Below are 64,256 nucleotides of genomic sequence, written 5' to 3'. Positions count from 1 at the left end.
ATCCGGAAAGTAGTACCCGTTCGTGCCGCATGAAGTGCTGACGACGCGAGTAGCCGCTGGACGAGGTCAGATAGCTTCAGTGGCTTGTCTGCCTTCTCTGAGCCAAGTTGCGTGACGCTAGCATTGCCTGTGTTGTTTCTGTGATTGTTTACAATGTTTAAAAAAATTGAGAACGCCGCCAGTTGTGAAGTGAGGGCAGTGATTAAATTCCTCAATGCAAGAAACGTTCGCCCATGTGATATTCATCGCCAATTAAAGGAGGTGTATGGAGACAATGTAATGGACGAGTCGTCTGTTCGGCGGTGGTGTCGCAACTTCAACATGGGGAGGGGGAACACACACGACGATGATCGTTCGGAGAGACCGTCTGTCATTACAGACCAACTGGTGAGCTCAGTTGACGAATTCGTGAGGAACGATCGGCGCGTCACAATTGATGACATCTGTGAGCATTTTCCCAATGTTTCTCGAACAATTGTTCATGAAATTGTTAAACACCATCTGCATTATGCAAAAATTTGTGCAAGATGGGTCCCTCGCGTATCTCAATGAGCTGGCGGCGAAGGACTATGCAGCAGGAATACAGAAACTTGTCACACGTTATGACAAATGCCTTAATTTGCTTGGAGATTATGTTGAGAAGTAGTTTAAAGTATCCTCTTTCAAATAAAATTTTTTATGTTTGTTAATATTTACTTTTGTGTCTTTATTTCACGAACGGGTACTACTTTCCGGATGACCCTCGTATTACGCCAAGGATGGACTCCGCGACGGCGTACTGGGTCGACTCCACACAAGAAAGACCAGGGAATGTTATTTATTGACCCGTACAATGCATTTAATTTTACGCCATGGAAGATAGGTAAAAGTATAAAGAGTAACTCGACCAACTAAATGCTCAGCATGCAAACTTTTTTAGAACTATTCCGTTTTGGCTTCTAGATGGGAACTTAATCTCGCGTTACCAAAGGTGAGAGGATTTATTAATCCGAGCAACAATTGGGGTGGATAAATATAAAAAAACGAGGAAGAAAACTTAATAGTATGAGAAATATTTACCACAATTAAGTGCTCAAGCGGGACCGGATGGAGCGGTGGCTAACGTACTGGCTTTCCTCCTCGGGTTCGAATCCCGGCGGCGGCAGATGTTTTTCAGTGGTATCCCGATCCCTACATGAGGTGCTATGTGGAAGGCACTTCGAGCAAGTACGTCGTTGAACCATCCGTCGTTAAGCTGCGGACCCCTTAAGAGTAGGCTAATGCCGACGCCGGGTTTCTCTCCACCCTTCATCCTTTGCTGTCCATCCCTAAAGGCGTAAATGATCTTATCTGTCGGTCGCCTTTCCTAAATACTACTACTAATGAAGTGTTCAAAGAAGAAAACCGTCCAGCATTGAATCCGAGGACTCCTGAATCAATGTTTCGGGCTTAATAACAGTCCGAATCTAACATGTACATACGTATGTGTAACGTGATGCACTGTATCAAGTCTCTTCTTGTATCCACGCACTAGGAAAACGAGGATTGACCGATGTTCTCGATCAGTTTCCATACAGACAATGAATGTGGTCAATGGAAATAAGCTCAATAGTTCAAGAAACCATACGTTATCATATTTAAACATGAGATGTTGAAATTTGAGCCTGTAATATCGAGAAATATGAATTTTATGAGCAGGCGTCTGCTGGATTAGGGTAGGTTTTTGACTTACCCACTACTTTACTGCTAAGCTCCGAGTCATGATGCTGAGTATCCGTAAACCCCACGCTGCACATTGAAATAGCTAAATTTTTAGCTCTGCATAATTTCTCCTTCCATTTGTTTCATCCAAAATGCCTGTTGTTTTATCCCTCTACCCTCGCTTTCCCCGCTTTCTCCCCTCTATTGCAACCTTTAGTAGCCGTCCATGACGTCTCAGTATCTCTTGTAACCGCTATCCTAGTATCTCAGAATCTCTCTCAATAGCTGTCTCTATTCCCCTACCACGCCAAAAACGTAGTTTGTTTTCCTTTCCGTCCATTCTATTTTCTTCATTTTTCTCCAAACCCACGTATCGGTAGCCTCCATTCTACACTTATACTGTGGCCACAACGACCAACTTCCCGAGCCATAAAAAACTACGGTTCAAAAAATGACATCTTAAATCTAGCTGTTGGACACATAATCTCTCTAATTTTATTAGAAAGATTATGTGCTATAGGGCTAATAAATCGACATCTCTCCAGCCTACTCTATAGTATTCTGCTAAACGTTCAATAATTTTGCCCAGTTCACTGTATTAAATTCCTTTAATCCGTGAATCATACGAATACTTCCTGGTTATAGTTAACATTCCTTTCTTCTAGTAATCGCATTATTGTCATGGCATCATGCGTATCCATCCTCTTCCTAAAACAAAACTCATTTTCTCGTAAGTACTCATTTTCTCGCCTTTTTTTCTTTTGTTTGTGGCTCTAAAAAAACCTTTGCCGCGAGTGAAATCAAGCTCATAGTCCAGCAGTCCTCACATGCTAAGGCTTTTACCTTTCTCGAGATGGGTATTGATACTGATCTAGGCGGATCTATTCGAAGTGGAAACACCACATGGCAGTAGACGTCAACCAATTGGGCTTCACAGGCCAATTAACTTACTGCTTAGAGTTTACTTTGTACTTAAGAGAGTCAATCGCATAGGTTTCTCCTTGCCAACCGCATGAATTGAGTCTAAGGATATAATCATCAATAAAATTCGTAACTTTCCGTTTTTTTTAACCGAGTCTTTGTTAAAAATTTGGTGAGTTCGATATAATTAAGATGGCTTCTACTGGGTCTTCTGTCGCAATGAACGCTTGTGTCTCCACTCGGTACCATTCCCTCCCTGAATGCAAAATTCATTTCACCGCGGTGGGGGAACTCTCTTACTTGGATTTTACTAGTTCATGCCCTTCGCCTATGCTCAACTGTGATCCCTTAGCTCCCCGATTCCTATGAACCGCCCAACCACCCCTCCGTCTTTCCAGCCAAAAAGGACTTTCACCCTTCAATCCTCTCAAAGAACGAGGGATCGAGTATAAGGATCGTCAAATTTCCAGAAGAGATCATTTTTCTTCTGTTGCTAACATGAAATTCCTGGTGAGTGACGGTGATATGCGTCTTTCGTGTTACGACGCAAATTTATTCAATCCTGAAAATATGTTTGAGTGTTATGGATTTCATTATTTCGTCGCCATGAAATGTTTCAACAGTTTCTGAAATTATGGTATTCCGTACGTTGTTTCCTTTGCCCCTGTATAAGAGATGGCCGGAAGAGTTCGGAGCTGAAATGTTGTGGGATTCCAATTTATTAAGGCTCACCTTACCCTCACGGTATAGGCTACAGGGTGGTGCGTACGATTTTATGTGATTGCATATTTAATACGGCAGTTTTGCTTATCCCAATTTTCATTTACGGCGAAGTATTAGGTGCATCCTTCCCACAACGGCGTGTGCGTCTCCGGGCAGAAGACGGAGGAGTTGAAGATAAAGATACAGATAGAGGAATCAATAAGTCGACAATACATTGACTTAATTGGTTGCAATAACTTAAAGAAAGAAGGCAAATAATTGATAACATTTATAAGAATAAAAAATAAATTAATATTTAATCCATTGTTACCTGATTTCCTTAAAGGAATTACCTCTCTGTGTGTCTCGGAGTAGCTGCTGTGAGAACCCTCTGGAACAGAGGAGGTATTGTAACTCGGACAGTGTTACCGGCCCCGAAATACAGGAAAAATAGAAGATATAGGACTTTGATAATGGCGTTCCATGGAAAAATATTGAAATGGAAGAAACGTAGGTTGCACAATTTTCCTTGCATATTTTTAATACAGGTGGAAAGCACATTTTGTATCAATTTCATTATTAGGAGGGATCAGCGTTACAGACGCCGTGGAGCTATTCATCAATGACGGTGGTACACTGAAAACGAGTTGCTTCGAACGGTAAGTACCGTTATTAAACATATTCTGAAAAGAAATACTGCATCTACATCCAATAGATGAATCGGAATCCCGAACAAGAGGAGAATAGATAGTTCATTAAATATCAACAGATATGGAGTGAATAGCCTGCATTAAGTATAGTATATTCGTATTAAACGGCCGCTAGTCGCTTCCTGAAGAAGAGAGAAAACGTGCGGCTTCTCATATTCCTCCTAAAGATCTTTTTTTCGCACGTTCCATCTTCAAGCACAAAGAGAAGCGCTTCTAGCGAGTAACCTCTTCGGGTCATGGAATAAATTGCTAAAATTCCAACACCGTACAGTATTTAAAAATTGTGCTCATGAGAATTAATTTTTTTCCATACATACTGTCAAAAATGATCCCATCTATTACGATATTTACAGCTCCCTACAACAGAAGAAGTCCGAGTGTAGTGAAAGAACTGAAGAAACTTAAAACGAAAAAACCATGGGCAGCAAGCGGAGCAAAAATACAGATCCATCAAAAAGGCAAGTAGTTAGTGCTAATATATAGAGATGGAAGAGGGGACCGTGTTGAATAACAATAGTGTAGTCTTAGTTTTTAAGGGAATGCATGATGTGGTTTAGGAAATAATGACGAGTAGTTTGTGGAATTCAATAAAAAATGGACCATCTTCAAGAACGAAAGGACCTGGTTCTAAGGCTACTGTAGCATTTCAGGGAGATGAATATTCTGGTTTAAGAGATGTATTCGAGTTCTTTTTGAAACAAGTGATGTGTACCATTGACACTGACGGGCGGCCCTGGATTCAATACGAGCTGGAAAGCATAAGGTTTGACTGGAGTATACATTGGGGGAAGCAATACTTAGTTTATTGTTCGCGGTTAAAAAAGATTAATGATCCCGTTAGAAGATAACGATAAGCAATTTTTGAAATACACGAAATAAGTGGACAGTTGTCTGGATGGCCCTGGATGAAGAAATTTAACAGCATTTATCTGTATTTACCAAGGAAATAGTCATTTTTATTTGCTTACTTTGTGTCAGTGGTGTTATATTCTATTTTTACCAGCGGTCTGTTTCCTTTCGTTAAAACTTCCCCTCACATTTGTTGGCATCGCTGAAAAATCTATAGTCTGCGGCGTTCGTAGAGTGAGTCGTGGGCCAGCTTTTCGTGGGCGAAGTTCAGTTAAGTAAAAGAATGCAGAGAAAATGGATACGGATGATGTAGTGTACATTGGTCTCCTCATCTTGTGCATTTTTTTCGGTCATTTTTATAGAACATTCTTTGAAGACATATACCATAAAAAATGGATATCTACGATTTTCGGTCTGGCGATAATACATGCAGTGTCGGGCAACCATATTCTTCACCCTATTTTATGTGTTCTCATAAATGCAGTCATCATTACGCGGGTCCACTATAAGTAAGAATGTTTCAATGAATGATAATGGTCGATGCGACTGTATCACAATATTTATTTCATTCATTATAATTACTGTTCATCCAGGTATTGCCACATAATTAGCTTCATTGTGTCGTTCATCTACTTACTCTTTTTTCGCACGACTCAGTACTTTGGCATTGAGTATCCTCCAGCACATACAAATGCCGTTCAAATGATGTTGACGCTTAAGGTGAAATTTGCTCTTCATTTGAAATACTTGTGAATACTGCTTTTGGTGCCTTACTCCTGTTGATAACTATACTTTTATTTTAGGTCGTAGGACTGGCTTTCGAAGTGCACGATGCCGCTGAGATCATAGAAAAAAACAAAGGAAATGAATTAGTTCATGAAAGTTTGAAAAAGCCTATTGGCATTATGGATATGTTTCACTATTCTTTCTGCTACATAGGTTGCCTCACAGGTAAAACACCGTCTTTAGGACAAATACTCCCTACATCAGTGTTAATGAGCTCATTTTCGGTTGAATGAACATTAAAGAGTAATAATAAGATCTATATTGTCTAAAGAAAATACTTCTGTTCCTTCAGTGCAGAAAATTGTCTGCAAACTGTATTAGGACCCCGATTGTATCTTCATTCTAAGTTTGAAGACTTTTAATATCAAATAATAGTAAGCTGTTTAATATTGAAACTATTATTATCTCATTAATTAATCATACCACAACCACCTACATCTGTATGGGCTATCAATATCATGTTTTGAAGTTTTGGTGTTTTCTTGTAAGAATTATACGCATATGGTACGGAATTTAATGTTCATGAAAAGGATCGATTCCTGCTGAAGTTATGAGCCAATTGACTTTGTCTTGCCTTAACAAGCGCACGTTTGATATCTTTGCGCTGAAATGTCATGTTATTTGAATTAATTTCTACTGTCCAATTTTGTCTCTAAGCGCTGTTTAATGGTGCCAACGGAGGGCTCCAAATATATCAATTAGTGAAACTGTGCACGTTGGAATGAAATTGCATTGAATGTTATTTATTGATTATAATAGATACTTGCCGAAGTCTGCAATGAATATAATTATAGTTACTTAATTAGTTTTTCCACATTTAAAAAATAGCATAAGCTGTGAAAGTACTTGATAAGTCCACTTTAAGTCAATGTTGGTTAGCCAACAGGAAATGATCATTGGATTCATGAATGAAATTTTTGGCGGCAAAAAATGTGCATCGATGGTTTTACTCTTTTGATCATCATGCATGCATTCTATTGGGAATGTTTGCCAGTGTTTAAACTGGCCTACGTATGCTGAGAAACCATTAGCAAATTGAATATTTGCGTATTAGTGGGGTCACTGTCTGATTGCTCATTATAAATTTACAAAGCCATTATTTAATAACTAAGACAAAAAATGGGAGTGGCGAGATGTTAATATGTGTGTCAGATATTTAATCTAGGATTGGCATGTTCCCCAAGACTAAAATGTCGAATACTTTCCCAAGCACTTCTCCCCTCCCGCCTCTGGTGGCTTCCACAAGGCATATTGCATCCTTATACCATCTTCATAAATGGCACACTAATGCTGCCTGCTCTCCCTCAATTGAAAATGCTATCTGTTAACTCTGAAGGAGACAAATATTGGTTCGAGGAATATTACCCAGTTGGCATACCTGAACAGGTAGATGACAGATTTTTATCTAAGGATTATGAATGAATCCAAGGGAAGTGGATAAAATTTTCATTTTGTGGAATAGCACTGAAATGCAGCGAGACATTAGCTATTAATATTTTTCCCAAAAAATTCATTTAAACCCATAAAAGATGTTTGAACCATTTAATAAATTTTCTGTGTTCCATGGTATACTTTGTTGGTGAATGTTTTTGCATAACTTTTTGTAAGTCTGCCAATTATGATCAGATCATTCCAACATTTGAAACCCTGCCCCTTCCGAAAACGTCCAACCTTTCATAAGTATGATTCATCAACTTTTGAACTTCCTTAGAAGAATGCAATAGTGAAGTTTAAATGTTCAAGCAAATAGCCTTTAAAAATGCTTATTCACCATTAATAATACCTTAATACACAAATTAATCGATAAAAAGGACAAAGAAAAAGAAAGCGAACTTGACAGACTTGCATTCAGATGAACTTACACGAAACAAGGAAAACGATCATGTTCATTTGCATACCCAGGTCATATCAATGACTGTTGTCAACATCCTTATAGATAAATTTTACTTATATTTTAAAGTTCCTCTTCAAATTGGAAAACTTATCTTTGTGAAGAATAAAATTGGTGTTCATCCATAGGGGTGAAGTGACATTTATTCTCTGTAGTCCGGTGATTTTTGAGGTTGTCCACGTGGAGCTTGGTTCACAGGCATCACCACTGTCCACCCCATTATTCTTGCATAATGTGATGTCACCAAGTGCTCCTCAAGGAGCCATGGTACAAGGTAATCATTTAGTGCTACAATTGGTGAATATGGTGGATGTGAAAGAAACTCCAATGAAGTAATGTCAGTTTTTCTGTTGTCATGTGAGAGGTACCATCATGGTTCAATAGCACACCAGAACTCTGCAAACCTTAACCTTTGGACCTAATTGAGGCCTTTAGGTGGCTCTGAAGCTGGTCGCAGTGAGACAGTGCTGTTTACAGTGAGCCTTATTTGCATGATATTACAGGATTGAGTCCATGGTCCATACTACTTTGCTGGCAGCCTGTTTTTTTTTAGTTTTGATAATATTGGACGTTGCCAATTAGTATCCGATTGAAAGTAGTGAACCCAGAATTCATCTCAAATAATAATGAGAGAGACAAAGTGATTTCCATCAACTTCATGATGTTGCAAGGGCCCTACACAAATATTTAGACGATGTTCTTTTATTCCAGATGTTATCTGCCTTGGTGCCCATTTGGCAGATAACTTCTTGCTAACATTATACATCAATAACATTTTCCTGCTCTGAACTGTGAATAACTCAATATATACATATATGTGTCAGCCAACGTGCATGTTTTCATTCCTGTTAGTTATTCCACAGCAGCATTAGCTTCAGGTGTAGGTACAGTCTGTGTCCAGACAGAGCAAACTGCATCAGTCAAATCTGACATTTCAATTTTAAATGTCCTGTACCATTTTTACAATGTTAAGAGCAACAAACAAGTATCCCATTACCATTTCTTCATCCTCTAAATATCTGCCTGTTACCTATCCTAAACCACCAAAAAAACAGGTTGCTGCATGCTGTTCCTCTTTTGAGAATTTGTGGAGAATCAACTCCTGATGTCAGTGTCCACACTCATGACTGCCGTGTACTGATTCTGTAAGCTTGAAAACAACATATCAAAATCATAGCCTTAAATAACATTTAAATTTTTTATTGACATATTAAATTAACCTTTTTAGCTAATCTCATATCACAACTTATATTGTTGTTAAAAAATACTCTACAGCTATTTAATAACCACCAATGGGATGTAATCAACTTCAGCAATTATGTTGGTATGTAGATTCTTTATGGTTTCATTGACATTTTGCCACAGTATAGTCTCTTTCTCATTAATTGTCTTCATCCATATTATTTTCACCATCAACTATTTTTCTTCAGAGCTCTGTTCAGTTTATTGGCTTTAATATATTCTTACGTTTTCTTCCCCATTTATGTCTTCACCTCCAAAAATTATTATACAACTCTTGGCCTCAATCATGTTTTACTGTATGAGTTCCTTGAAACGTTTTCTCACTTGTTCACTATAAGTCAGTTAAAGCTTATAATGCAGAGGCATTTTGTAATTCTTCATACAAATTCTCCGTCTTTTTGATATAGCGTTTACTGCATCCTTAATTTCTAAAATATTAAAATCTATCCCCTCGCATGGACTACAACCTTGGCGTGGTGGAAGGGCTTGTGCGTTCTGATGAGCCATAGAACTGCACTGGCAGGAGTAATGGTGATTGCTCCTGGTGGGGTCACCCATGCCAGTTAGGTTGAAGGTTAGGAACCAGACAAAAGGTAGTCCACAAAGCATCTGTTACTCAGTGAGGGGCTGCGAAGGAGTCTGACCCCAGTGGGGTGGCCATTGAGTGATGGTGTCACGTTGAAACACTATTGAGGGAGGCAATGAGAAACCACCTCGATTATTATTCCCAAGAATATAATGATGGACACTATAGAGAATATGAGTGCTGGCAATTGTGGGACTCAGCCCAATCGGCCTTGTCATGCCCGGCAGCGGGAGATGCAAGGCTTCCGCAGTCGTCATCTCATGAAAATCTTGCAAAGGAAAACAGACGGCAGCAGAACAGAATATGCAGAAGAAGAAGACCAAATTAGTTTGAATAGGAACTTGGAATGTTAGGACAATGTTGAGGACAGGAAAATTAGAGAATATAAAGTGACAGATGGAAAGAGAAAGTAGAGATATTTTAGGTTAATACAAGATGAGATGGAAGGAAAGCGGGAATTTCTGGAGTGATGGTTATAGAATAATATACAGCGGAGGGGACCAGAGCCAACGAGGGGTTGTCATAATATTGAATGAAAAGGTTGGTAGAGGCATAGTCAACATAGAATAAGCAACAGATAGATTATTGCAAGTAGAGATAAAATTATAAGGAGGAAGAAGTCGATAGGGTAAACGATCAGTTAGATGATATAATTACGTGTGTTCCTGCAGGGAAATATTTGACAGTGATGGGTTATTGGAATGAGACTGTAGACAAAGGAAGAGGTGGCTTGGACTACGGTTTAGGCACAAGGAATGACTGCAGAGAGAAAGCAATTGAGTTCTGCAGGAGACAGGGGTTAAATATCACAAAGAAATAGTTCATGCATTACAAAAGGCATCGGTACACAAGGAAAATACTGGGAGATTCAGGAAGATATCAGTTAGCTTACATTATGGTTAGGCACAGATTTAGGAACAGCGTAATCAATTCTCACAGCTTTCGGGGAGCAGATGTGGACTCTAATCACAATTTAGTTGTTATGAAGTGTAGCATCTGATTCAAAAAGATATGTCAGGGGAGGCAGGTGAGGAAATGGAATGTAGAAGCATTAACTGGATTGATGAGGAAGGAATATCAGCAGGCTGTAGAGAAAATCATGAATGAGGGAAAAGAGCTGGGTACTATCAAGGAAAAATGGAAATATATCAAAAAAGGGATATCGAAAGCGGCAAAAGAAATTTTAGGAACTGTTAATGGGAAAAGGACAAGGAAACCAAAGATCAGGAATGAGATGATTAGAAAGATAGATGAGAGAAGGAAATGGAATAATGTAAACACAGAATTAGGCAGAAGGAAGTACTAAGAGTTAAATAATGTACTGAGACAGATAACAAATGAAGCAGAAGTAACATGGTGTAACACAGAAAGGTGTAAAGTAACACAGATGTATTGCGAGGATATGGGAAGTTTGCTGAGGAAAGGTGAAATTGATGTGCTATACAAGAAAGTTACAATACTATCAGGAGGTAAGGTGGGAAGATCTGTGTTGGCAGTAAGACATTAGTCGGGTAAGATAATAGTGGAAATAGAAAATATCCAAGAGAGATGGAAGGAATGTATAGAGAGAGATATATAGCGTAATATAAGAGAGAGCTGCTTTTGGGATGTGTAAAAATTTTTCTCATAAATGACTTGCCAAACAGTGACAGAATTGAGCTGGTCATCATCAGTTTTTGCAATTTTTCATGGTATAGAATCCTGGTGCCAAATTATATATGATGTGACTCTCAGATATAAACATGTACGCATTAAATGTGAGTGTACTGCTTCATTTTGCTAGTCCTCTTGAATGAAGCAATCATAGTAAGTTTTCTTCAACCTGAGGTTAGTTCATGGTGCAATTTTTTATGCATAAATCAGCAAAAGAATGAAAGTGAGATGTATTGACTGGGAAAAGATTGCAGGAAATGTTCCATAGAGGGGAAAACTAAAGACTTTCAACATAGATATATGATATTCTTCCAGTCAAAGCTAATTGGAAAAATGTATATTTTTGCCGTCCAAATGTTGACAGGTCATCAGAGAAGGTAGGAGAAAATTGAATAGCCTACAAATACATAAATGGAAATTATATCCATCATCAAAGTTAGGGTTATTATTCAAACTAACATGACGTGAAAGGTTTGTGCAAATGGGAAGTAGCATAAATATGTGAGGACTGCCCCAGGTAATGTAAATCCAAAGTCCATCCAAAAAGTCGAGATGCCCAAGCTTGAGATGTTTTATCCATTCAAATGCTTTGTATTTCTATAGCATATCAATGGATGGCCTTATGGATTGATAATTATGAAGCAAAATATTGCATATGTATAAATAAAATTTAGTATTTTTAAATAGTTCAATAAAATTAAAATAATTTCATCCTGCACCTTTGGTTTAAAAAAATGGTGTCACCCTTGCCTGACAGAATGATTCTCTACGTTAAAACAATTGCAGGATAAAAGAAAATTCAAACGAATCTATTAATTTTTTTGGTGATCCTATGATTGAAAAATTTCAGGTACGCCAAGTAATGTTCAACCTCTGCTTAAGGTCTCATTCCTCACTCATCTCCTAATTAAAAAATGCTTCTTTTCCCAATGCATATTTTACCTATAGTTCTTAGGCAAAGGCATAAGGTTTTTGGATGAGGAAAGATAAACTATTCTCATCTATGAAAATAGGTGATCACATCTCATCCAAAACATTTTTGTGTGTCAAATACTACCTTGATCAAAAAGTTCCCGGAATAACCACCGTGTGGCGCTCCCATCGTTCCGATTTGAGTTCTGTTTTTTTTGTTAAATTGGTACATCTGTTGTTGATATTCCCTTTAAATCTTAGTGTCATAACTTGACATTTGCAAAAGTTACGTAGCCAAGAGTACATCTATCTCTGTGTGTGTTGGCGATTTTTTACAATTGCAGAAATGGATTTAAATTTGCAACAACGAACTTGTATTAAATTTTGCGTAAAAAACGGATTTAGTGGCGCACGGACGTTGGAAATGTTGGAAAAGTGTTTCGGCAACGATTCTCTAAAAAAAACGGTCGTTTACCAGTGGCACGAGCGGTTCAGAAGTGGTCGTGAGTCAATCGAAGATGATGAACCATCATGAAAGATGGCAGACCATAGACATCGAAAGTCGGTGAAAAAATTGATAAAGTAAAAGAAATGTTGGTCAATAACCGCAAATTAACCATCAGAGAAATAGCGGAGGACTTGAACATTGCCTATGGATCCGCCCAAGACATTGTGGTTAATGATTTGGGTTTCCGTCGTGTAGCAGCAAAGTACCTCAATTTCATGCAAAAAAGAGACCGTGTTGACGTCGCAAAAGACATGATTTGCGAGGCTGAATCCGATCCCACATTCATCAAAAGGATCATTACTGGAGACGAGACGTGGGTTTATGAGTACGACACGCAATCCAGACATCAGGCAAGTGAATGGCGTTCACCAAATGAGCCGAGACCAAAAAAACCACGTCGTTTTCAGTCAAAAAAGAAGGCAATGCTGACGGTTTTCATGGATTACAACGGTGTAGTGCATCATGAATTTTTGCCAGAAGGCCAGACAGTAAACAAAGAGTATTATTTGGGCGTTATGAGACGTTTGCGTGAAGCAATTCGCCGAAAGAGACCAGAAATGTGGGCAGAAAACTCGTGGATTTTGCACCATGATAACGCACCGTCGCACAGTGCTATCATTATTCGTAATTTTTTGACGAAAAATGCAACAAATACCATCCTACAGCCACCGAATTCACCTGATTTGGCTCCCTGTGACTTCTTTCTGTTCAATCGAGTTAAAAAACCATTACGGGGAACGCGTTTTAGCAGCCGAGAGGAAGTAATGGAAAAATCGCAGGAAGCACTGATGGACATACCGAAAACCGAATATAAAAAATGTTTCGAGGATTGGATCAAGCGCTGGCATAAGTGTGTTGCAGTCGATGGGGATTACTTTGAAGGGGACAATATAGATTTAGATGAATAAACTTGTATTTTTAATTTTCTGAATAAATTCCGGGAACTTTTTGATCAAGGTAGTATACGGGCATCGCCCAAAAAAATCTGAAGGAACAATTAAAAATATTTCTTTTTTTCCAGCAGTGCAGTTATCATATAAGTTTCGTCCTCAATAAGGAAAAGAGATTTTTCTGAAGACCACTATGCAAGAGAGAAACTGGTAAACATATTTAGTGCAAATAAATATCGCTGAGGTAACCTTCGATTTCATATTAATCTAGTGGTTTCAATGAAATACAGAGGATCAGAATAGTAGGCTTGGTCCAGAAATTTACGAATACCATCTCGTTTGAACCTGTTAATTAACAAGGCATTGCCGTACGATTGAGGATGGACATGCCGAAAACCGACCGTAACTTTTGCAAATGTCAGGTAATGACACTAAGATTTAAAGGGAATATCAACAACAGATGTACCAATTTAACAAAAAAAAACAGAACTCAAATCGGAACGATGGGAGCGCCACACGGTGGTTATTCCGGGAACTTTTTGATCAAGGTAGTATGCTTGGGTGTGAAAAAATATAATAACAGTTTTAACATTGAATTGTTTAAGAAGTAGTGGAAAAAGTACTGAGGTCCTTTTTGAAGTTAACCACCCATTTCAATGATACTCCTGGAGTGAAATGCTTGATTTAGCTAGGGATTACATATTTCATGCGTACTGCATGCATTTGGTCAACAGGCATACCAGAGGTGCATACTAGATCCGAGTGTTTTCCTGCATAAAGGGCCTGTTATACCTAATGTGCCATGCTTTTTAATACCCTTTCACACCAACTCTCCTCAATTTTACGGAGTAATAAGTGTTTGACTGTTTTAGTAATTGTGCCTATTATGTGTACTAATATTGCAATGTAAATTTTTCAGTGGTGATTCTAAACATTTTTCTGCTTTATGTTTACAAGTGCTTTTGCTCAAATCTTCTTTGTTAATGGCAGTGTCACGTGTGCAATGTTGTGAAGTAATAGTTATTATTGTGAATGATGCTCATTAGTCTGCATACAGGATAATAATCTGGATGTATAATTACAACTTTTTTACATGTATGTTTGACCCCTAGGACATGGATGGTCATGGTAATGATATCACTACAAAAAACGTCAAAGTGGTCCTATATATCTTTCTAATAGTGGGTTTATTAATTTTTGCCGAGGTTCTTTATCATAAGTTTTCACGGATCAAAATTTACTTATATGTGATAAATCTTTAAAAATAAATATGTATGATAAGTTGCCAATTCATTCATGAAATTTGTAAAATGTTTTCAAGCTAGACCAATATTAAGGGATTCTAATTTATTTATTTCCCAAGTCAAGAATTTCTTTTTGCATTTGTGGTGATTGGAGGTATGATCCTCAATGTGTTGTATTAATAGAAAAAATGGGTTATAGACTTTCAGTTGATGCAAAATAACAAGAGAAAGAATCAAATTCCAAATCAAGTTATGTTTGGAAATGATCATTGATCTTATGGTAAAATTGGCGTTCATAAATATTATTATTTGATGATTTGAAATGGTTGCATTTTATTTGCATTATTCATGAATGTTTTGTGTTTGTTCTTGTCAAATTCTGTTTGTTGACAGAAATGGATCTCTGAACTTCACTCATCTGGTTTTATCAATGATCTTTCATGTGATTTGGACTTAATAGCAATTCAATAATGTCTAAGGTTAATGTTGTTTGTAAGTATTGTGCTGTTGTTATCAGAAGTTAAATTTGCTTTCCATGTTTTATGTAAAGGAAAAATTCTAAATTATTTTTTTTTAAATGTACATTTTTGTTGCTCTTGTAAACTGTTTGGCATTATTTGTTAAATGTTTGGGTTTCCCAATTTATTCTCATTAGCTTCCCATTATTTTGTGGATTTACAGTTTCAGTTAAAACTATGCAATGCAAATTGACTTCAAAAGACAATGACTAGCTGGCAGTCTATGCTGATTCATAATTAATGGCCTGCTTTCTTTTATTGACAGGCCCTTATTATAGGTATCGAACCTATTGGGATATGCTTCATTCTCCATTTACTAAATATGCTCCTTGTCTTGATGCTACATTCCAAAGAATAAAGTATGTGCCTCTTTATGCTGCCCTGTACCTCATCACAGCTCATTTCTTTCCTCTGAAGGTAGAAAGAGAAATTTACTTAATTAGATGGTTGGTGTTTTAAAAGGATTTAGTGTGGATTTTTAAAGCTTTCGATTGCATAATTGAATTCATTTGTTAAAACAACCGATGCATGCCATGAATGTTTGTGAATTTTTGCTGTAACCCTTAAAACTAACAAAAATCAGTATTCATGTGTTTATTACGTCTTTAACCCTTTTGCTGCATACATTAAAAATGGGAAGGGCCGTATAAAATGTATAGCCTAATTTAATAATTCCAAAATTTCATTAAAATCAATCATCAGTTCCATTTTTCTAGGAAAGTGATGTTGCTTATAATTTGAAACTAAATGAGCAGCAAAAGTGTTGACGTCCTTGAAATGTTAGCCCTGAGAAATAATTACATTTCGTTGTTAATCTGAAAAATCCCCTTTTTTAAAATTGCATGTACGAGTATTGCTGTTTTATTTCAGTATTCTGAAACTGAAGAATTTTATGAGGAAAGATCTGTATTATATCGGACATTTTTCCTCACACCTTGCCTTTTTAACTTTCGGCTGAGGATTTACATAGGATTTGTCCTAGCGGAGTGTGTATGTACCATGGCTGGTCTTGGTGCTTACCCTGTGGCCTCTGATCCAAGATCAGGAAATGGTCCTCTTAAATATGAAGTTGTGGATGAAATGTAAGTCACTCAATCCAGGTTATCATGAGGGTTTGTCTGTGTTTTTTAATCAAAATGTTTTTTTTGTCATGGATGAATTTTCCTGTCGTCCTGAATCATTCAATGGAGAAATAATGAGCCATTACTGATTTGGCAATATATCAGTAATATTTTGTTGCTCCGCTGTATTCTGAACGATGATGTGCATTGCACAATTCGCTCAATGTCTCCAGAAAAAAATTGCAGATCTGATATTTTTGCTAAAATCTATGATGTATAATCCTTTTCTTTAATTTCAGATTTGATAATAATTTTGTGACTCATATATCACACTTTAGTAATAGTTTTTCATGAATACAGCAGTTTATTCAGGAAAATATTTAGTCCCGGTGTGCTGACCTATATGATATTTGATTATACTTTAGTAAAACCGAGTGATTTATTGATTTGAAAATGGATTCCTCTTTGCTGTTCACATTTCTCGTTAATCTCTCACTCTTCCAGTTTATGAGAGACTCTTGGTAATATTTTTCTAAATTGCTGGAGTTATGTGCTCACAGTAATGATGAGAGCAATCTGAAAAAAATATCCTTCAACTCTCTTTGTTTTGAATTCCGTATAAATGATTTATGTCTATGTTTCTGTTCACACCATTTATGATCATGTTTTCGATTCATACATGCATTGTATTGCATGTATGAATTGCATACATGCAATTGGCTTACTAAAATCATAAAATTCATACTGCAACCCTGGACAATAGTTGCTATGTTAAATAAATTGCAAAAATAGTTGTGAACTAAATACTTTAATTACAGTATTCTGACGAGAAACTTTTCAGTAATTATTATTATTGTTAATGTACCGGTTAAAGAAAGTTTTGAATGGACACAGGTTACGCTATGGTGCCCCAATAAATCCTTTTCCTCTCCGACAAAAAACAACCTGACATCCAAAACTACATATGTAAAGCTCCTCATCAATTCGGCAACGCTTCCTTCCGCCCTTCACTCCATCGAACATCCCTATCCTATTCCAACCCCTTCCTTGTTTGCTAAACATTCTCCTCTATCACAGTTTTCAAATACTCAATGCCAATCAAAATGCTCCCATTTTTCTTGCCTCCTTTAAATTTCTCCCAACAATACCCTCTCCACCCTCACCATTCCTAGCCCATGCTCATTTGTTTTTCTTTTTGTCCATTTCACTGTTTCCATCCTTCTCCACACCCATATTTCAAAAGCCTCCAATCTATGCCTATCGTCTTGCTTCAATGACGATTGGCATAGATTGGACAACCATGTTTCCGTGTTGTATAAAATTATCCCGTATCAAAGTTTTGATGAATCATTTCTTAATATCCTTGTTCAATATCCCTTTCATCAATTCTCTCTCCCTATTGTGAAAACTTCTCTACCTAACATAACTATTCTTCTTATGTCCATACTTCTGACCATTTTAGTCCATAAAATATCTAGCATAGGTAAAATGTGCCACCTACTCTAGTTCATGAACACCTATTTTAATATTTAACTTAGCCTTTCTCATTTTTAAAAACTGAATTACCTTTGTTTTGTTTACAGTTATTCTAATCCCATATCTATCACACTGACTTCCCACACTCAGCCATGCACACTCAGCCATGCTTGCAATCCCTAGGCTGACTGAAAAAAATTAAGCTTGATCATACACGAAACCTAACTGGTTTTTTGTGATTCTCACTCGCCTTAATTCCAATCTCCATTTCTTCCTAAGTCTCTTTTAACATTTCCTCCAAATATATGTTGAACAGTATAGGGAATAATGTACATGGTATAAGAAAAAAGTTAATATGCTTCGGAAAAAGTGAATGCTAAGAGAATTAGCAACTTGTGTAATGCCAGTGTTGAATTTTCCAGTGCTGGAGATGAGAAGAGAATGAAGACTGAGGATTATAACTTTGAAGCAATCCACAACATTGATCCCTATGGATGTGAATTTGTTCGAACCTTCAGAACTGCAATGAAATGTTGGAATATGACTGTTCAATATTGGTTGGCAATATATGTCTACAAGAGAGTTACAATTAAACCATTAAGGTAAAATACACTTCTAGTTCTGCCCATTGAAGTCTTAAGTACAGTAATATGTACCATGTTTGATTTCATTTACCACCTATCAGTTTATCTGTTACCATTAGTGCCACAATGGTACTTTGTCATCTAGACACACACTCACATAAAGTATGTAGAAACTCACACGTATTCCAAATTAAAGCCGAACACACACACACACATGTAATGGTGTGTATTTTATAGGCTTTCAAAATTGGGAGTAGCATTTATTGCAGGGAAAGGTATCCAAAGTGAAATACAAGTTAAAAGAGAAAACAAATAAGGTTTTTATTGTTTGGTTGCATTGTATTCTGAAGTGTTAAAGTCACAATGCCATAGTTCTGCCTCCATGTATGCTTTAAAACATTAATTTTCTATCCTACTGAAGGCTTAACATGGCAAGACAGCAGCAAAAAGAATTCTTCCTGAACTCAAACCTGGACCTATTTCTCAAAGCTACGAGTCATTTTACAAGTTCTTGTAATTCATACATCTGAAGTTTTCAAATTGTTATAATTAATGCTGCACTTGTTGCTTGTCTTTTACATTACTTTCCCGAGGGATAGTAATTTGAGAAACAGACTCCTGATAGTCAATTTCTGCATCAAAGTTTATTTCAAAACTCTAATTTAATTGAAAATGATTTGTATAAATAAAGAAATATCTTCTTGTAGGTTTCTTCTTTCAGTGTCATCCTCCTCTAAACCATAAGTAGAAGCAGTTCAATTTTTTTCAGGCAACAATAACTCTTTCTCATTCTTGATGATTTTAAATTTAGTAAATGTATTTGTATGAAATAATATGCCCTGACTATCACCTCAAATTATAATTATGGAAATAACAGCACATTCATTGAAAACTATTAATAATTTCACCCTCTAAGCAGAATAAGAACTACAGTTTTTTATCATATGAGGTTCATATAATTGAATTGTAATATAATGGAACAATTTAATTGAATCTTATAAAATATCAGTTCAGATGTGAATATAATTTATACAAATCAGTAACAACAGAAAGGCTACATGTAATTGAACAGCAAATCAATATAAGCACACTAAGAGAGAAGGCAAGTTTCAATAGCTTTTATGTTTAGAAAGGACATTATAATTGAATGTAGGGAAATAACTTGAGTACATAATGTACTAAAAAAACAACTTATGCTTTAAAATTTATTGCTGAATATTTCTTAGGTGGTCATTCTTAATTATCCATGTGTTTTTACATTATAAGCCAATAATTTAATTGATGAAGACTATTTTGATTAAGCCAAACAAAAAACTTGTAAATATTGATATTCATTTGGCCAATTGTGGAATATCTTAAAATTTCATTAGTGTGGCCGTCCAAAATTCCTTGATCTGTTATATAAAGTTTATATGTAATCTTCAGCAAACAGGCAAGGCCATACTCTCCCATGTGTTAACTAGTTTGTAATTTCTCCATGAAAATATTTTTAATACAATGTTGGGAATTTTTATAATTTATTGTCAAATTTTGTGTTCTAAGTGAATCAAATTGTCATTAGAAAAGGTTGTATTCAATTATGTATATTTATCTTCTTCAGAACTGCAGTAACAATGTTTGTGTCATCGCTTTGGCATGGTGTTTATGCTGGATACTACCTTTGTCTTTGCTCAGTGCCTTTTCTTTTGCCCACTGAAGACCTCTGGGATAAACTGTATCGGCAAGAAGCAACTGGCTGGGTGTGTAATAGTATTTTTCATAATATTAGATGATTTATGGAGATTTGATTTAATTTTTTTTTATCATGTGAACTTTTATGCCACTTTTATTTTTGTTGTGGAAATTGAATGTATTCTTCTTTTCGCTGCTGTCTACTCTTTGAAAAATAACTTCCTTCCCTCATAAGAATACTTTACTTTTTCAGAAACGCACCGTGATTGACTGCATATTCCATTTCTTCAGAGTTCAGGCATTTTCGTACATGGGTATTGCATTTCTTCTCCTAAGAATTGATGCAACTCTTAGTTATTGGAAGTCAATATATTTTATTGGTAATGTTGTCTGTGCCCTCTTCTATGTGGTTGGCATTATAATTCAGAAAAGGCGCAAGCGCTTACGTGCCAAGGAAGAATAATACTCGCAAGGGACCCTTCAAAGTGCCTGCCATTCATGGAGAAGCTTACTTGTTTTAACTGTTTTTTTGTTAACATGGTTGTCCGATTGTAAATGTAGATTAATGCATAGTACCTGAAAATTATCCCATCCCACTCTGGTGTATGACTCCTTCAAAGAAATGAACAGATTTTACGGGTTATTTTCAAGACCTGATGATTTTTTTAAATGCATAGTTACTTAGGGTACATATTATGACTGTCACTTCCACTCCTCTCTCTCTCTCTCTAAAAATGATATTTAGTGACATATTCAACTTTGGAGTATTTTTAGGTCCTTTTATATCAGTGTACCTTTGTTTTTGAAAGTACTGCCTTAGTGTGTATGTAACTGTTCTTTGTTAGTCTGATTTCTGAAACTTACACATTTCTGATGAGAAGAGTACTTTAATCAAATGTCAAATCAGTTTTATAACCATGGATATTATGTTTTATGAATAGATTTTCTATGTAACTTTATTGAATTGATGTTTATCTTTTAGATAGACATGAAATAAATACTTGTTTAAAATTGTCTTTTTTATTTTAACATAAAACAACTAATTCTGTGTCCTGTAAAAAATTTAATGAAGAAATTTACATCACGAAAATTCAATATTGGCTGTGGAATTTTTTGAGGGAACTTATTAGTAGTGAGGACAGAGTAAAAGAACATTTAACAGAATATGGAAGCAAATTAACAGGATGAATGACATATTCAAAACATTTACATTATTCAGGAGGTACAAGTAAGGGTATCCAATTGAGGATCAGGATGGGAAGTAAGAAACAGGCTAGTAAGATGGAGTTGGGTATTATTACCAATGCTTGTGCATATATATGAGGAAAAAGTGGTGAGAAGCCATGGAAAGGACTAAGAGTTGATTGTCTAGAGAGAAGAGAGCTGATTAAGTCAGTGTCACTTGTATTTGACAAAACTTGAGGTAGCCAAGGGATTGTAGCTGTTAGTGTTAAACAATCAGCAGAGACTTATGGGATGATATTCACTTGTGACAAAACTAAGGTAATAATACTCAACAGATGTTGGAAGACAGTCAAATGCCAGAACAGGATAGCATAACGTGTAATAGGTAAAACTTCAGCATTATAAATCAATATATAAAAAGCATTATAGACAAGAATTGGAATATCGAAAGATATCAAGAGAAGAATTGCCACAGCTAAAAAGTAAAAATAGAGTTGATGACAGGGACCTAATGCAAGACAAAAAATTGGCAAAAAAAACTGATAAGAAGTGCAGTTTGGAATAGCTGCTGAGAAAGAAAGCATAGATTGGTGGTTTTATGATTTTTTGAGAAAATATAATGGGTGGAAAGTAAGACAAACAAAGAAGAGCATGGCAAGTGAAGAGAGAAAATTGTTCACATTAGGCAAGAAGAGGCTGACGGATGTTTTGGAAAGCATTCAGGATGTAATATAAGGTAAAATGTTTGTGGAGTGAGGCAGGAGAAGGAAAAGAATTAATACTTTTGATGAGATAAGGTTAAAAATATGTCTGATGGGCTGACTGCTACTTTAAATAACATAATACAAACAATGCAAAATTTTGTTACCCATCCACCAATGATAAGGTTTACTGATGTGAAAGCAATCCTCGGGGAGTATTAGGTACCTTAGTAATTATTAAGTGATTAGTTAATGTAGAGGTTTATAGGATATGAGTAAGAATGGAAATGGCTTCTTCCAATTGGCAGGTCAGTAAAATACTTCATGTTCCTTTCTACTGAAGGTATGGAGTAATTCAGCTCAAGTAAAATGTGGACGGCAACTTAGCTGGTAATTGAGCTGTATTTAACCCGTGTAGAGTGGACATCAACTGTGGAGTTTTGAAACATTTTTAACTAGGCTGGGATGAAACTTGTGGTGCACGTAATAAAATAGACAGCAATGAAAACCATCACTGATTCTACAAATTATTGGATAAAATTGAAAGAAGGCAGGGCAAGTGGATGTAGAAGATATTGAAAGCAGTACTAGAGTAGATAATGAACGAAGAGGAGGGATTAAAAGATTAGGAATCTTGGAGGGAATTAAGGGAGGTAGAAAGTATATAGAGCTAAAAAATTAGTCACTGTAACGGATGAAATTAGGGTTAGGGTATTTTGCCACGTAAATTATTGCTTAGGAGAATATAATGTTGGCTAAAATAAGAAAAAACGCCTGGTTATCTGTCTTGCTATTTGAGTTGTGATGAGTACATACAATAAAATGCTTCATTTCTCAAAATGAATGACTCGTCAATATTCGACTATCTGCATAGACGAATAGGAAAATAAACATACTAAGGGATAATAAAAGTTATTACAGGTTTACATTTTTTTGCTCTCTAAGAACTCATACACATTGAATTACAACTTGATTTGAAACACCTTTTACACTTAGGTTTTAAAATTAGTGGAAAAAGTCATTATTTTTGGAAGTTTATTGTAAATTTGGGAAGACGATTGGTGTAGGCCACACTTGTTGAGTTATCTAAGAACATTTTCCTTATCGCGTTTAACAGTTTACCAAGAGACACACAACGTATACTGAATATTGAATGGGGTAAATAATTCAATTTTAAAATGCGAAGTAACCAATAGTCAATAAATTTATTATTAAATCTGGTGTTCGGACATCCGTAATACACATTGGGCATCAAATAATAACTTCCACATAAAAATTTGCTTGGAGCATTCCATGAAATATTTAATTTCCTATTATTACATACTTAATGAAATATCAACCAACTTTAATATGTTATACATTACAGCACCAACAATTGCGGTCATTTTGATTTACACTGCTTCTTCCACCACGACTGAAAATTTAAATTTTCAAGGTTTTTAAGAATTTCCTAATTGTACAGTTGAAGAAGTTTTTCTGGTCAACTGATTGAATTTGTACATTATTACTTGGAATAATTGCCTTTGTTTTAATCTTGATAAGTTTGACAACACTGGTCTCACATAACAACACCGCCATATTGAACAGCTGTTGTATTATGGTGCAGCATCTAATGACGGCGTGTTTTCTGGTATTGTCCGTCCAGGAAGTAAATGGTGGCCAGAACGCAATTTACTGCATTTGAAAATTGGTGGAAAATCTTGCGCTACTCATAAAAGGGAATATGATCGAAGAAGAAAGTTCTTGCATTAAAGAAAAGCCGACACTTCTAAAAAAATACGACTTAAGTATAGAGAATTTGTCATATGAATATGTGAAGAATTGTGAAGACGTTAAATCTTTGGAAAAAATCATCAAAATATTAAGGTAGTTTTATTTATTCTTGCACGGAAATTATTCTGTTATTAGTGTACGCAAACTGGAATCCATTGTGTTTTTCGTATTCACGGTCAATCACAAGTATCTGCTACTAATATTCTAATCTCCCTGCTGTAGGTCTGGAGAGGAAGGTGATTTTCCGGAGTTATTGAGGTTCACAGAAAATCGGTTGAGAGATTTATGCCCTGGAAATCGATTGTTAATAAAATCTGAACCCATTCCATCCTTGTCGTCCCTGAACGTCAACGATCGAAATAAAATTTCTTTCGAAATGGCAGTAAGTGATGTGCATATTTATATGTTTTATAATTTTTTCCATATTGGTTGGAGTTATGTTATTGGAAATGTATACGTTTGAGTACTAACGTGGTGTTCTGTTTAACAATTGATATTTCGCCTTTTAATGCCTTCATCGTATTGTCATTATCTGTTAGTCATGGTCGGAGGAAATGAAAAAGCAGGAAAGCATTCTGAAAGAAACTGAAGATAAAGATTCATCGGATATTCCACCAATTAGAAGCTATGGTGAAAATATAAACTTCAAGAAAACGATCGTAAGTCATGTTTGGAATGATTGGCGATTGTCTAAGTTTTAAAATTTCTAAATAATAAATTTTTATTGCTATAACTGATGCGTTTCGATCATGGAAACACTCTTATTACCTGAATGAAAAACCATTATCCGCATTCCTATTTTTCGTGTCGTTTTTAAATTAATAATTCACCTTTGATATCCACTCAAATTTCACGTGTTACGTTTTTAAACTACGGTAATGATCCTGAGAGGCGTATTAATGTTTAGTCAACTGTTATCTTTCAATCGTTGTATTGTTTACATTTTTCTCATTTGATAGGAAATCAAAGGTTGGCCGAGTAAACATTTTGATATTCTGGCAATTTATTGGTCAACATAGGGTTAATTTTAGTGTGTAGAAAGAATTCTCGTACCGTCTGAAGGGTTCAAGGTGAGCTCTACTTCAGCAAATGTCCTCGTGAATGATTATGGATTACTTAAATTAATCCAAGATTTGTCAATGTCATCTTTTCTCCACCCATTGCGCTTCATAAAAAATGTATGAATGGTGTTTTGCTTAGCTATTATTATCTAATGAAAGTGGCATGATAATCGTGAGGAATTTGGCTAATAATCAAATAACACATGTTGAAATTTAGGAACTGTAGACACACTCAGCTTTACTTGAGTTCAATGACTTTTTAGTGCCATGTTTCCTGGGAAACCACAGGAATTACCAAGAGAGGAATTTATCAACTTCGCATGAAGTGTCAATTTCACATGATGAAAGCAATAATATGAGAAGATTTCTATCAGAGTTCCAACGTTCAGGTTGACTACTAAAACACAATGTGATGAAGTAGGGTGGTAGCATGGCAGCCCAAAAGCTTAGAGCATTCAGATGACAAAGGTTTGACGTTCAAATCTGGATGAAACCTTTAGGAACCACCAGCTAAACTCGTACTGTGTAATAGTTTTTGTGCCACAACTTTATGGGTGGTGTTAATAATGATAATACTAATTCCAGGAAAGAATTTTACCTCCTATACAAATGTTTAAATTTCATAGTTGCTAGTCATAGAACTGAGTGGCTTACACCAAGCCATCTAGGTTGAAAATAATGGTTGGTTATTTGAAACACAGTCTTGTCATAGTGGAATGGTTTGTATGTTCTGATGATCCCTAGAGCTGGTGGTAGGAATGATAAGTGCTCCTGAAAAGGTCACCTATGTCTTATAGTTTAAATGGCTGGAGCCAGACAAAAGGTAGTCCATGCCAGATGTTTATTCCTCAGATGGCTACAAATGCATCTGATCCCAAGAAGCTATTTGAGTGTTTGTTTCACATGAAAAAAACTATTAAGGAAAGCAACAGGAAACCATCTTGACTATTTATCCCTCAGCTTAGTGTTAGAGAAAATTATAATAATTAGTCCTGGCAATTATGGATGCAGTCTGCTGAACTGTATGTCATGCCAGGCTATGGGAAAGGCAAGGCTTCCTTCGTCATCATCACATGAAATCCTTGCAAATAACAGCAGCAGCAAAGAAGGCACAGAAGAGAACGGAACTAGAATTGTTACTTGAAATTTTGGGACGATGTTGAGGACAGGGAAAATAGAATATATAAAGTGGCAAATGGTGAGAGGAAGGAAAGATATTTTAGTGATTTGCATGGCATTGGATTGTGATGATTACTAGTTTTAGTGCTTGCATGGTGTGTGGATTATGAATATTACCTTAGCAATATTTATAGAGGGGTAGGATAGCAGGATTACTGGAGTGATAGTAATAGAGTATAGTGTGGAGGGGAATAGAGCCATTGAGGGGTGGCAATATTATCGAATAAAAAGGGAGGAAGCGGCATAGGAAATAGAGCAATCAACAAATAGGAACTTGGAAGGTTAGGGTAATGTTGAGGACTGGTAAATTACAGAATATAAAGTGAGTAATGAAAAGAGGAAATGTAGACATTTTAGGTCTGTGCAAGGTGAGATGGTAGGATGGTGGGGATTAATAGGGTGACAAATATAGAGTAATGTACACTGGAGAGAATGGCAGCCTGCAAGGGGTTGTAACAATATTGAATGAAAAGTTAGGAAGAATTGTAGTTAGCGTAGAACAAGCAATGGGTAGAAATATTACTAGTAGAAGTAAAAACAGAACCGATGAACATGGGTCATTGTTCAGGTATACATACAACCAAGCAGCCATAGGGAGAAAGAAGTCTATAGGGTATACAATCAGTCAGGGGATATAATCACGGGTGGTTCTGAAGGGAAACATTGGAATGCAATGTTAGGCGGAGGAAGAGATGGTAGAGAGGTGGGGGACTATGGTTTGGGAACAAGGATTGACCGTGGGGAGAAAGCAATAGAGTTCTGCAGGAGACAGGGGTTAAATATCACAAATAAATAGTTCAGGCATTACGAAAGGCATCGGTACACAAGGAAAATACTGGGAGATTCAGGAAGATATGTTACATTATATTATGGCTTTGCCTACATTTAGGAATAGCATGATTAATTTTCACAGTTTCCCAGGAGTGGCTGTGGACTCAGACCATAATTTGGTAATTATTAAATGTAGGATCCGATTCAAAAAGGTAAAAGAGGGAAGATGGATTAGGAAATGGAATGTAGAAGAATTAACTGAACCGATAAGGAAAAATTATGAGCAGTCGCCATAGAAAATGAGTGAGGACAGAGAGCTGAGTACTATCTGGGAAATATGGAACAAATAAAAATTGGGATATCGGAAGCTGGGAATGAAACTATAGGAGCAGTAAGTAGGAAAAGGACAAGAAAACCATGGGTTACAGATGAGATTATTAAAGAGATAGGCAAGAAAAGGAAATGGAAGAGCGTAAATAGTATCCAGAAGAAAACATTTTGCATATATATGGGATTGGAATGTGGTGGTGGTTGAAGATAGAGGTGGGAGGTGAGGTAAGGCACTACAGATTAGGAGCAAAAAGTTACTTAGGAGAAAGATAGAATTCTGCTGGAGATGGGCTCTAATCATTTTGAACATCTGGCTTAAACAATACAGTTCAACATATAAATGCATGAAAATTGCACAGGGGTTCTGAGGGATCTGTGGCTATTATTGTTGGGCACAGAGAAGAATATGTTGGAGGAACAGCATATTGCTCAGTTTCCCAGAAGCATGTGTTGATTCAGATCATAGTTTAGTACTTATGAATTGTAATATCAAATTCAAGAGAGTGAGGTACCTGGTAACAGGAAAGATATTGGTGAAGAAATGTAATGTAGAACCATAACTGAGACGAAAAGAAAGGATTGCCAGGATCAGTGGAAAAATTTATGAATGAATACAAGGAAGGGTTAAGTAGAAGAAAGATGGAAACAAAAAAGTTAATCAAAAGCCACAAATGAATCTGTGAATAAGAAAATTATCCAGAAATCATGCATTACGGACGAGTTGATGAAGAAGAGGTATGATAATGGAAGATTAAATGGAAGAGTGTATACACAGAAAGACCAGGCTTACTTGAAAGTGAGGGCATTGATATAAAGGGCAGTAAGGGAATTGAAATCAAATAGTCATTGGGGTAGGTAACACTGTACAGAAGTACGCAAGGATTTAGGACATTGTGGGAGGAATATCTTTCAGGAGAGATGGCAAGAATATGTAGGAGGACTATATAGTAAATACATTAGGCCAGAAAACTAAGACCTAGAAATAGAATATACATGTATGTAGAAATAGAATATGATGCAGATGAGGATACTTTAGGTCCTGGCATACTTGATGGTGAGATAGAATGGGTAGTAATGATGAACTCTACCATCACCTACCAAACTGACCTTCTGGTTGATTACTGTGTTTATGGTTATATATATACAAAATGTATATGCGTACACACTATCCCACATAAATGTCAAATGTTGCCGTCCAGATACTATTTACATTCTTCCATTTCCTGATCTTGTTCTTCTTTCAAATCATCTCCTCTGTAATTCATGTAATCCGTTAGGTTTGGAGATGGTTTAGACCGAATGTCAACCCCAATGGCAGATGGGTACTTCTCCACCAGCCAACCCAGAGGTCACAGGTTTGATTCATGTTGAGTTGGGTTTAACTGTTTCTAGGGCTTGAATTGGTGTGTTGTTATTTTCATGCTAAAAATCTTATGTTAACATCAAAAAAGGTTGTTCTCAGATTAATAATAAATACAAGTACATAGTCATTGAGTTACAATTATTGCTCGATACATTTGAAAATTAGTGTGATAGGCATGGGATCAAGATCAATGCAAATAAAGTTATGAAATGCAGGAGGAGGAAGGCTAAGTTAGAAATCAAAACAGGAGGGCATAATTGGAATGTTGAATGGGATGAAGGGAGGTAAACTTTGTACAAAATTGAAGAAAGGTTTATTTTATTGTGGGCTATCAAGTTATATTTTGTTAGATGAAGCTAAGGAAAATATCAGTGTTCACTTTGTATCCAGCCAAAAACCAAATACTAAATTGTAAACTACCAAAAATTAGCAGTTGTCTATTATTAGGTGATTATTTTACCCAGCAGAAGGTCATAAGTTCAAATCTGAGTGACCAATGTAGTTAACTCCAGCTGGACCCAAACATAATGATTTTTTAGTGCTAGGATTTGTTAGGAAATTGCTTGGGGAAAGAAACTACTCCGTACATTGAATATTCAAATTTTGCACATTTTTGGGTGATATTGGATGAACCCCTTCCAACCCATTAAACAGCCAAAGCTGAAACTCACTGTTATCATGTGAAAGTCATATACTTATAGATTTCACGCAAGATAAAATTTTTTGGGCATTACATTGTGTCAAATGAAAACCACAACTGTCATAAATTCTCCTTTCATAATCCAGTCATGTCTGTTTACAAATGTTGATGACCTTAAAATTTTTTTGTGGCAGAACAAAAAGAAGAAAAATAGCATAAAATCTTTGGATTACGATGCCTGGGAGAAATATGATCCAGATAAAGAAATTATGAAAATGGAAATTGAAGAAGAAAGAGAAAGGGAGGAGCATGCTCGGTCAACAGAAAAGAAGCACTTGGATAATAAACCAGAGACACTAGAAGACTTAGGTACGTACAACATTTAAAAGGAAAATTATATTAATATTATTATTGATTACTTTATTATTAAAAATGTGCGTATGCATTAAATTATATATTTATTTATTTTGGAAATTGTATCATCTTTTCCAAGATTTTATTGAACTCATATAATGATCAGCATTATATATGAGCAATCCTAAGAAAATTCTGTTGCAACTCTATAATACATTGTTCATCAATTCTTCAATTATTTTTTTCATATGCAGATTACTCAGGGAAATCTGTTTTTTCTCTTGGATCCAGATAAGCCTACATATAGCTCAGGTTTCCTGAAGACCTAACTACCATAATTACTCGTCATGTACCCATGTTGTAACTTAAACCCTTGACCGTAGGGTTAGCAGACAGATCATCTACAAGTCTAATCCAACTAGAAATGTATACCCTCATTTCTAATTTCCAATATTTTTTTGGGAATTAATGATGCACTTTATTGTTATGCCATTTGGATGTACACTTTTAATCCAGAGCAAAAATAAATGAGCATACTGTATATAAGTTTCCCAGGGGAAAATTTTGACCTTGTGGAAGAAATGGAAATCTGATGGAGCCAAATGAGGCGATTAAGGCGGGTGTGGCAACTATTCGTATTTTAGTTAAGAATCATCACAATATGTTGCTAGTGCTGACATCTGGTGGTGAGTCTGAGAACTTCTCCAACTACCCTCATACATTTAGATAGATAGATTTATTCACCTTAGAGCAATACATAATTGTATGGGCTTCGTTAAGATTCAATTAGATTTATAGCTGCATTAACATATATACAAATTCATAAGAATAATAATGTACATGAAATAAATGAGTATTAAAGATTTAAAAAACAGATTTCCCTGCATTGGCTCTCTCTATGTACTCTTGGACGCTACAAAAACATTATTTACAAAGAAATCTTTTAACATTTTTTTGAATTTATTTTCTTGAGGGAGTATTTGTTTTAACTCTTCAGGAAGTCGATTGAATAGCAGTCTTCCTGAAACTTCTGGGGTTTTTTGTAGTACTGCTACTCTGTAATGACCATTATGAAGATTATCCTTACCCCTGGTGTTGTACTAGTGAACATCCCTATTACTGACCAGTGAAGGGGTTTTGGTGCAGATATAAAAAATCACATTATACATATATATATACAGGGAATGGTCATGATTTTGTGATCTTTGAAATACTCCCTGCAGGATTTTCTTGCATTTAGTTTAAATATAACCCTAAATGCCCGTTGTTGAAGTGTGAGTATTCTATTGATGTTTCCATGTCCTGAACTCCCAGCAGATGATGCCGTATCGAGCTATGGACTCAAATATTCCATGCTATACTGGGATTGATACTTCTGTATTACAATAGTTGGCAAGATTTTTTAAAAGAAATAGGGCTGAACATAATTTATTGCTACATTTTTCCATTTGAAACCTCCAGAGATACACGTGTTATAATTTCACTCCTGAGAAGTCCAGTTCAACATATTCACTAAAAGAATACAAGGGGTTTGAAATCAACCAATCCTCAGTTACATTTTTTGAACCTATTATAGCTGGTCAGTCTTAAAGTATGGGGAAGTTTGTTGTAGAATTTTAAGGCAGGGTTATCTGACTGGTAGAAGGTTTTGGACAATTTGCATTGGATAATGCCTAAAAGATTTCTGGACCTTGTATTATGGCTGTATATATAGCCTCTTAATACATAGTTATTTACATTCTCTTTTACCTGAATTTTAAGCATTGGTAAATGTGTATGCTGAAGACCATCATCACTCTTAGCCTGACAAATGGTAGACCATGGTGATTCATGGTGGCCTCTTTCTTGATTATATTTCTGACTTCATTTGGTTATATTGACATGGGCTAACTCTGTTTTCCGTTTCCCTTGTATGCACAAATATTTGCTACATTTTCAATTGCCTTACCTTACAGATATGTCCCTTTGCGATTTAAATGCAGGCCATCGTGAGCTTTGCAGCGATCATTTATACGTTTGTTTACGTCACAGAATACAGCCTTAAGAGCACTACAAGCCCATCTGAGATCATCATTTACCTATTGAATATAACTAAGGTCGAAATCTCATCTATGTAAAATACTGTTTACCACTATAACTGATTTTGAGAAATGTTTCTTCGTGCACAGATAAGCTCGTACATCTCTCCCATTACTTCATCAGGTGATCTTGAGCTTTGAAGATTGTTTGTTCCCACATGAAGAAAAACGGTATCTGTCTCGTTGATTTTCACATTTCTTCCACCTTTCGACTCATTTGCTCAGCTTTGATTCCACAGAACACTTTTTTTTCCACTCCTTTGATTTGCACATGTTTCACAATGGAATCTACTATTGGAATAACTTTTTTGGGTGGAAAAAAACTTGGGGAAGTAGAGCTTGTTTCAGCACCGATCAAAGGGGTAACAGATGCACTTTTTTTTTGCATTTTCACCACTTTTATCGTTATTTCCCGTCGTATGTTGCCGAACAAATTTGGATTTGAAAGTGACAGTTGTTGTTGATTTAGGCCACTTCTTACCTGCAACCGATGAACCATTTTCTTTGTATAACGCAAGTTCCCTTTCCAATTTCTTTGTTTCCAGTTCCCACTTTTTATTTTTTTCCTGAAGTGCAGCCAAATCCTTCATTAAAATGATATAACTTTGTCCTTAGATTCAATCTCCTGCTTATGTTTGGCAAACTTTTCTTCTTCTGAGCAATTAGGTACACATCCAGTCACTGTCTTCTGAGATTTCATAACTTTCCACTTGGGCACACTTAGTGTGAATCCATGAAAAACACTTCACTCACATCTGATGCCCTTTTTTGCACCTTTGTGACTGAGTTTGCACTTATTCACAGAATGTTTTTTTGAGTGGGCTCTACGATAAGAGTTGTCAAAGGCACCATTTTGTTTGACTGTTAAAAAACATAGCGCATTAATTTAGCATAAAAACATTACACAAATTGACTTGACAATGTTCAAAACTTTAAGAAAGAATCCCTTCCCCGAGTGAAGCCAATCATTTCAACTAGTAATATTTCACACATTTACTAATTCTCAATTGAAACTTAATGATTTATTCCATTGTTAAGAAAAATATTCTTGAATCCTGATATTTTGGTAATGGATCTTAGATTGGAAAGTCAATCACAGGATTTGCCGGGATAACAATACCAGGGTTAAAGTCTGTCTTAGGTATCAGTCTTGGAACTAGATTTCTTGGCAAGTCCATGTCCTTCTTTGAGTCTTTTAATGACTCGTCCTGTCTGTTGAAGCCTTTCGTAAAAAAATATCTCGTCACTCTTTCTATTCAAGTTTTGTGTGTGCTGTTGTGTCTCAGCAAAGGTCGGTTAGATTTTTTGCTTCTCAATAACATTTCCTTAACCTATAATATTTCATGCGTATTTTATTCAGTTAGTTAGTTGTCTATTTAATATTTTGACTTTCTATCTAATGTACATTCTTCTCAGTTGCATTTTTATTTTTTTTTATCTGCAGGTCACTACTCAGACTCAGAAAAACAGGTGTATTCTGTTCAGGAGAAAGATCGAGGGAATGAATGCTACAAGGCTGGGCAGTATGAAGAAGCCACTCATTATTATACCAGGAGCATATCCATTATGCCCAATGTTGCGGCTTACAATAACAGAGCAATAGCAAGTGAGTCAAATAGGAAGTGATATCAGACTAATTTTCAATTTTTGCTGTATTTTTCAATGAAATAATCTGAATTTTAAAGATAAAAATTTATTTTTTGTTGCTTTTGCTGAATAAAATATTTCATATGAAGTTCATATAAATAGGATAAAAAGTAACTGAGTATTTTTATTTATAATATATTTGTATAAATTTGTTGTATATATGTAGTTATAACTGCAAATATAAAAACTCCTGTTGCAATCCAGCTGTTAAGTCCTGTAAGGACTTTGCTTTGAGACACTTAAGCTAATTTGGCAAAATTTGCAAAAAAAATTTCGATAAGATTCCTTAAAAAAGTGATATTTTCCTGGAAGGTCTTTCTGATATGATACCATCAAAGCTATTTCTGTTGGCAGTGTAAATTGGCCAAATATAAAGGAAAGTTTAGTTGTGCATTAGACCTAGCCGATTTTAAGACAAATAAAGTATCATCTGTAGTCTGTGACTAGGGTAGGGTAAAAGTGGCCTTGTTCTGTTGAGCCACAGGAAATTATGAAATTCATTGTTGGAATTGTGAAATTGCAAACACATTTTTGTAAGCTTCCCTGTATTCCATCTTAGACCTTTCATTCTCTCAACAGAATTTTTAAGTTGACCTTCATTCCATTTCATGAAATTCCACTTTCCATTGATTTAAAAAATTTTATTCTTCATTAAAACCTGTAATTACCTTTCTATTTTAGATTTGAAACTAAAGAAATATGGAGAAGTTATACTGGATTGTAATGAAGTCCTAAAACGTGATGCTGAAAATGTTAAAGCTCTTTTCAGGCGAGGGAATGCTCATGAAAGTAAGGGATTCTATATTGAGGTGTGTATTTTTTCTTCAATATTTTACTATTGTACCTCAGTTCTTTAGTGAAATCCTCTAGTTTATATCTTTAGTTCACTGCTAACTAATAGTTAACTTGGTGGCTCGCTAATGGCACAACTCCCATAGAGTGTTAGTGCATCAAGCTTGGCTATATGATGGTAAATTTCATGCCAAAAATATTTAATAATTATTTTTAATAAATCTTGCGTAGTTCACTGAACATTGTGGCTGGCTCATCCATCAAACAAACTGTCATTGATAATAGGTACAAATATCAAATAAGTTAACATGAAATAAAGTAGAGTATATTGACAGCTGATGGTGCGACAATTTGTGATGTGGGTGTTGAAATTATTTAATATATGGTTTCTTATGTGGGTTGTTCAATAAGTCCTTAGAAATAAATAAAACAAATTATTTTGGTTAGATTTTATTTTTCAACATAATCTCCTATTTGCTTCATACACTTTTCCTAATATTTCTCCCACTTTTTTAAAACGTTCAAAAAGTAAGATTTCGGAAGGTCTTCAAAATAGACATCTGTGTTGGCGATGACCCCCTTGTTCAACGTGAATCATTTTCCTCCAGACCATTTTTCGGAGTTTGGAAATACGAAAAGTCACTGGGGGCCAAATACAGAGAATACAGTGAATGTTTGATAATTCGGACTTAAATCCCAAAATTCTTGCGATCCCAACTGTGCATGTGTGCTCTCGTGTATTTTCTTGATGGAAGACCTTTTTTTCTTTAATGTCTTTGCTCAAGCAGCGCAATAGTGATGCATGATACTCTTTTTATTTACCCTTTTTACAAGTGATTGATGTAGATGATTTTGTTTTCACCCCAGAAAACCATGGCCATGACTTTGTCTGCTGATTTCACATTGTTCAACTTCCTTGGAACTGGATCACTTTTAGAAATCCTTTTTTCAACGGTTGCTTTGTCTCTGGAGTGTGTGTAGTAGTATATCCATGTTTCATCCATGGTTATGTATCGACCCAGAAACTTGTTAGGATTGAGATGGAAAATCATCAAATCAGCATCCGAATTGGCCACGTGATTTTGTTTCTTCTCCACTGGGAGCAAAGGTGGCACTCATCTTGCCGAGATTTTTTTCACACCCAATTTTTCAGGCCAAATTAAAACACTTTAGTATCTTCTGATGCACCAGTGGCCTCAACTATTTCGTGGAATCTGATTCTTCGATCACTCAAAACCATGGTATGGATTTTGTTAATCATTTTGGAGGAAGTCATCCACTGTACATCCTGAACGATGTTCATCATTTGTGGATGTACAGCCACATTATAACTCATTTACCAAATTGTAAATAGTCACAAACTCAGGAACCGTTGTGCCATGAACTTCATCCAACTTAGCTTTGATCTCTTTTGGTGTTAAGGTTTTAATTACTGCATGAAGCTCATTTTTTTCCATTTTTCTAAATAACCAAAAGTTTGTTGATTCAGTCGAATGTGAAAGTGAAATTACCAAAATTGGTTCTTCAAAAAAGTACCTCATAAGAAGTACACAAAACTTTTTTAATTTATCAATGCAATGTAATTATTAATTTTTTTAGGGATAACTATGTTATATGCTGCGTTTATTTAGTTAATTTCAACTCTGAGCTCTTTAATTTTTTATTGCAAATACTTAGCCTCTATTTGCATTTGTTGTTCGAGCTTAGCCCAGTTAGGAGCTTTCTGATTAATGCCATTTCTTCCACATTCAAGAGCAAATATATTTGTTTTTGCCATCCATAAATTTCAACACTAGTCATCTTCTTTTCTTTGATACTTCAAATCTTCCCCAGTAAGATTTACATGCAATATCAATGCCTTATCAGGGGTCATTCTAGCCTTTTACTTCTACTTTGGTCAACTTTTACTTTTCCCTCACAGTGTGGAGAAATTTTTTATTGCTTGTTCATCCAGATGGTCATAAACAAAGCTACAGGAACATACAAGCATTCAAATGTCCTCTCTTTTTTAAGGATGGCCCAACTTTAACCTTGTACAATACTACAATTAACAAGGCTTATATGAAATTTTTCTATTTAAATGCGTTATTGAATACCCTAGTGCCTTGTGTGTTTTCTTTTGCTTCTGTCAATGGGTGCTTTTGTCTCACTCAGTCCAGAACTTTTTCAATACTTGTTAGTCCAGGTTATTTTCAATATAGGCACCAGCACATTAAAAAATTAGATTTTTCGTTTCTTTTTCTAGGATGGGCTCAGCTTTCTACCTTGTGCAATCTATGAATAGGTAGACATTAACTTTCAACCTGTTTTGATTCCTTCAAATGTTGACAGTCTGCTTTTGATACGAAGTGATTCTTTGGCCCAATCTACTGTCTCCTCTTTTAAATCTGACCCTGGTGTATTACGGTATTTTTACTCCTCAAGGGCTTGATAAAAAAAATGGTTAAGATTTGTCTAATGTCTTCATGAGATCATCTGGAATTGTTTGCTCTTTTTTTTAGGATATCATTTCCTACTTGTCCTGTGTACAATTCATGCATACCATTGTTCTGTATATATTTCTTCCTTATACAATTCACTCCATCTCAATGTAAACTCCTCTTCACCAATTATTGCATCTACAATTTTCTTTCCCTAAGGTTTTCTTTTCATTTTGAGTATCCTTCAGGTTAGGGAGTGAGCTTTCTCTTAGACCTCATTTCCTCAATTTCCATACATTTGCTCTGTCTATTTTTCTCTTCATTTCTTATTCCCTTTGTTTACTACGCTCTGTATACTATTATACTCGTCTGTTTCCGTTTACATTTTACTCTTTTCTACATTATTCCAAGAGATCTACCGTGAGTCCTACCGCGATCTGTGTGCTTTTCGTTTACTGAATGCTGTCTTTTTTCTGTATTCAGCTTAAATTTCTGAATATTTTTGGTTCCCTATTTTTGTTCATTTTACTCTCTACTGTTTACTTCTTTAACATTTATTTGTATCTCTTTTGTAACGTTTTTGCAAATTTTTTGTTAACAAAATACACTGAAAATTAATAAACTATAGTAATGATTAATAATGAACTTCATTGTGTTAGACCCAAAGTATTCCTCAAATTGCAATGCTGCAGTAGGCATTTGCTTTTTTATGCTCTCCAAATCTGTCTATTCAACATCTATCAAAAGATGTCCAAAATCCTGTCTCTCCCTGTGATAAAACATCAAATCCATGATGCATGGATTGCATTTTTTCAGCCTGGATGAAAAATTTACCATTATTTTTCCTATTGTCCTCTCATATTGATTTGAATTTTTGCGATGGATAGATAGAGGAATCATAAGGACAAAATGTGTAATAATCTTTCATGAACCATCTTTGTGTTGTTTTCTTCATTGATACATAGACATCAGTGGACTGTTTTTTGGTAGAAAAGTTTCCATAGCATGTCCTATTTTCTTCAGAGAATTTCCTTTAGGTGAAATTCATATGCTCATATAAATTGATGCTGCAAGATCATAGTTTTCTGTACCTTGATTGGCTCTTTCGTCTGAAAATGAATATTAATCTATATTTTCTCATTTAAGAAGTCAGCACCCTTTACCTTCTTCTCCGCTGCGGCCTTTAATCAACAATTTTACACATGTTAATTTGGTATTCATTGTCATGTCAATCATTTTTTCCTAATAAATAATAAATATGAATATATCTATTTTTTTAAAGGTTTTGTATATTCCATTTACCATTTCATCTGCTATTTGAACTGCTTATCACCATGGGCTAATATCATTTTAGGCCGGGTGAACATGATAATTTTTATTTATACGAAGCCTTCGGTTAATAATAAAACTCCAACCCCTAAAGTGAATACTCTGACCAGTGTTGAGACTCTAGCCCCCTAGTCTTGTAAACACTGTAGATTGAGTTACAAACCTGGTATCAGTAAACTCTGCCTGGTAGGTCCATTGTCTAGTTTATAATAGCCCTCTAAGATCATTGATGTTAAGTCTCTGGAAGGGTCTGTTTAAGGACAGACATATGCCATTCTTGGCCACTTTTTGGCTACTCATGTGTTCTATTTCAGCCCTCTGGTTTTACAAATGCCATACTGTAAGAGACATACAAACTTGAGGTAAGACCTTCTCCCAAAATGTAAACTTTGATAAAACTTACTATGCAATTATAAAAAAATAAAAATTATTATTTCCTTTTCTAAGTTCAGTTTGTTAAGTGTATTGACTACCTCTAGTGATTACTTGAAATTTCAAATTATTGGGAAATAGAATCGATTTCAGCATGTAAGTTTTTCATTCTTTTCAAACTTATAAAAGCTTTCTTATAAATTCACAAGAAGGCCACTAAAAGTCCTTTAATTGTTAAAGCTAATTTTGTATTACTTTTACATTTATTTTTGGATATCCAAAGACCCTCGAATCATTCATCTCTATCATTTTCTAAAATTTTAGATTCATAGAATTATTTTATTTCCTCATCAAATCATTCAGATCCTTCCTCTTCTTCTGCAGATGTCTTTTCTGGATAGCCCCTGATGGCATTTCAGGCGTGGTTTCACGGCAAGCTAATAAAAGTTCATGGAATCAGGGAAAATGATTTTCAAATTTTCAAAAACCATTGCTCTTATTTTTGGTTAATTGCTTAAGTTAATATCTGTAGTTGCATTTATGTTAAATGTAGCTCATTGCTTTCATCAGGAAATATCATAAGTTATTCTGTAAAATCAACTTTTAATTAAACTCCATTGATAAAAATCAGGAATTAACTTGATATAGTTGGCTATTCTATATAATAACTCCCTGTAATTGTTAAGTTTTGTGTTCTGCTTTTAAAGTATACATACATAGATATCGTAATGAAATGACTGCAAGAAGTATGTAAAATTATTAATTCAAGCTTTATTTTAAAATATTTTTAAAAAATAAGGTAATATTTATTTATATTGGTGCTAGTTAAATAATAAATTTATGTTGCTATTTAAAAATTTGAATATGTAAATAAAAGGATTTTCCTCCTTAAAAGTTAATGGTTGTTTTCACAGCATGTCTTTGATTATTTATTGCAGGCTATGAAAGACTTTGAGAGAGTCTTACAGGTTGATCCAGATAATAAACTTGCTAGGTCTCATGCTTCTCTTTTGAAGAAAAAATTGGAAGAAACAAACGAAGGCAAACCAAAGAAAGCAAGGTATGTATCCTGAATCAATGGTGTGCATTATATACTTAATTTAGTTATTTTATGACATTTACAGAGTGATTCAGGATTTTCTGTTGCACTATACTGCCAACTTATATAACTCTACATCACCCAAATTCATTGTTTTGTCTAAAATTTACAACAGAAGTATTTTTTCTCCTCAAAGCATTCTTGGAAAAAAGTTCTTTTTTACAATTGGATTGGAAATGGATTGAAATGAAACTTAGGTTTTGTGAGAACATACAGAGTGAGTCAGTCTTTGTGCAAACTTGATAAATGAAACAGTTTCTGGCATCACTTGGTGGAAATTCTTCATATTGAAATTAAATTTAAAATTACTTCACCTTTCCACCTAAAAAACTTTTATTTACGACCTAGGTTTCGTTATGGTATAACATCATCAGGTAAAAATACAAGTCAAACACAGTATATATAACTCTGGATGGAGGGAAAGAGAAGGGAGGGAGGAAAGCAAGGATTGGTTGAGGTAGGAAGAGGGGGCGGAGGAGGAGGAGGAAGGGTAACATTGATAAATTAGCAGCCTGGGAGAAGGAATTAATGCATTGTTGAAAATATAAAATAACAAAAATATACATTGTTGAAAAGATACTTTGTTGAGAGAGAAAAAAAATAAATATATATTGTTGGAAAAAAAAGTTTTGCTTGGCGTCGATAATGTCGGGTAATTAGGTGATAAAGTAGCAGGCTGGGAGGAGTTAATTCATTGTTGAAAAGGGTATGCTTGGTGTCAGTTTAGTTGGCAGATGGGCAAGGAAAATACAATAACAGGGAACACAAAGGGTAAAGAAATTCTTTGGTCAAAACATCTCCTCCGTAATCCATGTGCTGAAGTATTTCTAATTGCTCCAGCGCATCGAGGCGGTGACCTTTCTTCTCAAAGAGCAGGATTTCGGGGATGAAATCGCTGCTGTGACCACAGTCTCTCAGATGTTTGGCGAAGAGTGACGTGGAGATGTTTTTTCTAAAGCATGCTCGGTGCTCCTTTATTCTCGTCTCAAATCTCCTTCCCGTCTGGCCTATGTATATCCGGTTGCAGTCTTTACAGAGGAGTTTGTACACCCCACTCTTGTGTATAGGTTTAACTTGGTCATTCGTGTTGCATTACAGGTTGATTAATTTTGATTTATTGTAGAAGGTCGGTCTCACCTTTTCTTTTGGGAGGATTCTTTGTACTTTTGACTTTGACAAGGGGCCAAGAAAAGGAAATCTCCGCCACTGTGGCTGGTTTTCTGCAGATATGGGAGAACTATACAAGGCTAACTTAGCTAAACAGGATAACTTAGCTAAACGGGATAACTTAGCTAAAGAGGATTTCTTGGCACCCACCTTGCACATAGCTTTCGCATTCGTAATTCTTTGTGCAAGATGTTTTGCACTCTTTCTTCCAATATCCCCACGGCCTTAGCTACCTCACTCACATACCGTTCCAACATGATATAGTGCTCCTTTACAATGGTTTCCATTGTGGTTGTGGTTTTTGGGTGTTCTTCATGTGGGTCAGGGATGTGCAACCATGTTAGAATTCAGCAGCCCACCTTAACAGTTGTCATTGGAGGAGGAGAGTATTCCCCATACATATTTGTCAACTTTGGATGAATTTCCTTTGGGGTTAATCCATCAGAATGTTATGACTGCACGAAATTCAAGTTTTTCCATTTTGACGAAAACGCGAAAGAAGTCTATGGCAGCAGTACGTGTGAACAAACTGCTTGAGAGAACAAGTTTCAACTTGTCTTATGAACTAATGACATGTGCATTCAGGCAGGAATCATGAATTTTCCCTTATTGGATTTTCGCTCATCTCTGTGTCAGGACTTGGAAGTTTTCACCTTACAGTTGTAGTTTCATTTCAACTGTTTTTGTTTTGACTGACTTCATTTGGTTGACCTCTAATTTCTTATAAGAGATTTCTCTTTGAGGATAGTGCTTGCTATTGTCTGTTTATACAAAAATCCTTATTTTATTTCTAATAATATTAGTTCAAGTCCATAACAATGTCAACGTGGTTCATGAAGGTTTTTCATGGGTGATGTTTGTTTCAATATTTGGTGTCTGATAAATTACCAACAGTACATTGTTACCCTTGTAAAAGTCATCTCCTCTCTCATGCATGATGGTCAAACAGATAAAATAATTCAAAGTAGTTCAAAATACTCTGTGAATAATTGGATTTTTCATTATTTTTCCAGAATGGTAGTAGAAGACATGAAATCCTGTGAAGAAGAACTTAAATCGATCCAAATCTTTGATAAAATTCAACCAAATGTCTACTCAAAGGGTTCTAGTCCTAACTGGAAAGGTGATTCAATGTCATCTGGTGATAACAAATTAAATGAATGGGGTTATCCTAGGGTTGTATGCAATTGTACCTCAATTCCCCGTGCTCTTCAGGAGAAGCATATTCCACATCCAAAGGTAAGGATTATGACTTCAATGTCTTTTCCCTTTTTTTTTATTTTTATGGAAAGGATATTTACATTGGTGTTTCATAATATTCAAGTAAAAGAGATTTATTCCTTTGTGTAATGATTTGAAAAAAAAGATAGCTTGGCCAAAGATATGCCGAAATACCCTTTGCTAGTGCCTTTGATCATGATAATGATTTTTATTTCTTTATATATCTCATCCATAGCCTCATTTAAACTCATTTGCCCAATTGTAAACAGTTGCAAACACAGGAGCAGATGTGTGATGAACTTCATGCAACTCAGCTTTGATCCTTTTTGGTGTTTAGTCATTTGAATAACTGTGTTTAATCATCTCACGAAACTCATTTTCTTCTTTTTCCTTAAATAAGCAAAAGTTTGTTGCTTCAATTGACCATGAAAATAAGACCAAGTCATGGGCATAGTTTAAAGTTAAACAGCAGTCTAGTGAGAGATGGCACTTAATAAAGAAAACCTTTCCTGATACTATGAGTGACATCTCTAGAGTTTGGTAAAGAATTATTGAATGGCCCACGTATTTCATTTCTCAAGATAGCATCGAAATCTGCTTGTGAATGAGCTAAAAAATACTTACCTTGATTAATAACAAGATGTAATGCATTTTTAGATGCAAAATGCATTCTGTAACTGGTATTAAACTGTCACTGATGCAAAATACATCAAAATATATACCAGCAGTGTACAAATCTCAAGAAATGTCTGAATCATTTTAGTGTAAAAACAATTGTATAATGGCAATTCACATAGTGACAGACATTTGATGAACTAAACTCTGTCATGAAGCAAGTATGTCCCTATAAATGTGTTTATTTTTAGTCTAGTTTACCAACTTCCCAGGAGATTCATTTTTTTTCCCTCGTCCCTTTTGTTTTGTTGGGTTGAGCTGGAGGTTATTGATGTGTTGGTTTTTCGTGTCTTTATGTAATATGAATGTTCTCTTAGCCTGGTTGTCTGGTAGATCCAATAGTACTTGAGCAACAAATGCAGAATTAAAAACTACAATGGGACCTCATAATACAAGCGTAATCTGTTCTGCGATCTGACTCATGTGGCAAAACACTCGTTTAGTGTAATAACTTTGTGCATATAAATCAATGTAAAATAAAATAATGCATCCCGATGCCAAAATATTATGTACAAAGTTTATTCAAAGAAAATTATGTATACATTTGTCATGATTGTGGATCACTTTCACTTTTTCTTCAATTGTCAAATGAACCAACTGGGAATGAGAACTAGATTTGTAAAAGCAAAAAAGAATCAAAATTAATTTTTAATTATTTATGATATGTACCCAATTCCTTTTTAATAGAAAGCTGCCTAGAGACATAACTTTTCACTGATGCTTCAAAATGAGGTAAAACTTCGACTCAGAATGATTGTTAAATAAATATATGGCGCGCATCAGTTTGGCCTTATTAGGGTGATGCCTTAAATGAAGAAGGGACCATTTGGTCTCAATTTCGCCCAAATAAAGACCACGATCTATCTATCTATCTTAAATGCATGGTACGATGCAAAAGGTTCTCGTGACCTCCACATCACATTTAGCTTTCTCTTTTGGACTTAATACTTCCTGAAGGCTGGTGGAATTTCTGAATGGTAAACAAGCAGGGGTTTGATTTTCAAATCGCTGCTCGCATTTGTGCAAAATAGAATGTGAGATGGACTTCCGTTGCTTTGTGGTCGGGCAATGCATTATCTTTTACTGTTGTGTGCACAAATATAGGTTTGTTTCGGCATCTTTTTCCCAAAGAGAACCATCTCATCATAATTAAAAGCATGTTGTGGTAGGTAACCCTCAGACTCTACGAGCTTTTTGAAGTCACTGATGAAGTTCTCTGCTGCCCTTGGCTCTGAGCTTGCTGCTTCACCATGCCTCATAATGCCGTGGATGGTTCCTCTTGTTAACTCCTTGAGTTATGCACAGCTCCTCTTAAATATTTGTTCAGCCATTGATGATCCTGACGTCTTAGTAACGAGGTCGGCAGAAATTACAAATTATATTCTCGTTAATGGTGTCACATTGCAATTGCTTTTTATTAATGCATATGAGAAGCAACCTCTCAGCATCGTTGAGAATAGGTAACCATTGCATAGATACTCTATTCACTCTATTTGAAGTGTCTATCTCCTTAGTCTTGTCCATATTCATGAAGGAAAAGGCAATCATTGGTGTCGACCGATTGTTTAAGTACCTATGTGTCAGCCATGCTCACACCTTGTTCCCGTTTTTCAATGATTTTACTTTTCATTTCTACTGTTATTTTTATTCTCTCATGGCTTTTGTCTTAAAGATTTTTCTTCGGGGTCATTTTTAAAACTATGCTTAAAATATCATTAAACTTAACACAAAATAACTAATTATAGGTTTGAATGCAAGTTTGGAAAAATGGTTGATCACTAGACGCCAAGATGCTAGCGGAATGAGTGCTAAGATAAACGAAGTAGCAGGCACACAATGAATCTGGGAATACCCCTCCCCTCATTATGCCAAAATTTGTTTGTTAAGTGAGTCATTTATGGGACCAATATTTTTTGCTCTTTATGTAAAGTACTTGCTGTTCGAGGTGCTCGTTAAGCATGGTTCCACCGTATAATATCTATTAGGATGAGAAAATTGTTCACCCTTTTTTATTTCTCCCTAATACCATACTTCAGTTGGGTGCACCCATGAGTCATTTTTCACTTGCCTCGATGTTACATTATTAAATGCATTCTTAGGTTTTAAAAATTTGTTGATCAATGGACATTTTTATTTGAGCAGTGTTTTTCATGAATGTCTTTCTATGGATAGGTGTTCTGGAGCTAGCATAGCACCTACATACATGTGCTTGATTACTTACCTTCATATATTATGATTTTGTTTTTCAGGACCCTGGTAAAGGTTGCATTCAAATAGCAAATAAATATTCTAGTTCTCAAGGAGCTAAACATTTGCCTAGGTATGAAACTACAGAGAAAGTGTCTAATCAACTCGGAGAAAATAAAATGGATGAAAGAGTTCACTCTGGTGGTGACTACAGGTCAGTTACATTTCAATCACTAATATTCTTTTAAGGTTTAATAATTCAATGGAATAATTCTGCAGTTTCTTTTATCCTTTAAGTAGCTCATGATTATTTTTCATTAAATTTTAATTCTCATAATGTTTAAAAGTTTCCGCATCTCTGTATTTATCTCTGTTATTTTTGATTTCTAAGAAAATGGTTAAAAATTTAATAAAATAATTAAGTCAGAAAAGGTTAATCTGCTGAAATTATTGTTGGTATATACACTACTAGCTTGCTTATGTGCCACCTTTCTAGGTAATAAAACATGGATTATAGTGTTATTACGCTTTAGTGCGACTCAGTGCACTCAAGATGTGTGATCCAATTTCGTGAATAATGTCGAAAAAGGATTCATAATGTGATTTGTGTGCCATTAACTATAAGTAAAATATCTCTCATCAGATATCAGGCATGCCAGTTTTTTCTAATCACAAAGGATCTGCAAAGCCATGTAATTCTTGTATCATGGGACATGTGTAGAATACATACTCAATTTACCCAGGAGAACACCAAGGTTAACAAATGATTAGCAAGCATAACGAACTACGTTCAGCTCTATTGAGTTTTAGAACTCTTGAAATGATGGAAAAAATTCATAAAATGGTAATGGTTAACACCAAAGCTTATTGTGAAGACCATGTCTCACATGCACCCTAAAACGTTCACAACTGAGTCGAGAAGCCAGTGACTTTTTAGTGCATTCTTTGGATTGCACTCTGACTTTGTCCGTGTCTATACCGATGGATCGAAGTTGGAATCTGCATGTGCCTGCGTGGTGGTCTCGTGCTATCATGGAGCCCTGAGGGAAAAACTGATTAGTTTGTGCAGTGTTTTCACAGCCAAACTGATAGCAATTAAAATAGCTTTAATCAAAATAAAAAGAAATAATGGCTCTTTCCTAATTTGCTTGGATTCTCTGAGCATGTTACAATCTATATTGGTATTCTCGCCAATGCATCCGATAGTTCAAGAGATCCATTCCTATAAGGGGAACCAGAGTATCCTTCCTATGGATTCCTGGCCATGTAGGAATTAATGGCAATGAGAAAGCTTACAAAACAGCAAAGTATACTCTGGGGAAGTTTGAGACCGATTCCACGTTGGTTCCTGTGGAGGACCTTATGGCGGCCTTGCGAAACAAGGTTTTAAACCAGTGGTAGGAGGCTTAGTGGTCCATGGATAAAGACAAACTGAGGGCAATAAAGTTGGTGCTTTTGGCATGGCCCTTTTCCATTCAGAAAATTGGAGGGAAGAGGTCGACATCACGTGCTGGAGGATAAGGCATTGCATCCTCACACACTCATACCTCTTCACGGAGGAAAAAGCAAAACCTTGCTGCAAAGAGTGTGACCTGTCCGTGATGGTGAACCAAATGTTGACACAGTGGAACAAATACCAGAGGGCCAGAGACACTTTTAAAATAAGGGGTGATCTTAATATTTTAGGGGATTATCCTAGCTCCTTAAATAGTTTATAGGAAAATTTTAGTTGTGGTATCCTATTTTTTAGGCTTTTGATAAAAATGTCTTTATTTATTTATGTATTTGTCTATTTATTACTAGGGTATTGAGGTTACAAACCTTATGACATTGGTTGACACCTTTGACACCAGTCAAAGTACCCTAAAAACTAAACTACCACTACCAGGTATTTCATATCGAAAAACCCCTTACCATCATTTGTTGTATTGTTATATAGAAAAATCCATGTACGAGTGTTGCCCTTGGTTTTTTATTACATTAGGTAGTTAGCTATGTCAATTAATATCAATGCATCAATAATCACTTGGGGTTTGATAGATACCTACAGTAATTGTCCCCTTGCTATCACAAGAAATCTCTTTCATTTTCAACAAGTCACTATTTCACTGTTTACGTGAATGTCTTTGCTAATGAATTAAAATATTTGATGAGAATAAAGAATGTTAAAGCACATTAGGCATTACACAATGGTGTACCAAAGAATAATTACCCAAGAAATCACATATCGGAACATGTAAGTAACTCACAAATTCTTCATTGCCTCATTAAATATGAAAAATGGGATTTTTGTATTTATAATAGCAAAATATGAAAGGGTAACAATGAGAGTAGCTCTGGATAATCAACAAAGAATGTCAAAATAATAGATAAACAGACCTGGCAACTCATGATTGTTTACACACGAATAATTACCAAGCAAATCACATACAGGAACACAATGTTTCACAAATTCTTCATTACTTACTTCAAAGTGGGTACTTACATCCTGCATTCATAATTATGTCTTTTTGTGGATTTATTCTTAGCATAAGCGTTTCGTTTCATGTATTACTCCTCCAATTTTGCTCAAATGACGAATGCGAATAGGAGCAAAGTATTTTTAAAAAAATTAAAGAGCTCAGTGTTGAAATTAACTAAATACATGCCGCATATAGCGTAGGTATTGCTAAACAAAATTAATAATTACATTGCATTGATAAAATAAAAAAGTTTTGTGTAGTTCTTATAAGATACTTTTTTGAAGAACCAATTTTGGTAATTTCACTTCGCCTGTTTTTACTCTAACTTTCTGGTTATTTTTAATGCAAAAAAATAGTGTTTAACGCACTCCTATGCTCAAATTTAATGATTATAATATGCGAGGTGAAGATCACCGATGTAAACATACTGCTGCCCTATTGAAAGTATACCCAGGCAGAGTTTCAAAGGTGAGATATCTGGCCGGGATGTAACTCCAACCCATTAGCGGAGTATCACTCCATCTGAAACTTGTTCGTAATCGCTTTGGATGGTGAGACTCACTTCTGACTGGTAATACCGACCGGCAGAGTCACTCTGCCTTTCATAATCGCTCCAGATGGTAAGACTCATTTCAATCTGTATCATACCACAGACAGGTGAGCTCTGCCAGTGGTGTGTGGTGTTTGTAATAGCCCCCTCAGAATATGAATTAGCACATGATGGAACCCTTTTGTGGTCTAACTTAGGTTATATACCAGTTGTAGGTGACAACCATGAAATTTATGCAGTAATAAAAATTTTCCTGATTTATTGTAATGACAAGGTGAATCACTAGTATACCGTACTCTTTGTTGCTAAATTCAATTATATCTCATACCATGAATGTTTAATTTTCACAGTTATCAAACGGTACAACCATTAAGGGATATGCCAATGCTAACAAATGAATGTGAATCTGCTATCTCAAGTGAAGGTAGTGAGACTTTTGGTCCTAGCCTTTTAGACAATTTAGAGAGTGAACCTGTAGCATGTGGCTCTGATTTACAGAACTCCAAAGACCAACCAATGGTAAGTTTTGATATCCTATGGTCATTCCAGTAATTTTTCAAAATTTGTAATGTTTAATTCTGGTATCCAATGTAATAAATAGTGACGTTAAATTTTTATAAAGTTTGGAATGACTTTCATGTTTGACCCGGCCTGCCAAACTAACTTTATTCAATCTATAAATTGTACATCTCAAATCAATATTTTCTGACCATGGTCTCAACGTCATATTACAACACCACTATCTAGGGCTTACTTGCTCAAAAATTTGTACGTGTCTTCTTCAAGGAGTATCTCAAGGAAATTATAGGGGAGGATTATTGAAAGGGGTGAGGTAAAAAGGGAAGGGGGAAATGATTGAATGTTTTGAGGAATGGGAAGTAAAGGAGGGTTGGCAGCATGCTGCTTTTGCAGATGCATTGCTAAGCAGAGGGTGTGTTAAAGAGGAGGGAAAAGTAAGGGAAGTTCACAGAGTAACTGAGATTTGGTTTTGACTCCCGGGGGGGCGCAAAAGTTGAACAAAGTGCTGAACATTGTGAATTAGTCAGGTTGTTTAATAGTAATGCAGGAGGTAGCTGTTGACATTTTAAATTTTCAAGCCATTCTAACCAATTTATAGTTTTTTATAGCTGGCATTAATTCTCAAATACATCAGGGGGTTTAATATTGCTTAACTGTGTGGGTATATGACAATAATTTGGTAAATATTTGTGCATTGTTTGCACAATTCACTATCACTATGACTACTGCAGAAATTGCTTGTGTGTTTTTCAACCCTAGTAAGCATGAAAACGTTTTTCCAATTCACTATGAAAGAAAAGAGACTTATGTGCTACACATTTTCACTGCTCAAATTCTTAATAAATCATGACTTAATTTTAGTGTACAAATCGTTAATAATTGCCTAGAGTACACAGTTTATATTAATAAAATGAATTATGGCCAAAAGCTTCATTTTTATTTTGTCTCTGACCCAAAGCACATAATTGTGTCATATAATCTTGATTTGGTCTGATATGATACCCTGATACTAATAAATAAAACCTTTCACTTGAAGGAAATCTCAAAGGATGATGACTGTTTTAAGGAGTTGGATATGGAGTCATCAAGTTCACCCTATAATTTCCTTAAAATCTGGAATCAAGTTACTGATGATGAAGATTTAAGCAAGCATGCCAACCTTTTGAAAAGGATTAGTCCAGCCAATTTATCCTCAGGTAATGTGTTTGTGTGGCTTTCCATTATATTATATTTCATATTCCTCTTATCTAGAGTATATCAGTGGATGGTGATGCTTTTCCCCTGATAGTTCATCCATGAAGGTGTCCCCAAGCAGCTGGCATTTTCAAGGTTCCTTTTCAATGCCACGTGAAAATTTCATTTTTTTTTCTTAAAAAACCTATGCTGATTTACTTACTTGTATATGCCCTGTTGTGTAAAATGTGTGAGTTTTCAATTTTGACCTCTGGTTAGTTTAATGATCAGTTCTGTCAGTACCTTTAATAGGAAAGGGTTCGTTTGCTACACATTACCAGATTGACTTCTTAATACCACCAAATTAAGATTTACTCTTATGATAAAAAAATAAATGCATGCCACTTCTAAAGTCCCTTCATTTCATCATTCATTAATATGGGGCTACATCATATTTCTAGTTTCAGTTAACTTCAAAGGTCTTTGGCTGATTTTATTCTTTACATAGACATATTTCTCATGTATAATATTTGTTGCCAACAGACTGCTGAGTATTTCTTGCAATATGTATGTATACTCAATGGAATGTCATAGTCCAATAAGTGGAGTGCTTGGCTGCTAACTAGATGGCCTAGATTCAATTCCAGGTGATGCCTCTTAAGCTTCACTAAACTTCTGTGATTTTTTGAGTACCAGGTCGTTCTAGGAAACCATAGGCGGCTCAGGGAAAGGAACTGGCCTCCTTACCCTGTTGTATGAATTTCTTACACCATTGGCCTCAGCCCAATCGTGGACTTATCAGACCAACCAATTATGCTGCAATATATGAGGCATACTCAAATAGTATGGGCTGTTTGGTCATAAAAAATATGTATTCATTAGAAAAAGTTTTAATTGACTCTTTTGGTTTCCTACAAACCTATACTTCACTTTTCAACATAATCGCTGCTCCCTTCCGGGTGCTTTTTGTAACTCTGAGCCAGTTGACAACAGCAGTCTTTTAGTTCCTTGTTCTCCTCAAACCATTGGCTCTAAGCATCTATTTCAAGTGCAAGATGATGAAATAGTCACTGGGTGCAAGGTCTGGACTGTAGGGTGAGTGATCAAGCATTCTTTGCTCTTTGTGTTGATCAGTAACTGTTTTGGGTACCCACCTTATACACATTTGTGATATCTGATTTCCATAACAGTCGTGTAAATAGTGTTGTGTCCAACAAGAGCAAATTTATTAGCCAGAGCACTAATTGTTAATTGTCAATCAGATCGCACTTGTTAGTAGTCTTGTCGAGTGATCCACTTGTTTTTATTGGTCTGGAAACTGGATCTGTCACCTCATTCTTCATTATGTATGTTTATGTGGTCATTTTTTATGTCTTGACAAGCATTGTCTAAACTTTCCCTCTCAAATTACTCTAGATCCTTAAACTAGGCAGAATTCCTGATTAATTTGGGCAGCTGGTGATCCTTTTGCGCCCAAAAATGAATCGCAGTATGCTCTTTGCAACTGACAGAACAATGATTTTTACAGACCTTGTTATCTGCATTCACCGACAGGCAAATGACGATTGAATCAAAACAGCTTCAGTGGCTTAGGAAACAGTCAATCAATGGCACTGTATGCATACAACTTTGCAGTGACCAACCAATATTTAAATTCAAGAAAATGGCCCTAACTTTTCAAATATGCCTTGTGTATTGAAGAGATATGAGTAACTGGTGGAAAGCTGAGAAAGCATTCAGTAAGAAAGGGAATCGTTTTAGACAACACTTGATGTTTTTGACTGCTCATTGGAATATCATAGCTTGGTGACCACTCATTTTGGGAAATCTGGAATAAGTCCGGGCTTATTCAAGGTTCTCCAAAAAATCAGTAAAATGGTTAAATATTTTAAAAAGTCCGAAAGGTTGTATGAGTATTGGATATTCTGGATACGAATAGTAATCTTTTTAGCTGTGAAACCATTTCTTACCTAGCATAGACCATCGCTCATGTAGGCCTGGCAAAAATCAAAACTATTGCTGGACCAAATGATGTTATCCCTGTGGTATGCATAGTGGTGATGGATTATCACTGAAAGTACCTATTCATAGTCAAGGGAGCAAAATCAGAAAAAAAGCTCATATCAGAAAATTGGGGTAAAGTCTGGACTGAGACTCTAGAAAATGGGTGGCTACTATGTGTATACAAATCAATGATTGCAGGTAGGATTGGATGATCCCAGGAAAATGTAAAGCAGAATCTAGGACTTGTGATTGCTTTGTCCCATTTACGATAATGTTAAACCTATATGGGTTGTGACAGTTTTGTTACAATTAATGCCATAACATATGTGGTAATGCCATAAATGTGTTACATTTTTTGTATATATTGCATTTTTTTATCTGCTTATAGTGATTGGTGAAAAACTGGATGGATACATGCTCTCAACAATTATAGCTTGTCTAAACTTGCACTTCAATGATGATGAGAATCTTCTTTTGGATTTCTTGATTGGCATCAGTCAGTTGCCTAGGTTTAAGGCAGTCAACCTTTTTCTATCAGCTCAAGAAAAAAATGGTAAATATTTTTTTGTCGATTTTTTGATTAACCTTTTCCAAAAATGTGCTTCCTGGAATAAGTTACGATTCATCACAAATGATGAAGGATTACTGCTGTTATTTCATTCATGCATTGCAGTAGTTATGTGGTTATTGTGGCTGCATAAGGTTATAATTAAGGCTTTGATGGATTGAGAAAAATATCTTAACTTGAAATAGTTTTCATTAGGTAATCATTATTATTATTATTATTACTTTTTATTTGCCCAGAGATCACAATACAAAAATACCAGGTGGGTGAAGTATGTACATGATATAAGGCACGTCAATGAGGAGCAAAGACACAGGCTCAGTTAAGATACATAAAAGAATAGATGCTCATAGTTACATAAGTGTTTGGTACAAACCCATGAACATCGGCTGTAACATGCACATACAATATCAAATTCAGAAAAATCATTGATCACAAACATGAATCAGACCATTACCATTGCTAGAAACTAAAAGTATGAACTTACTGGTCGGGAATATTGTTGAGATATTCATCAACCGAGTAAAACATATTGCGTTGTAGATATCTTTTTAGTTTATGCCTGAATACGGCAGTTCCCTGTGTATCCTTGATACTTTTGGGTAGTTTGTTAAATAATCTGATGCCCATTTCATTGGGTCCTAATTTCAATGCTTTAGTTCTTATATTCCCATAATGGAAGTCATTCCTGCCTCTGGTGTAATGATGATGATAGGCAGAGTTAAGAGAATAGTTGCCGATGTTATTTTTTATATATAGAATTAAAAACATAATGTAGATGCATGGGAGTGGTAGCAAATTTAATTCATGGAAAATAGGCCTTGATGGAGCATTGTAAGGTTTCCTGGCGATGATTCTAATAGCTTTCTTTTGCATTTTAAAGATGGTTTGAGAAATAGCAGCTGATCCCCATAATATTATACTGTAGGTTATATTAATCATTTAATATTTATATATTAATCATTTAATCATTCATAGGTTATAGTATCATTACTGTTCCAAAGGTAACATTGAGATCGGCCAATTCATCATCTTTGAGAACTTTAGATTCAAGAAAGTTATATTTTTTACTCCGCTGCAGTTTACTTTACAATGAAAACAACAGTGGTCTACAGCATTAACTTGTAGTTTTGACACATAATGACACTTTCACTAATTAGTGACCTAGGCAGAACTCTGAAAAGGCAAGATTAGTATGAAAACTAACATGAGTTATGATTTCATTAATATGCAAATCCGTGACAGTTTTGGGAAGAACCCATTTGTGAGAGATTGCAGTATTCTTGTTTAGTCTTTGACAACTTTTCTTCATTTTGTATCTTTGCTGAAAATTGGTATAATTTAATATAACTGTTGCAATTTCTATGTTTCATTCACTGGCTATAAAAATTTGATGAAAATAATTTTTTTAAATCTTGTAATTACGAGGGTGATTCGAAAAGTATGGTCTCCTATTTTTTTTATGAAAAATCAACTTTATTCTCAACTTCGTGTACATCGTTGGAAAGGCTGAGCATTTGGCTATTTTTCTACACAGATGCAAAAAGTGATTGATTGTCAAGGCAACTATGTAGAAAAATACTAAGTGCTCAACCTTTCCAACGTAGTACACAAAATTGAGAAAAATTTGAATTTTCATGAAAAAAAATAGGATGTTTTACTTTCCGAATCGCTCTCGTACTTATGACCACTTCCCAATGGGAAGAGAATAATTTTTCACTTTGTCCCAAGGAAAGCAGTCTTTATTAATTTAGGATTTCTGAATAATCTTAATAAGAATAGATGTACTTATTGTTTCTACGTACGTAAGATTCTCAAGAGATTTATATTTCTTTATTTCCTTTTTGATGTTTATTAATTTAATAACTACATATATACTCAGAGGAACATTAGATAGAAGGAAGGAAAGATGAGAATAAAATGTGAAAATTGTTTTTATTCATCTTTAATAGGTTTCTCTTTATGTATAATGAGTTTGATGTTCCCATTTTTCACTTAATATCCCAGGAAGTGCATTTTATTAGTTAGCATGATCACAAAACACAAAGTCCACTGCACTTAATTGTATTCTTGCACAAAATGACGTTCAAAAAAATTAATGTTCTCATTTTTTATTTTGCAGTTGTCAAAAGTTTATTCCGAAAATTGGAGGAAAGTGGAAAGCATAATATACCAGAAGGACTGAAGACATCATATGAATTGTGATGTAGCCCTGAAGGAGAAATGGTATGAATGAATTTCCAAAAAGTTTTCCATTTGTGTCTGCAACCATTTTTGCCACTGAAATTTGATGAAGTAGCTGGTTATCCACGGCTGATGACCTGTTAAAATGTCTGACAAAAGCAGTGTAGATTGCAGATTTGTATTTTAAAAAACAAGTTATCATCACCATTTCGTACTGTCCACATGAAAAGTAAATATCACGCATTAAGTATGATGGCATGGAAATAACAGTTAAAGCTATGCTAATTTGTTAAACTATTATTTGTGCCCTTATAATCAGGAGTTCAGGTTATGCTCCTGGTAATGTGATTCAATGTATTCTTACTTTGGGAGTTAAAATAATTTCCAAGCCCTCAGGTTGACATTGAAATAGTTAATTGGTCACTGCCAGAAATATTTGCTTCTTAGTAAATGTGTGTTAATTCCTGCAAATTTTGATTACTTGTATTATTAATTTTGAAAAATATTCCTACTACTCTTTCAATGCATTATGTATTTGGTTTTGGTAGTACAGTTTAGTGGTACATTTATATTTGAATTCTGACTTTTTATTTGTGAAATAGTGCCTTGACAATTGCAATGCATATGATCATATACTTACTTGCTAGGAATTCTGAGTAACTCTGATGGAACTCCATCAGAGTTACTCACACCTCTGAAGGCCTCATGGAACCCTAAATCTCATTGACATTTCTATTGCCTTCCGCAATTGCCTTGTACAGAAAAATAACATATTCATAATATTATCCACCAAATAGAGCAATCATTGATCTAACTCATTATTATAGCATTGAACATTATTTATTATTGACTTTCTGCTTTTGTTTACAAATGTTACTCATTTGCAATAATTTGGGTTGGCAAACATACTGTTATTTAAGTACATAGCACAATTGTTTCTGCAAACAAAAACACAGAACAACATTTGACACTGTAGAAAACAATTTAGCAAATCTTAGTGCAGAAAGGAAATGAATATGTTTTTATGCTTAAAATTTTGTAGTATTCTCTCAAAAAAACAAGTGACTTGGGCTTTTCCTCAAAAAATAGTCATTACTATAGTCATAAATAGTTGGACCTAACTATCTCTACAGTGTAACGCCTTCAGGTAAATAACAATCGTTGGACTACACATACATGCCTTGCTGGGGAAGAAAGGATAGGTGGGGACAAAAGAAGAAACCAATGGTTAAAAAGGTGGGAGAGGGGAGGTAGAGAAGGGACACTTGATTGGGGAGGGGGTGGAGGAAAGGAATGTTGGAGACAGTTGAAACTGTGTTATTCATCAAGTGCACCAGGAAAACTATTTTTTGTGGAAAAGTCTCTTGTCTTCTTTCATCATGAAGGATTTCCACCATGTTATACCTGAAACTGTGTTATTTATTAAGTATTCTACTATCGGTATAATCAAACAATTCCTTTTGTTAGGAAATGGTATTTGTTAAAAGGATAGCACACAACATTGTTTTGTACAAGGACTGTGATATGGTGCAACTTCCAATAATTCTCTCGAATAAATAAAACGGCAGCAGTAAAACAGTGCTCTGACAGAAGATGTCCATGAAGCCCAAGAACTAAATGGTGATCTTGAAGGTTGAAAAGTAAAGCTATGAAACGGACCAAAGTGAATAACAATTGATTCCATACTATTATAAAGTAAAACCGCCACAGCTTGCAAAAAAATTCCAAGTTTTATGCCTATCAAAAAAAATTCTTGCAGCTAAAGATTTTGTCAGGCCATCAGCTGGAACAATTCACTCATTACAAACTTAGGGTACTTTGTGTACAGCATTATTTGAAGGAGAAGCTTGTCTGGGTTTGATCCAATATTGCAGCCACGTAATATGTACATTAGTGTTAATGTTTTAACTAATTGCAATCACCAAATTCATTAAATGTGCTGTCAATTACTTTTAATTGTTGCTGCAATCACCCCTGTTGTCTTTCCAACTCATGTCACAATAGCCCAAGATGTATTTTTCCATTTTTTCTTGTTTGAAATGGAATGAGTTTCTTATCTTCAGCATTGCCTTAAATGTTCCTCATTCAAAGAGTTGCAATCCTCTTACTTAGTGTCTTCTCTTCTGATGCTGTTGCTCTCTGCCATGCAAGGATTTCCTGCAATGGCAGTCTTCAAGACTTGGTCTCCCCTTCAAATCCTGTGCAGCATCTGCCTCCATGGCCTGAATGCTGTAGTTTCTAGTAATTATACTGTTTTTTGATCCACTATGGTTTCATATGCCAAATAAATGACATGGTTACCTATTGCTTCCCTCAGTCATGTTGTTTAAAGTCACATCATCATATAAATGATCACCACACTGGGGTAAAATGCCTTCACAGTCACCATTCATATGGCTCCAACCTTTTGATCTGCCTGGCATGGCCTATCTTGCCAATAGTGATCACCCCTGCTATCACCAGCAAAGATTGATGGATTCAAAAGTCATTGGATTGCTCCATCCTCCTCATGTCAAGAATTTAGTCCTTAGAAAGAGCCATTAATTTACCGGTGCAAAAAAGCATTAGTTTTTTGAGAAGATATAGCTTGATTATCATTAAACACTTAAGCCAATGCAAATTGAAGAAAGTGTGGCAAAACATGATATTTATGTTATTAACCTGGTTACTGTGTTGGATTTTTTTATACTCTTTGTGTTACTAAGTGGAGTTATTAGTTAGTGGCTACATGTGTGCTGCGATGAGGTATTTCGGGAGATACTTGATTTCCACATTTCTCAGCAAAAGATACAATGCAGTTATAATATTTAGTAATATCAACTTATTATGCGTCCTAATCTAACTACATACATTTTTTATCAGGCAGCATATTTAATGATTTCACGATTCAAGTTAAAAATCATATCTTGGAAAGTTTTAAAATTACTCAGTGTCATTGATTTATTTCGCAAAAACACTCCAGCAAAGGATTTTTGATGTTGCTGATTACCAAAATAGAAAAATCTCTATCATACCTGAAAATTTTGCCCCAGTTCGTATAATGCCTTGGTAACCCAAGTTCTAATTGATCTCGCATTTGTATGAGATTAAACATTTGAAGCTTACAATTAATTTGTTTGCTTTTATAACTCCTAAAATATATTGTCTTAACGTCCTAAAATAGCCTAAATCATCTAGATACATTCTTAAAACACACAAACTGAAGTAAACGGCCGTAAAGCTATTGACTTTCATATGAGAGATAGCTGATTTGGATTGGGAGAGTACATGGATACGTGGAAAGCAGATACGTGGAAAATGAAGTTTAACTTATGCTCAATTTTTTCAAAATTGTGATTTTTTTAACAAACAATTAGGTTTTTCAATGAAGTAACCTCAAGAGTGTGAGGAGGAGACCATTATATATTTCCCTCAAGGGAATAATACCTTTCAAAAAATTCCATGAAGGGTGAAGAAAAATCATACCAACACCTATGCATCCAAATCTGCAAATTTGCCCTAATATCAATGTAATGGCTTTTTTTTGTAATTTTTAAAACCATACTTTTAAGATTTTAAAGTTTTTAATATCTAGTGTTGCAAAATGAAGTCAAAAGGTTACCATTAGCATAGATAAAACATTAATGCAAGACAGTTAGAAGGGTACAATTGGTATTTAAACCTTATGCAGATGCCTTTGATGGGCATATACAGGTATTCTCTCTCTCACAGCTAAAGAAGATTGCATTTGGTCAAATTTTTATGATATACCATATCACAGATAAATTACATTTCATTCTGATCTCTTTATTTGATGTGTTTCTCTTCACCTTATCAAATGACTTCAATTAAGCTGAGTTTTCCTTTGATTTAGTGGTCTTTTGGTGCTGAAATGTGGTATGTTCTCAAGAAGGGTGCATGAGGAGAACTAAGATTCAGAATTGTGTCGAAACTGAAAGTGTCACAGTTCATCAAGAATCACTCAAATTCATGTATATTTCATCGTTCATATTTTTACTGTGGTGGAAACCCAAAGTATAGCAATAACAAGGCCTTGCATCAGCCATTTTTTTGACAAAGTAATTGTGGATGGAAGTAGTAGGCCTCGTTATATTCTCACAACAATGGCTGTTTGCCAATAATTAAGAGAAAGTCTAATGATTTTACTCATCATATTTGCACGTTTCATACAAAGTGTTGAACAATAATGAAGCCTATCACAATGTGACTACAAGAAAGGTTCACATTGATTTATTTAATTATTTCCTCTTGCTCATCCATAGTGTTTCATATTTTGCCCACTGTGATATTTTAAAAATTTTTCACCCGAAAGAAAATGTAATTGTATTTAAATATGCTTTATGGAATGGGTAAATAAATAAAGAATCAGATGATTAAATTGTATGATAAGTGAGGTGGAGGTAAATGGCATTGAGTAAAATGAATGCATATTTGATTAAAGACAAGTAGTCATTTAAAGGTGAAGAAAATTATAATTTGAATGGAATGTGTATCAATTTTTGGCACAAAGCTAAATAATCTAAAAACTCTCAGTTTATGTAACTGAAGAATGGTGCCATAGATATTGTTGCCCCATCTTCCCTTCCCCAATGCATTACAGAATGGAAAAGGAAGTTTGGAATGAACATGTATATTATGATTGGAATTAAAAAGTGTTTTGTCATACTCATTTGAAACCATTGAAACTGTCATTGTACCTTAGTATTAAAGGAAGTTAATTGAGTTCCTACTTAAAAGCATGAAGTGTTTCTTATTGCTTACTTTAATCATATTGTTAGTGCTTGTATAATGCATATTACTAAGATATAAAAGAAACCTAACAATTAAGGAAGTGATTACATGTTTACATAATGAATAAATCTCCCATAGAATTGCAGTGTCATTCGATTAAATATTATGGTAGCTCTTCATTAGAAGTCTTTTTTATGAGTAACCTACAGTTTTTAAATAAAATAAGTGGGGATTCAAATATTTGAGTACCATGGTAAATGATTGTTACCTATTAATTAACATGGTCTCATCTGCTTGAAATTTTTAAGTAATGTCAATGAGTTGCAAAATGTACCAAGAAAATATTTTATTGGGAGGTTGTCTGTTTTTGTCAAATTAAATAACCTAACAAGGGATATATTAATCCTATTAAGTAAGGCAGTTAGCAAATCTCATTTCAGATATTGTTCTCTTCTCTTTTACATCTCAACCTATGTCATCAAGCTTAATCTATTAAATTAAAACAAAAATTGAACAAAATATAAATATTGAAAAGGATGATTATTTAGAACTATCATGACACATTGAAAATTTGCTCCATGGTTCATTATTTTAATTATTCATACAAAGGCTTTTGGCTTTCAGTGTGCCTCTCTACCTTATAGGTTGTTTCTTTCGATTATTTTTCTTGCTTGATTTTGACCCTAGCCACAGGAAATCAAAATTTTAGAGTTAGTTAGGTGTCTTAGAAAAACTTATGATGACCAGTGTAAAGAGCTGACAGTTTTTTAAGATTCAAAGAGGTAATTTTTCTCAGATTTTTTCCAGTCGGAAGAAGGAAATTTGCTGTACGACACTATAGAATGGTACCACTTTTGGCATATCTTTTTCGCATCCCTTAAAATGAGATTTAAATTAAAATTCTTCCTCCCCCGATCTGGTTTTTCAGGTTAAGTAGAAGCTGAATGAGATACCACTTGAGCAGCATTAGAGGAGTTGAATAATGATGTGTGAATGTGGCTTTTTAGTAATAGAGCATGGAAGATGTGAGATGACAGCTGTGAAACGCCGACCTTCCTCTATAAAATGACTGTTGTTATTACTGATAACTTAAGCTAAATAACAAGATACTGAGAACCATGAAATTGAGGACTTGTGTTATATTTGAATAGTATTACATGTAATGCATTAGCATGAAGCAATTATTTTATGAACATGATATCCATACAGTTATATCCATCCATACAGTGGTGCAGATTAAAAAACAAAACCATTAAGACCTCAAATCCTGCTTATCACATTATCAAAAGATGGATATTTATAAATGAGTAGATATTTTTTGCTGTGTTCTAAATATTCATGATCAAGATTTTTTTTATTTGTTGGTGTAGTTTTGACAGTGTCATCTGTTCCCAAATTAAACTTGGAGTCATGAAACAAACATTCTTTTGAACTAACTTTATTTATTTAAAATTAACAGGTATTTAATGACAGTAGACTATCTGATAAATTCATTTGAAAGCAAACCGTTTGACCTAAAGCTTTGTCAAGAGACCATTGTTTCATGTGTAAAAAACTTAGCCATTTAAATTATTTCATGTCTAGCACAGTGCATTGTAATACAGTCATTTTGCTATTACAAATTTAAATGTAAAGAATTAAATTTGAGTTCATTTAAAATTCGGTAATGAAGCATGTAGAGGTAAAGCAAGCCGTAAGTGTAATGTAGTGTTCTTCCAATGTGCTACTTATTACTGTATGTAGTCCTTACAATTGAAAGATGATGTAAGGTAGCCAACTACTCATTTAAATTTTTTAGATATGGCTGGTAGCCCTAATTTCATTTGTGTGTTTGAATTTAGTTTGATATTTTGCTGACATTCCAGGCTGACACTAGAGCAAATAGTAAAACCTTACTGGTGTGCATGTCCATGGCATCTATCTTAAGCATTTTCAGTACGACATCTAAAGGTAGAGAAAAATATAAATAATGCACCTGAAGGTTTTGAGTACCAGCTTCGGTTACTGAGCAAATTCCCATCTTATTGAAGCTATATGAGTTTCATTAAGTCTTCTCAAAAGGAAATTTTAGCACTGGGTCACAGAGATCAGCTATGGATAATTTTGACTGTGAACATAGTTGCAATGGATTCTACTATTATTAATGGATTTTACAAAACTATTTACAATTAGAATTGCAATGTGCTACTCAATTGTATTTGTAAACAAAGGAATGCAAAGTTATCCAAGATTACTAACTTTTTTTTCCCTTAAATGAAAGTACTGTTAGGGTATAACAGAAGTCATGGTCAAATCCATCACACCAGTTTCATTTGAAAAATTTAACTGCGTAGGAGGAAGTAAAGTCTAAATAAAGTAAAAAAATAAGTAAAAGTAAATAAAGTCTCTCATGTACAGTTGTCCTTGATTCATCAAAAATTTTTATCAGTGGCATTTCTTTAGAAGTAAACGCTTCATATTTTTTTAAGCTGTGAATTTACAAGCAAGTATATCCAATTGAAACTTTTTTGTATTCTCTTTTCAGAATTTAAATTCAATGCTTAAATAAATTGTGTTTGTTTATTATACTCTCTCATACCTTGTCACCTTTTGGAGCTGAACTTAAGTGTAGTGTTTTGTATGATTCTGCAAATTAAGCTTTCAATATTTGTTCTCTGCTGTTTGATTTTTAGAGTGCTTATTAAACAATGTGCAGAAATAAATAGTTTTGTAATGCATCTTAAATCAAAACTTCGATTGAAATGGTGAGCAAGTAATTAATTCTGAATAAAACTGGTAAAAGTAAATTTCTTCCAATTTTTTCAATACGTAGTAATAGAAAGAATTGGAATCATAAGCTGCCTCTGTACTTCATTCAGGGAAATTTTGGTGTGGTTCATTAATGTTATTGCAATCTTCATGTTGTGGTAATCATTTTATTCAAATGTCTATCGCTACAATATTCTGGATATGGTAAAATTGTTTTGTTATCGTCCTTACTGCAGTGTCCAATGTCAGGTTGGGTTTTTGTTATGAGAGGTAAGTAAATTTATGGTACAATTGTATAGACTTGATCCATCCAAAACCTGCTTTGACCAGAAGGTCACCAATAATAATAAAGTGAATACCATTTAAGTTGCTTTTTAGAATGTGGAAATACTCCTTTTCCGTAAAATAATTGTTATTTAATCACAAGATTCAACTGGAGATTGATGTTTAGAGAATCAGTAATAAAAAGCAATTAGGTGAATTTATCTTTTTTGTTGAAGTAATATTACAATTTTTTACCAGAGGCATCTACATGCTCTTTTCTAAAAATGAGCAACGAAATTTTGAGTAAAGGCTGCAAAGGCATGCAACCCCAGCGGGGTGGCCATTGAGTAATGATGTCAAGTTAAAAACACTATTGGGGAAGGCAACGGAAACCACCTCAATTATCATTCCCAAGAATATAATAATAAACCCTAGAGAATATGTGTCCTGGCAACTACGGGGCTCGGCCCAATTGGCCGTGTGTCGTGCCCGGCAGCAGGGGAGGCAAGGCTTCCGCAGTCGTCATCCCACAAAACCCTTGCAAGGGAAAACCAGCCGCAGCAGAACAGAAGACGCAAGAGAAGAAGACCAAATTAATTAGAATTGGAACATGGAATGTTTGGACAATGTTGAGGACAGGAAAATTAGAGAATATCAAGCGAGAAATGGAAAGAGGAAATATAGATATTTAGGTTTATGCGAGGTGAGATGGAAGGATAGCGGGAATTACTTGAGTGATAAGATTATACAGCAGAGAGGATGAGAGCCAACAAGGGGTTATCATAATATTGAATAAAGAAGTAGGAAGAAGCATAGTAAACATAGAACAAGCAACAGATAGAATATTACTAGTAGAGATTAAAGTAGAACCAATGAACATGGTCATTGTTCAGGTACACATGCCACCAAGGAATCATAAAGAGGAAGTAGATCGGATTTACAATCAGTTAAAAGAGGATGCATTTTCATGTTCCTGGAGGGAAACATTTGATAGTGATGTGGGATTTTAATGCGATGATAGGTGAAGTAAGAGATGATGATGAGGTGGGGGACTACGGTTAAGGCATGAGGAATGACCGGAGAGAAAGCAATTGAGTTCTGTGGGAGACGAGTTAATTATCACTGACACTTGGTTTCAACACCACAACAGGCATAGGTATACATGGAAAATGCCAGGTGACTCAGAAAGGTATCAGATTATATTATGGTTAGGCACAGATTCAGAAACAAGTGTGATCAACTCGCACAGCTTCCCAGGAGCAGACGAGGACTCTGACAACAATTTAGTTGTTATGAAGTGTATCTTCCATTTAAAAAAGATAAGGCAGGGGCAGCAGGTTAGGAAAAGGAATGTAGGAGTATTAAATGGTTTGACAAGGAAGGAAGACAGCAGGCTGTAGAGAAAATCATGGATGACAGTACTGTCAAAGCTAAAAGCTTAAGCTGAGTACTGTAAAAGTAAAATGGGAATGTATCAAGAAAGGAAATCGAGAGCAACAAAAAGAAACTATAGGAACCATTAATGGGAAAAGGACAAGGAAACCATGGATGAGATGATTAAAAAGATAGATGGGAGAAGAAAATGGAAGACTGTAAACACCGAGTTATGTAAAATGAAGTACAAAGAGTTAAATAATAAATTGAGACTGGCAACAAATAAAACAAAAGAAGCATGGTGGAAAAGACAGTGTGAGGATGTGGAAAGTTTACAAAAGATGGGTGAAATTGGTGAAGTTTTTAGGAAGTAAGAAGGGAAAATGTGTGCAAGCAGTTAGAGATAATTTGGTTAAGATAATAGTCAACACAGAAAAGATCAAAGAGAGATGAAAGGAATATATAGAAGAACTGTATGGTAAAGAACTTATACCGAGAAGGTTAGACATTGAAAAGGAACATGCCATAGAGGGAGATAGCTTAGGTCCAAGGACGATGGGATGGAAAGGGTTTTATGGGAGATGAAACTAAATAAGGCCGTGGGGGTGGATAACATTCCCGCGGAACTATTGAAATGCTTAGGAAAAGGGAGGAAGAGGCTATATGGGCTGATTCGTATTATTTATGAGGAAGGAATCTGAATGGAAGACTTAGTGACATCAATGCTAGTTCCTATTCCAAAAAAGGTAAAGGCTATGTCATGTGAGGACTACAGAACAAAAAGTTTGATTTCCCATGCAGATTAAGTTGTTCTCAGGATCATAAATGAAAGGATAGAGAGAAGGCCAAATGATTACTTAGGGGATGATCAGTTTGGGTTTAGGAAGGGGAGAGGCTTGCATAATGCCATTGCAGTAATGAGATCACTAATCAAGATGAATATAGAATACAATTAGGATGTATTTGCCTGCTTACCTGCTTAGTAGATTTCGAAAAGGCATTTGATAGAGTGAATTGGGAAAAACTAATGAGTATATTGCAGAAAATAGGAATAGATTGGAGAGACAGGAGGCTATTCCGTAACCTGTACATGTCTCAGACTGCTAAGGTGGGAGTGGGGAACTGAGTCCAGGTGGACAGTGTTAGGAAGAGGTGTAGGCAGGGTTGTCCATTATCACTGTTGCTGTTCAATGTATATCTGGAGGAAATGATTAAAGAGGCATTGGAAGAAATGGAGGTAGGAATAAAAGTCTGAGGGGAATTTGTAAAATCAGTTAGGTTTGCTGATGACCAAGCTTTAGTTTGTCAGTCAGCCAAGGGGTTGCAGGCATTGCTGAGTGAATTGGAAATTCAGTGCGATAGATATGGGATGAGAATTAATATAAATAAAACAAAGGTAATGCGATTTCCCAAAAAAGGAAAAGGCTAACCTAAACATTAAAATGGGAGGGCAA

The 64,256-nt window shown here is 35.2% G+C and overlaps 2 protein-coding genes across 5 annotated transcripts; both read left to right on the top strand.

The window, feature by feature from the left end:
• The first annotated feature begins 5,121 nt into the window (after positions 1-5,121).
• LOC139690532 (lysophospholipid acyltransferase 7-like) lies at positions 5,122-20,833 on the top strand. The gene is made up of 8 exons (XM_071587996.1): positions 5,122-5,371; positions 5,456-5,582; positions 5,666-5,813; positions 15,358-15,509; positions 15,963-16,174; positions 18,052-18,231; positions 19,814-19,952; positions 20,138-20,833. Exons 1-8 carry the CDS (start codon positions 5,157-5,159, stop codon positions 20,345-20,347), a joined length of 1,383 nt encoding a protein of 460 aa, XP_071444097.1. The 5' UTR covers positions 5,122-5,156; the 3' UTR covers positions 20,348-20,833.
• A 2,532-nt stretch (positions 20,834-23,365) lies between these two features.
• On the top strand, positions 23,366-61,645 carry Spag1 (Spag1 axonemal dynein assembly factor). 4 transcript variants are annotated; one of them, XM_071588551.1, is made up of 14 exons: positions 23,366-23,636; positions 23,766-23,925; positions 24,083-24,202; positions 29,082-29,256; positions 32,764-32,925; positions 33,648-33,775; positions 38,818-38,939; positions 41,159-41,384; positions 44,291-44,442; positions 47,591-47,759; positions 48,796-48,955; positions 51,325-51,489; positions 53,624-53,727; positions 59,345-61,645. In XM_071588551.1, exons 1-13 carry the CDS (start codon positions 23,494-23,496, stop codon positions 53,704-53,706), a joined length of 1,965 nt encoding a protein of 654 aa, XP_071444652.1. In that variant the 5' UTR covers positions 23,366-23,493; the 3' UTR covers positions 53,707-53,727; positions 59,345-61,645. The 4 variants fall into 4 exon arrangements, with proteins under 4 accessions (XP_071444652.1, XP_071444651.1, XP_071444650.1 ...); XM_071588550.1 differs by lacking the exon at positions 59,345-61,645 and adding an exon at positions 55,837-58,562; XM_071588549.1 differs by lacking the exon at positions 59,345-61,645 and adding an exon at positions 55,798-58,562.
• Positions 61,646-64,256: the final 2,611 nt, after the last annotated feature.

This window comes from Hetaerina americana, unplaced genomic scaffold (assembly GCF_022747635.1).
Source record: "Hetaerina americana unplaced genomic scaffold, ioHetAmer1.1.p SCAF_3, whole genome shotgun sequence".
Taxonomy (NCBI): domain Eukaryota; kingdom Metazoa; phylum Arthropoda; class Insecta; order Odonata; family Calopterygidae; genus Hetaerina; species Hetaerina americana.
This window is presented reverse-complemented; position numbering and strand designations above follow the sequence as displayed.

Bases quoted from the DNA above. Each gene is read 5' to 3' on its own strand.
- LOC139690532 (XM_071587996.1), top strand. From the start codon at position 5,157: ATGGATACGGATGATGTAGTGTACATTGGTCTCCTCATCTTGTGCATT. The intron at 15,510-15,962 runs GTAGAAAGAGAA...GTTTTATTTCAG, and splicing joins CTCATTTCTTTCCTCTGAAG to TATTCTGAAACTGAAGAATT. The intron at 19,953-20,137 runs GTGTGTAATAGT...TTACTTTTTCAG, and splicing joins GGCAAGAAGCAACTGGCTGG to AAACGCACCGTGATTGACTG.
- Spag1 (XM_071588551.1), top strand. From the start codon at position 23,494: ATGATCGAAGAAGAAAGTTCTTGCATTAAAGAAAAGCCGACACTTCTA. The intron at 23,637-23,765 runs GTAGTTTTATTT...TCCCTGCTGTAG, and splicing joins AAAATCATCAAAATATTAAG to GTCTGGAGAGGAAGGTGATT. The intron at 48,956-51,324 runs GTAATGTGTTTG...ATCTGCTTATAG, and splicing joins TCCAGCCAATTTATCCTCAG to TGATTGGTGAAAAACTGGAT.